Genomic DNA, 70057 nt, shown 5'->3' with positions numbered 1-70057 from the left:
TGGGGACTATGCTGGCATGCTAGAAAAACTCCCTGAAAATCTGCAGCATATCCACAAAGGCAGCCCGGATTGCTGATGTCAGCAAGCAGTGGGGAATTTGGGGTCTGATTGGAGTCAGCGAGGGTGCCAGCCCTTGAGAAGCCCATCTGTAGAGAGTCAAAGCCCATTTTGGTGGCGGTGCTGCTTTCTTGGGTCAAAGTTAGGCTCCAGAATTGCATACTTCAGGGCAGCAGCACAAGGAAGGCCCGGGCAGCATCTGCTGTGCCTTTCCCAGCGTATGGGACGATGTGATCCTGGCAAAGGGGCGTCTGGCATGGCTCGCCAGCAGCTTTTCTCCCAGTTTCTCGACCTTCCTGGCACGTCTCCATTTTCTTGCCCCTCACCTGAGCAAGAGTGCTGGCAAGTTTATGCTCCTTTTTCCAGGAGTAGTAGTACTCCACACACTGGGCCACGGTCTTAGTCTGGATCTGTTGTGAAGAGAAAAAGAAGGAATCGAAAATGGTGTCGGGTGCACTGGGGAAAAAGTAGACTATGGAGTCAACTAGGAAGTAAAAGCATGAATGAAATGGAGTAGGGTGTAAAATGAAATCAAGATGGGGAAAGAGAGGCATCATGCAATGTCTTAAAGCGTGTCTTATGCTAGGTGCTAATACACGCAATGCACAGATCAACAACAAATGCATCTAGCACAGTTCTTCTTTCCCCGCTTCACTCCAGTTGTGCCAGCACAGCGTCTTGTGGAAGCAGCAGCAGACCTGTGCCACAAGTCTGACAGAATAAAGCTTCATCTTCCAAAAGAGCTTGGAGCAAAGGGCTGGAGAGGCAGGATCATCCTTTTGACACAGGCTTTTGATGTCCCCTTTTGTTACTACTTGAAGATACTTGGTACTTGAGAAGAGAGAGACTGAAGCCCGGTGCTTGTTCCCAGAAATAACCCAGCTTTCCTGCTGCTGATCTGCTCGGGTAAAGAATGTCCCGTGGCTTTACCTGCTTCTGGATGAGATGAAAATCCTTGCCGTAGGTGTGGAAAGCCTTTTGGAAGGACTCCTTCTCCTCAGGTGTCCATCTATCAGAGCCTGGCAATAAAAAGCAGCGGGTAGTAAAGGGATCCCTTGATCCACACCAAGTAGATCCCACTGGCTGCCGAAAGAAAACGGTCGCAGGCCGTCATTCACGTGGGTGTACGTGTCTGCTCCCTCAGAAGGTCGTGAAGACAAGAGCAGGCCTTGCCCGGGGAGAAGGATTGGAAAACAAGTAAAGCTGAAGGACTAGATGCTGGTGCTTTCCCCAGCTGCAGAGGAGACAAGACCTTGTGCTGGTGTTAAGCACAATTTCTTGAAGCAGAAACCCTTGCCACAAGAATGAAGGGGACGGCAGCATCTGTCAGGGACGCAAGAAGCTCTGCTTTGCTTACCTGCGTAATGATAATCAGCCATGGGATGGCCTTGAGCTGTTGCAGGCCCCTCTGAGAGCAGCATCTCCAGAGCCTCCTGCAAGATCAAGAGGGAAAAGGCTTTAGCCGCCCCAGCACATTAAAAATGAGCCAAAAAATCACAGGTGCTGCCTTGCAGCTCCTTTGCCTCTCCAGACATTCAAGCAACTGTATCCCATGTGGGTGAAGTTTTTGCTGCCCAACCCTTTGATCCTGGTCCCCAAGAGAGGCCTTTTGCTCACCAAGCTGAGGATTTTGCTGCTCCTGCAGCCAGAATGGCCTCAGCTGACTGAGGCTTCTGGGAATTTCCCCTCCAAATGTCTTAGAGAACTCAGATCTCCAGGCCATTTACAAGGCAGCAGGACCTTCCGCCGCCGCCGCCTCCAGGAGGGAGATTCTCCCTGCTGGAGCCCTTTGGGCTCAGCCCTGACGCAGCTGGAGGAGACCCAGCAGGCAGCAAGTGCTCTGCTCCCTGTTAAGACCCTTCTTCCAAGAGCAGCCAGGAAAGGCTGTCCCAGTGCCCGGGCCTTCTGCATTCCCTGTGCCCTCTCCTCTGCGCCCAAACAGCCGCTTCTTACCGGAACGCTGCCGCGTGCCTGGTGCAGGCAGTGCAGGGCGCGCTCCAGGTTAGCTGCTGCCCCGGGAATGCCACGGGAGCTGGCCATGTCCAACAGTTCTCTTACTGCAAGCACAAGAAAAAACCCACCGAAAGTCAGCCTGGAGGCCAGCAAGGGCAAAGCTTGCCATGCAAGGCAGAAGGAAAGGCCGGCAGCTAAAGACAGCAGCTTGGAGAGAGAGCATGAAAAGGAGAGCAAAGACAGGGCCAGCTGAAGCAAGGGCCCACGCAGTGCTGGCTCTCCCTCCAAAGCAGCTTCTGTAAGAAGAAGTGGGGGCCAATCTCCGCTCTTCCAGTGGCAAACGGCCCTGACCAATTTGGAGAGCAAGGTGCTTGCTCTTTCTCCTGTCTCTAACACTTCTACATGGGAAGATGGGCAAGACAAGGAGAGAAGCAGAGCCTTCAAAAGGCTGCCTTTTTAGGCAAAAGGAGCCTTTTCAAGACCCAAGTAGCTCAGGGCTGGAAGAAAAGCTTGAAGCAAAGCTACCTCTGTCAGGTTTTTCCATGTCAGAGTCATCCTCCCCCCAGGGCTTCCAGACCAGGCTTGCAGGCTCTTCATCCTCACTTGCTGCTCTGCTCTGCAGCTCTGGGAGCTCAGCCTGAAAGTCGCTGCCAACATTGATGCGTCTAAAGGAAGAAGGAGGTGGAGGTGAGAAAGGCAAGTGGTCAAGAGAGCCTTGCTGTGCACCCACAGGCTTGAACCAATCCCAGCCTGACTGTGAAAGAGCAGTTCTCCTCCTCGCCATTCCTCCAGTTTGCTGTGCTTTAACCCTAGGCCAAAACTCACGGCTGAATCTGGGTTCTTGCTTTCCTTTTCATTGTGCCTCTCCTTTCCACCTGAAAGAGATCAAAACAATGCTCCAGTTCAAAATCCTTCTGCCAAGGATGTGTCGGTAGCCTTCCTTCTCATCCTCATCATTGCAAAGCCCGAGCTCCTGTGTCCCAGCTCCTTTCTCTTTGCTGTCATTGCCGCCTTTTTGACATGGAATGTCCTAGGCAGGACCCTCTAGCAGTCAGCAGCTTCCTCAGGAGGGCAAGCAGAAGGCCATGCACTACTCTCTTCACTCCCGGGGCCACGGAGAAGAGCCAAGAGAATGGCAGGGGAGATGTGCCAGTGCAGGCTTAGGTTGGATAGAAGGAAAAGCTTCTTCAGCCAGAGGCTGCTTGGGCACTGCAACAGCCTCCCCAGGGAAGGGGGCACAGCACCAAGGCTGACTGAGCTCCAAAAGTGTTTGGACACTGCTCTTGGGCACTGGCTGTGATTGTTGAGGCTGCCCCGGGCAGGCCCTGCAGTTGGGCTCAGTGATCTTTCAGAATCCCTTCCAAGCCAAAAAATTCTGTGCTACTGTGATTGTGCTCTTGAGGAGATGGCATTTGACGGCCGCCCCTGAGCATGAGGTAGAACCAGCCCTACATGCACTGAAAAAAGAATCTCTAAAGATCTTAAAATAGAATGGATCTAGAAGCGATGAAACTAGGTAAGTAAATAAGAATTGCTGATACCAGATGGTTTTTAAAGTTGAAAGCCTGTGTTTGAGGAGAAGCCCAGTCAAATGCTTCCATGCCCTGAACGACAGGGATGCCAGAGGAGAAGTGCCATCATTGTGCTGTTTGAAGCTTTGGAGCGGGTGTGAGCAGAGTCAGGGCATAAGGGGATTTGTTGACACTGAAGGCCTGACCTGCTCAGCCAGGAACAATTTGTTTTGGGGTCAGCACAAGATAGTTTGAGGACTGAAATGGGTGCTAAGAACGTTTAATCAGGTGATGCGTGGACGAGGATCTGCAACTGCACTGGGACACCTCTCTAGGTCCTCTGTGGAAAGGTCTGTGTTTCCCCTGGAGGCAAGACGATTCCTTCAGAAGCTGCACCCTGCTTTCACGTGGAAGCTCGTCTGGGGAAAGTGAGCACGCAGCCTGTGTGTCGTGCTTGGTGGGAGAGGCAGCTGGAGCCTCCTGCCCTTGTGCTAGTGCTTTGAGGGCAAACGGGGATTTTCTTACCTTGGAGGGTTCCCAAGTGCTCTGGGGATGCCCGGAGGCAGACGAGGAGACCGGGATGTCGGTGCAGAGGCCGGGTCTGGCGCTGAGTGCAGAAGGCGGCTGGTCAGGGACAGCCCAGGAGCTGATCCTGCAGCTGCTGCTCCAGCGCTGCTCCAGCAGTGTTCCAGCAAGGGCTGCAGGAGCAGGAGACAACGACAGTTGCTATGGGCACAGCCCAACATTCCATCTAGAACCCCCGGGGGAGCCATGGGACAGAAAGGGGCATGGGCCGCCTCTGCCCCTTCTACTTCTTCTGCTGCAAGTTTGCTCTGAGAAGCTTCCCATTGGGCCTTTTCTCCTCAGTCGTCTGATGAGACGGGCAAAAGCAGTGCAGGGACAGCCCTGGCTCTTCCCGGTTCTTCTTTGCAAGGTGCCTCCAGCTGCAAGTGCACAGGAGCCTGCCTCTGTGCAAGGGCCCAGACCTCATCTCCTGCCCTGGAGAGCCGGAAGGGCTCCTCCCACTGGCTCTCCTCCAGCTCTGAGAGGAGCTGGAATTTGCAAGTTGTCCAGCGCAAAGCCAACTCCAAAGCTTCCTCTCAAAGTGGAGGCATTCATCCTGCCCCCTTTCTCAAGTCTTCTTTTGCTGCCCAATAATGTCACTGCATGGTTTCCCTCCTTTGGGCCTCTGAGCTGGTCTCTCACCTCATCACTCCTCCCTTGAAACTTGGAGAAACAGGATGTTTTTCAGGCCAACTGATGGGGACACACACACACACACACACACACAGGGACAGCACACGGGCATTTCTCTAGCAAACATTCAGGCAGAATTTCTAGATCCCTCTTCCAGCTCCCTTGGAGAAGCTCGGTGGTTGTCCCAAAAGGCTCTGGCATTCCTCTAAGGAAGCAACACTAACAGAATTACCTTTGCACACTGCTGGCCTTCACATTGCTTTTAACGCCTAGATCCCAGATATGACAAAAGCCAGGCAGCTTTGCTGCTTTCCTGCCTGTCCTTAAAGAAAAGCAAATCTTGCTTCAGTCCCAATCTTGCTTCCTTCCCAGCCTGCATGTTACCCGCTGGCCAGCAAACTGAGGGGGCAGCTGGAACAAGTCCCACTGCAAGGCAGATACTTTGTAACCTCCAAAGCCCACCTGCACCGGCTCCATCAGACAAGGGCAAGCTTGCCTCGGCTTCCCAGAAGCAGCCTGGCAATTGCCCCCTCCCTCGCCCCCTCTCCATCCACCCTCCACAGCCCCTGCCACCAAAGCCTTGCTAGGCAGGGCCATTTGCTGGCCTCAATAAAAGAGTGACTTGGATTCTTCTTTGGCGCAAGTGCCCCAGCTGTGACAAGTCAGAGGATAATGATCACACCCGCTCGGCTTTAGCTAAGGAGATTGCTGGAGGCCCAGAGCGCGACACTGGTCCTTTCAGGAGAAACTGAAACTGAACTAGCCATGCCTTTGTGGTGCATGCCGATAGGAATTGGATAGAATCGGTGGGCTTAGAAACGTCCTCCAAGGTGGTCAGCTCCATCAGTCCCCCAAAATGAAAGAAAGTTTTCTGGCTGGGCTCCAAAAAGGACTCAACCTGCTGCTTTTATGCCAGAAAATATGGGGAGACCAGACCACTCATCTAGATGCAATTCAGTGAACTAAACAAAGCCTCCCTTTCCACTCCCAGCTGAGATGTTGAGGAATCAAAGGCTGAAGCCCCAGCATTACGTCACTGGCAGTAAAGGAGACACACCTCACTTAGTCCTGCCAGCTGAGCAAGGGGCTGGGCCTGGGGGAGGTGGCGCCTGCCCAGCTTCTTCTCTCAGGGCAAGTGCCGTCTTTGCAACACCAGGCAAATGGAACAAACATTGCCGGAGTGTTTTTATACAGACAAAAAGACAAAATGGAACAAACTTTGGTTTAATGATAAAGACCCATTGGCTCTCCACAAAGGCAAAATGACAAAAGGCAGAGCACAGACAACACCCAACCTTTGAAATTTATTGAGAAATCTAATGAAACGAATGAATCTTGAACAATACTAATGGATCTTAACTACTAAATTGAGGAGATTCCTATCATGTCCTATCACTAACTATGTAGAAGATTCAACTACCCTAAAAGCTTAAAAAACAGTCCTATTCCTATCTAGTCCTATTGACACCTAACTCTTGCTAGCCCTGGACAAGCTGCAGGCTTGTCTAACTTCAGAGTCTTTTCTTCTTGGGGAGAGGCTCTGCTTCCTTCCGAGGCCGATGTCTTCTGCTGTGTTTGTTCCTTTCCTTCATGCTTTCAAACACCCTGCAAGATAGGAAACAAACCATCCATTGCTGACGCTAGTACACACCATGAAAGCAAGTGCCGAGATCTCCGTTTGAGTATGAATTTCTGTCTTTTCGGGCAGTGGCACATTTGTCAATGGATCAGCACCATGAGTCTGATGGTTCTACTTTCAATGCCTTGAAATGTCTTCCTCCTTTTGCTGCATCCTCTTTTGAATTTGATCAGCAGCATCAAACCAAGCTTTGATGGATCTATTCCTACTTGTATCAACTGGGTCTTGTTGGGGCACGGCAAGGTTTCATTGTGAAGGCTGGGTTTTACCTAAGCTCTTTGGGTTTGAGATGGGTGTTAAGCTTGAGCACGGCTGCCGGGGGCGATGCTGCAAGTGCCCCCAGCTTCCCCTGCGGTGCCTTTGAAAAGGGTCAGCCCCTTTTAGTCCAAAGGCGCAGCTTTGAGCAGAAAGAGGAGGAACTTGTGCACCGTTTGCACTGCCCGCAGGGAAAGGGGCCTCCCGCCGAAGGGGGCGGCTGGCGCGGTTGGCAGCAGGGACACTCGGCGCTGCGAGCCCTCTTGCGGCTTCTCTTCCCTGGCTCCCCGTTCTCCTTTCTGGGAGGGCTTTTGCTCCTCTTTGCTTTGCCCACACTCTGGAAATCAAAGAGTCCTTATCAATGCTTCCTTCCTCTCACAAAGCTGGACATCAGAGCATCCAGCAGAAAAATCTATCGGCCTAAGCAAATCCTTCCAAAGCCTCAAGAGCTGAGAAACCGGCTGTCTTTGCCAATGGGCTGCGGTGGGCTGCCAAGCCAGAGCTTGGAGGAAAATACTCCTCTTTTCTACAGGCCAAAGGGGCGGGATAAATACCTGGCTATTTAGAGCTCTACATTTCTTATTTCTACCTTTCTGCCTAACATCTATTTCTCTCTGCTTTTCCTCCACAAATGTCTAGGCAATGGCATTTCAATTCAGTCCAATTAGGGTAGACACGTGGTTAGCCATTTTCTAGTCCCCAAAATAATCCTCCTCCCTGTCTCTCTCTCTCTCTCTCTCACATGATGGGAAGCAAATTGCTCTTTGCCAGTAAGGAAAGTTTTAGGGGAGCCACAGCACCAGCAGCTCCTTCTTGGGGACTATGCTGGCATGCTAGAAAAACTCCCTGAAAATCTGCAGCATATCCACAAAGGCAGCCCGGATTGCTGATGTCAGCAAGCAGTGGGGAATTTGGGGTCTGATTGGAGTCAGCGAGGGTGCCAGCCCTTGAGAAGCCCATCTGTAGAGAGTCAAAGCCCATTTTGGTGGCGGTGCTGCTTTCTTGGGTCAAAGTTAGGCTCCAGAATTGCATACTTCAGGGCAGCAGCACAAGGAAGGCCTGGGCAGCATCTGCTGTGCCTTTCCCAGCGTATGGGACGATGTGATCCTGGCAAAGGGGCGTCTGGCATGGCTCGCCAGCAGCTTTTCTCCCAGTTTCTCGACCTTCCTGGCACGTCTCCATTTTCTTGCCCCTCACCTGAGCAAGAGTGCTGGCAAGTTTATGCTCCTTTTTCCAGGAGTAGTAGTACTCCACACACTGGGCCACGGTCTTAGTCTGGATCTGTTGTGAAGAGAAAAAGAAGGAATCGAAAATGGTGTCGGGTGCACTGGGGAAAAAGTAGACTATGGAGTCAACTAGGAAGTAAAAGCATGAAGTAAATGGAGTAGGGTGTAAAATGAAATCAAGATGGGGAAAGAGAGGCATCATGCAATGTCTTAAAGCGTGTCTTATGCTAGGTGCTAATACACGCAATGCACAGATCAACAACAAATGCATCTAGCACAGTTCTTCTTTCCCCGCTTCACTCCAGTTGTGCCAGCACAGCGTCTTGTGGAAGCAGCAGCAGACCCGTGCCACAAGTCTGACAGAATAAAGCTTCATCTTCCAAAAGAGCTTGGAGAAAAGGGCTGGAGAGGCAGGATCATCCTTTTGACACAGGCTTTTGATGTCCCCTTTTGTTACTACTTGAAGATACTTGCTCCTTGAGAAGAGAGAGACTGAAGCCCGGTGCTTGTTCCCAGAAATAACCCAGCTTTCCTGCTGCTGATCTGCTCGGGTAAAGAATGTCCCGTGGCTTTACCTGCTTCTGGATGAGATGAAAATCCTTGCCGTAGGTGTGGAAAGCCTTTTGGAAGGACTCCTTCTCCTCAGGTGTCCATCTATCAGAGCCTGGCAATAAAAAGCAGCGGGTAGTAAAGGGATCCCTTGATCCACACCAAGTAGATCCCACTGGCTGCCGAAAGAAAACGGTCGCAGGCCGTCATTCACGTGGGTGTACGTGTCTGCTCCCTCAGAAGGTCGTGAAGACAAGAGCAGGCCTTGCCCGGGGAGAAGGATTGGAAAACAAGTAAAGCTGAAGGACTAGATGCTGGTGCTTTCCCCAGCTGCAGAGGAGACAAGACCTTGTGCTGGTGTTAAGCACAATTTCTTGAAGCAGAAACCCTTGCCACAAGAATGAAGGGGACGGCAGCATCTGTCAGGGACGCAAGAAGCTCTGCTTTGCTTACCTGCGTAATGATAATCAGCCATGGGATGGCCTTGAGCTGTTGCAGGCCCCTCTGAGAGCAGCATCTCCAGAGCCTCCTGCAAGATCAAGAGGGAAAAGGCTTTAGCCGCCCCAGCACATTAAAAATGAGCCAAAAAATCACAGGTGCTGCCTTGCAGCTCCTTTGCCTCTCCAGACATTCAAGCCACTCTATCCCATGTGGGTGAAGTTTTTGCTGCCCAACCCTTTGATCCTGGTCCCCAAGAGAGGCCTTTTGCTCACCAAGCTGAGGATTTTGCTGCTCCTGCAGCCAGAATGGCCTCAGCTGACTGAGGCTTCTGGGAATTTCCCCTCCAAATGTCTTAGAGAACTCAGATCTCCAGGCCATTTACAAGGCAGCAGGACCTTCCGCCGCCGCCGCCTCCAGGAGGGAGATTCTCCCTGCTGGAGCCCTTTGGGCTCAGCCCTGACGCAGCTGGAGGAGACCCAGCAGGCAGCAAGTGCTCTGCTCCCTGTTAAGACCCTTCTTCCAAGAGCAGCCAGGAAAGGCTGTCCCAGTGCCCGGGCCTTCTGCATTCCCTGTGCCCTCTCCTCTGCGCCCAAACAGCCGCTTCTTACCGGAACGCTGCCGCGTGCCTGGTGCAGGCAGTGCAGGGCGCGCTCCAGGTTAGCTGCTGCCCCGGGAATGCCACGGGAGCTGGCCATGTCCAACAGTTCTCTTACTGCAAGCACAAGAAAAAACCCACCGAAAGTCAGCCTGGAGGCCAGCAAGGGCAAAGCTTGCCATGCAAGGCAGAAGGAAAGGCCGGCAGCTAAAGACAGCAGCTTGGAGAGAGAGCATGAAAAGGAGAGCAAAGACAGGGCCAGCTGAAGCAAGGGCCCACGCAGTGCTGGCTCTCCCTCCAAAGCAGCTTCTGTAAGAAGAAGTGGGGGCCAATCTCCGCTCTTCCAGTGGCAAACGGCCCTGACCAATTTGGAGAGCAAGGTGCTTGCTCTTTCTCCTGTCTCTAACACTTCTACATGGGAAGATGGGCAAGACAAGGAGAGAAGCAGAGCCTTCAAAAGGCTGCCTTTTTAGGCAAAAGGAGCCTTTTCAAGACCCAAGTAGCTCAGGGCTGGAAGAAAAGCTTGAAGCAAAGCTACCTCTGTCAGGTTTTTCCATGTCAGAGTCATCCTCCCCCCAGGGCTTCCAGACCAGGCTTGCAGGCTCTTCATCCTCACTTGCTGCTCTGCTCTGCAGCTCTGGGAGCTCAGCCTGAAAGTCGCTGCCAACATTGATGCGTCTAAAGGAAGAAGGAGGTGGAGGTGAGAAAGGCAAGTGGTCAAGAGAGCCTTGCTGTGCACCCACAGGCTTGAACCAATCCCAGCCTGACTGTGAAAGAGCAGTTCTCCTCCTCGCCATTCCTCCAGTTTGCTGTGCTTTAACCCTAGGCCAAAACTCACGGCTGAATCTGGGTTCTTGCTTTCCTTTTCATTGTGCCTCTCCTTTCCACCTGAAAGAGATCAAAACAATGCTCCAGTTCAAAATCCTTCTGCCAAGGATGTGTCGGTAGCCTTCCTTCTCATCCTCATCATTGCAAAGCCCGAGCTCCTGTGTCCCAGCTCCTTTCTCTTTGCTGTCATTGCCGCCTTTTTGACATGGAATGTCCTAGGCAGGACCCTCTAGCAGTCAGCAGCTTCCTCAGGAGGGCAAGCAGAAGGCCATGCACTACTCTCTTCACTCCCGGGGCCACGGAGAAGAGCCAAGAGAATGGCAGGGGAGATGTGCCAGTGCAGGCTTAGGTTGGATAGAAGGAAAAGCTTCTTCAGCCAGAGGCTGCTTGGGCACTGCAACAGCCTCCCCAGGGAAGGGGGCACAGCACCAAGGCTGACTGAGCTCCAAAAGTGTTTGGACACTGCTCTTGGGCACTGGCTGTGATTGTTGAGGCTGCCCCGGGCAGGCCCTGCAGTTGGGCTCAGTGATCTTTCAGAATCCCTTCCAAGCCAAAAAATTCTGTGCTACTGTGATTGTGCTCTTGAGGAGATGGCATTTGACGGCCGCCCCTGAGCATGAGGTAGAACCAGCCCTACATGCACTGAAAAAAGAATCTCTAAAGATCTTAAAATAGAATGGATCTAGAAGCGATGAAACTAGGTAAGTAAATAAGAATTGCTGATACCAGATGGTTTTTAAAGTTGAAAGCCTGTGTTTGAGGAGAAGCCCAGTCAAATGCTTCCATGCCCTGAACGACAGGGATGCCAGAGGAGAAGTGCCATCATTGTGCTGTTTGAAGCTTTGGAGCGGGTGTGAGCAGAGTCAGGGCATAAGGGGATTTGTTGACACTGAAGGCCTGACCTGCTCAGCCAGGAACAATTTGTTTTGGGGTCAGCACAAGATAGTTTGAGGACTGAAATGGGTGCTAAGAACGTTTAATCAGGTGATGCGTGGACGAGGATCTGCAACTGCACTGGGACACCTCTCTAGGTCCTCTGTGGAAAGGTCTGTGTTTCCCCTGGAGGCAAGACGATTCCTTCAGAAGCTGCACCCTGCTTTCACGTGGAAGCTCGTCTGGGGAAAGTGAGCACGCAGCCTGTGTGTCGTGCTTGGTGGGAGAGGCAGCTGGAGCCTCCTGCCCTTGTGCTAGTGCTTTGAGGGCAAACGGGGATTTTCTTACCTTGGAGGGTTCCCAAGTGCTCTGGGGATGCCCGGAGGCAGACGAGGAGACCGGGATGTCGGTGCAGAGGCCGGGTCTGGCGCTGAGTGCAGAAGGCGGCTGGTCAGGGACAGCCCAGGAGCTGATCCTGCAGCTGCTGCTCCAGCGCTGCTCCAGCAGTGTTCCAGCAAGGGCTGCAGGAGCAGGAGACAACGACAGTTGCTATGGGCACAGCCCAACATTCCATCTAGAACCCCCGGGGGAGCCATGGGACAGAAAGGGGCATGGGCCGCCTCTGCCCCTTCTACTTCTTCTGCTGCAAGTTTGCTCTGAGAAGCTTCCCATTGGGCCTTTTCTCCTCAGTCGTCTGATGAGACGGGCAAAAGCAGTGCAGGGACAGCCCTGGCTCTTCCCGGTTCTTCTTTGCAAGGTGCCTCCAGCTGCAAGTGCACAGGAGCCTGCCTCTGTGCAAGGGCCCAGACCTCATCTCCTGCCCTGGAGAGCCGGAAGGGCTCCTCCCACTGGCTCTCCTCCAGCTCTGAGAGGAGCTGGAATTTGCAAGTTGTCCAGCGCAAAGCCAACTCCAAAGCTTCCTCTCAAAGTGGAGGCATTCATCCTGCCCCCTTTCTCAAGTCTTCTTTTGCTGCCCAATAATGTCACTGCATGGTTTCCCTCCTTTGGGCCTCTGAGCTGGTCTCTCACCTCATCACTCCTCCCTTGAAACTTGGAGAAACAGGATGTTTTTCAGGCCAACTGATGGGGACACACACACACACACACACACACAGGGACAGCACACGGGCATTTCTCTAGCAAACATTCAGGCAGAATTTCTAGATCCCTCTTCCAGCTCCCTTGGAGAAGCTCGGTGGTTGTCCCAAAAGGCTCTGGCATTCCTCTAAGGAAGCAACACTAACAGAATTACCTTTGCACACTGCTGGCCTTCACATTGCTTTTAACGCCTAGATCCCAGATATGACAAAAGCCAGGCAGCTTTGCTGCTTTCCTGCCTGTCCTTAAAGAAAAGCAAATCTTGCTTCAGTCCCAATCTTGCTTCCTTCCCAGCCTGCATGTTACCCGCTGGCCAGCAAACTGAGGGGGCAGCTGGAACAAGTCCCACTGCAAGGCAGATACTTTGTAACCTCCAAAGCCCACCTGCACCGGCTCCATCAGACAAGGGCAAGCTTGCCTCGGCTTCCCAGAAGCAGCCTGGCAATTGCCCCCTCCCTCGCCCCCTCTCCATCCACCCTCCACAGCCCCTGCCACCAAAGCCTTGCTAGGCAGGGCCATTTGCTGGCCTCAATAAAAGAGTGACTTGGATTCTTCTTTGGCGCAAGTGCCCCAGCTGTGACAAGTCAGAGGATAATGATCACACCCGCTCGGCTTTAGCTAAGGAGATTGCTGGAGGCCCAGAGCGCGACACTGGTCCTTTCAGGAGAAACTGAAACTGAACTAGCCATGCCTTTGTGGTGCATGCCGATAGGAATTGGATAGAATCGGTGGGCTTAGAAACGTCCTCCAAGGTGGTCAGCTCCATCAGTCCCCCAAAATGAAAGAAAGTTTTCTGGCTGGGCTCCAAAAAGGACTCAACCTGCTGCTTTTATGCCAGAAAATATGGGGAGACCAGACCACTCATCTAGATGCAATTCAGTGAACTAAACAAAGCCTCCCTTTCCACTCCCAGCTGAGATGTTGAGGAATCAAAGGCTGAAGCCCCAGCATTACGTCACTGGCAGTAAAGGAGACACACCTCACTTAGTCCTGCCAGCTGAGCAAGGGGCTGGGCCTGGGGGAGGTGGCGCCTGCCCAGCTTCTTCTCTCAGGGCAAGTGCCGTCTTTGCAACACCAGGCAAATGGAACAAACATTGCCGGAGTGTTTTTATACAGACAAAAAGACAAAATGGAACAAACTTTGGTTTAATGATAAAGACCCATTGGCTCTCCACAAAGGCAAAATGACAAAAGGCAGAGCACAGACAACACCCAACCTTTGAAATTTATTGAGAAATCTAATGAAACGAATGAATCTTGAACAATACTAATGGATCTTAACTACTAAATTGAGGAGATTCCTATCATGTCCTATCACTAACTATGTAGAAGATTCAACTACCCTAAAAGCTTAAAAAACAGTCCTATTCCTATCTAGTCCTATTGACACCTAACTCTTGCTAGCCCTGGACAAGCTGCAGGCTTGTCTAACTTCAGAGTCTTTTCTTCTTGGGGAGAGGCTCTGCTTCCTTCCGAGGCCGATGTCTTCTGCTGTGTTTGTTCCTTTCCTTCATGCTTTCAAACACCCTGCAAGATAGGAAACAAACCATCCATTGCTGACGCTAGTACACACCATGAAAGCAAGTGCCGAGATCTCCGTTTGAGTATGAATTTCTGTCTTTTCGGGCAGTGGCACATTTGTCAATGGATCAGCACCATGAGTCTGATGGTTCTACTTTCAATGCCTTGAAATGTCTTCCTCCTTTTGCTGCATCCTCTTTTGAATTTGATCAGCAGCATCAAACCAAGCTTTGATGGATCTATTCCTACTTGTATCAACTGGGTCTTGTTGGGGCACGGCAAGGTTTCATTGTGAAGGCTGGGTTTTACCTAAGCTCTTTGGGTTTGAGATGGGTGTTAAGCTTGAGCACGGCTGCCGGGGGCGATGCTGCAAGTGCCCCCAGCTTCCCCTGCGGTGCCTTTGAAAAGGGTCAGCCCCTTTTAGTCCAAAGGCGCAGCTTTGAGCAGAAAGAGGAGGAACTTGTGCACCGTTTGCACTGCCCGCAGGGAAAGGGGCCTCCCGCCGAAGGGGGCGGCTGGCGCGGTTGGCAGCAGGGACACTCGGCGCTGCGAGCCCTCTTGCGGCTTCTCTTCCCTGGCTCCCCGTTCTCCTTTCTGGGAGGGCTTTTGCTCCTCTTTGCTTTGCCCACACTCTGGAAATCAAAGAGTCCTTATCAATGCTTCCTTCCTCTCACAAAGCTGGACATCAGAGCATCCAGCAGAAAAATCTATCGGCCTAAGCAAATCCTTCCAAAGCCTCAAGAGCTGAGAAACCGGCTGTCTTTGCCAATGGGCTGCGGTGGGCTGCCAAGCCAGAGCTTGGAGGAAAATACTCCTCTTTTCTACAGGCCAAAGGGGCGGGATAAATACCTGGCTATTTAGAGCTCTACATTTCTTATTTCTACCTTTCTGCCTAACATCTATTTCTCTCTGCTTTTCCTCCACAAATGTCTAGGCAATGGCATTTCAATTCAGTCCAATTAGGGTAGACACGTGGTTAGCCATTTTCTAGTCCCCAAAATAATCCTCCTCCCTGTCTCTCTCTCTCTCTCTCTCACATGATGGGAAGCAAATTGCTCTTTGCCAGTAAGGAAAGTTTTAGGGGAGCCACAGCACCAGCAGCTCCTTCTTGGGGACTATGCTGGCATGCTAGAAAAACTCCCTGAAAATCTGCAGCATATCCACAAAGGCAGCCCGGATTGCTGATGTCAGCAAGCAGTGGGGAATTTGGGGTCTGATTGGAGTCAGCGAGGGTGCCAGCCCTTGAGAAGCCCATCTGTAGAGAGTCAAAGCCCATTTTGGTGGCGGTGCTGCTTTCTTGGGTCAAAGTTAGGCTCCAGAATTGCATACTTCAGGGCAGCAGCACAAGGAAGGCCTGGGCAGCATCTGCTGTGCCTTTCCCAGCGTATGGGACGATGTGATCCTGGCAAAGGGGCGTCTGGCATGGCTCGCCAGCAGCTTTTCTCCCAGTTTCTCGACCTTCCTGGCACCTCTCCATTTTCTTGCCCCTCACCTGAGCAAGAGTGCTGGCAAGTTTATGCTCCTTTTTCCAGGAGTAGTAGTACTCCACACACTGGGCCACGGTCTTAGTCTGGATCTGTTGTGAAGAGAAAAAGAAGGAATCGAAAATGGTGTCGGGTGCACTGGGGAAAAAGTAGACTATGGAGTCAACTAGGAAGTAAAAGCATGAATGAAATGGAGTAGGGTGTAAAATGAAATCAACATGGGGAAAGAGAGGCATCATGCAATGTCTTAAAGCGTGTCTTATGCTAGGTGCTAATACACGCAATGCACAGATCAACAACAAATGCATCTAGCACAGTTCTTCTTTCCCCGCTTCACTCCAGTTGTGCCAGCACAGCGTCTTGTGGAAGCAGCAGCAGACCCGTGCCACAAGTCTGACAGAATAAAGCTTCATCTTCCAAAAGAGCTTGGAGAAAAGGGCTGGAGAGGCAGGATCATCCTTTTGACACAGGCTTTTGATGTCCCCTTTTGTTACTACTTGAAGATACTTGCTCCTTGAGAAGAGAGAGACTGAAGCCCGGTGCTTGTTCCCAGAAATAACCCAGCTTTCCTGCTGCTGATCTGCTCGGGTAAAGAATGTCCCGTGGCTTTACCTGCTTCTGGATGAGATGAAAATCCTTGCCGTAGGTGTGGAAAGCCTTTTGGAAGGACTCCTTCTCCTCAGGTGTCCATCTATCAGAGCCTGGCAATAAAAAGCAGCGGGTAGTAAAGGGATCCCTTGATCCACACCAAGTAGATCCCACTGGCTGCCGAAAGAAAACGGTCGCAGGCCGTCATTCACGTGGGTGTACGTGTCTGCTCCCTCAGAAGGTCGTGAAGACAAGAGCAGGCCTTGCCCGGGGAGAAGGATTGGAAAACAAGTAAAGCTGAAGGACTAGATGCTGGTGCTTTCCCCAGCTGCAGAGGAGACAAGACCTTGTGCTGGTGTTAAGCACAATTTCTTGAAGCAGAAACCCTTGCCACAAGAATGAAGGGGACGGCAGCATCTGTCAGGGACGCAAGAAGCTCTGCTTTGCTTACCTGCGTAATGATAATCAGCCATGGGATGGCCTTGAGCTGTTGCAGGCCCCTCTGAGAGCAGCATCTCCAGAGCCTCCTGCAAGATCAAGAGGGAAAAGGCTTTAGCCGCCCCAGCACATTAAAAATGAGCCAAAAAATCACAGGTGCTGCCTTGCAGCTCCTTTGCCTCTCCAGACATTCAAGCCACTCTATCCCATGTGGGTGAAGTTTTTGCTGCCCAACCCTTTGATCCTGGTCCCCAAGAGAGGCCTTTTGCTCACCAAGCTGAGGATTTTGCTGCTCCTGCAGCCAGAATGGCCTCAGCTGACTGAGGCTTCTGGGAATTTCCCCTCCAAATGTCTTAGAGAACTCAGATCTCCAGGCCATTTACAAGGCAGCAGGACCTTCCGCCGCCGCCGCCTCCAGGAGGGAGATTCTCCCTGCTGGAGCCCTTTGGGCTCAGCCCTGACGCAGCTGGAGGAGACCCAGCAGGCAGCAAGTGCTCTGCTCCCTGTTAAGACCCTTCTTCCAAGAGCAGCCAGGAAAGGCTGTCCCAGTGCCCGGGCCTTCTGCATTCCCTGTGCCCTCTCCTCTGCGCCCAAACAGCCGCTTCTTACCGGAACGCTGCCGCGTGCCTGGTGCAGGCAGTGCAGGGCGCGCTCCAGGTTAGCTGCTGCCCCGGGAATGCCACGGGAGCTGGCCATGTCCAACAGTTCTCTTACTGCAAGCACAAGAAAAAACCCACCGAAAGTCAGCCTGGAGGCCAGCAAGGGCAAAGCTTGCCATGCAAGGCAGAAGGAAAGGCCGGCAGCTAAAGACAGCAGCTTGGAGAGAGAGCATGAAAAGGAGAGCAAAGACAGGGCCAGCTGAAGCAAGGGCCCACGCAGTGCTGGCTCTCCCTCCAAAGCAGCTTCTGTAAGAAGAAGTGGGGGCCAATCTCCGCTCTTCCAGTGGCAAACGGCCCTGACCAATTTGGAGAGCAAGGTGCTTGCTCTTTCTCCTGTCTCTAACACTTCTACATGGGAAGATGGGCAAGACAAGGAGAGAAGCAGAGCCTTCAAAAGGCTGCCTTTTTAGGCAAAAGGAGCCTTTTCAAGACCCAAGTAGCTCAGGGCTGGAAGAAAAGCTTGAAGCAAAGCTACCTCTGTCAGGTTTTTCCATGTCAGAGTCATCCTCCCCCCAGGGCTTCCAGACCAGGCTTGCAGGCTCTTCATCCTCACTTGCTGCTCTGCTCTGCAGCTCTGGGAGCTCAGCCTGAAAGTCGCTGCCAACATTGATGCGTCTAAAGGAAGAAGGAGGTGGAGGTGAGAAAGGCAAGTGGTCAAGAGAGCCTTGCTGTGCACCCACAGGCTTGAACCAATCCCAGCCTGACTCTGAAAGAGCAGTTCTCCTCCTCGCCATTCCTCCAGTTTGCTGTGCTTTAACCCTAGGCCAAAACTCACGGCTGAATCTGGGCTCTTGCTTTCCTTTTCATTGTGCCTCTCCTTTCCACCTGAAAGAGATCAAAACAATGCTCCAGTTCAAAATCCTTCTGCCAAGGATGTGTCGGTAGCCTTCCTTCTCATCCTCATCATTGCAAAGCCCGAGCTCCTGTGTCCCAGCTCCTTTCTCTTTGCTGTCATTGCCGCCTTTTTGACATGGAATGTCCTAGGCAGGACCCTCTAGCAGTCAGCAGCTTCCTCAGGAGGGCAAGCAGAAGGCCATGCACTACTCTCTTCACTCCCGGGGCCACGGAGAAGAGCCAAGAGAATGGCAGGGGAGATGTGCCAGTGCAGGCTTAGGTTGGATAGAAGGAAAAGCTTCTTCAGCCAGAGGCTGCTTGGGCACTGCAACAGCCTCCCCAGGGAAGGGGGCACAGCACCAAGGCTGACTGAGCTCCAAAAGTGTTTGGACACTGCTCTTGGGCACTGGCTGTGATTGTTGAGGCTGCCCCGGGCAGGCCCTGCAGTTGGGCTCAGTGATCTTTCAGAATCCCTTCCAAGCCAAAAAATTCTGTGCTACTGTGATTGTGCTCTTGAGGAGATGGCATTTGACGGCCGCCCCTGAGCATGAGGTAGAACCAGCCCTACATGCACTGAAAAAAGAATCTCTAAAGATCTTAAAATAGAATGGATCTAGAAGCGATGAAACTAGGTAAGTAAATAAGAATTGCTGATCCCAGATGGTTTTTAAAGTTGAAAGCCTGTGTTTGAGGAGAAGCCCAGTCAAATGCTTCCATGCCCTGAACGACAGGGATGCCAGAGGAGAAGTGCCATCATTGTGCTGTTTGAAGCTTTGGAGCGGGTGTGAGCAGAGTCAGGGCATAAGGGGATTTGTTGACACTGAAGCCCTGACCTGCTCAGCCAGGAACAATTTGTTTTGGGGTCAGCACAAGATAGTTTGAGGACTGAAATGGGTGCTAAGAACGTTTAATCAGGTGATGCGTGGACGAGGATCTGCAACTGCACTGGGACACCTCTCTAGGTCCTCTGTGGAAAGGTCTGTGTTTCCCCTGGAGGCAAGACGATTCCTTCAGAAGCTGCACCCTGCTTTCACGTGGAAGCTCGTCTGGGGAAAGTGAGCACGCAGCCTGTGTGTCGTGCTTGGTGGGAGAGGCAGCTGGAGCCTCCTGCCCTTGTGCTAGTGCTTTGAGGGCAAACGGGGATTTTCTTACCTTGGAGGGTTCCCAAGTGCTCTGGGGATGCCCGGAGGCAGACGAGGAGACCGGGATGTCGGTGCAGAGGCCGGGTCTGGCGCTGAGTGCAGAAGGCGGCTGGTCAGGGACAGCCCAGGAGCTGATCCTGCAGCTGCTGCTCCAGCGCTGCTCCAGCAGTGTTCCAGCAAGGGCTGCAGGAGCAGGAGACAACGACAGTTGCTATGGGCACAGCCCAACATTCCATCTAGAACCCCCGGGGGAGCCATGGGACAGAAAGGGGCATGGGCCGCCTCTGCCCCTTCTACTTCTTCTGCTGCAAGTTTGCTCTGAGAAGCTTCCCATTGGGCCTTTTCTCCTCAGTCGTCTGATGAGACGGGCAAAAGCAGTGCAGGGACAGCCCTGGCTCTTCCCGGTTCTTCTTTGCAAGGTGCCTCCAGCTGCAAGTGCACAGGAGCCTGCCTCTGTGCAAGGGCCCAGACCTCATCTCCTGCCCTGGAGAGCCGGAAGGGCTCCTCCCACTGGCTCTCCTCCAGCTCTGAGAGGAGCTGGAATTTGCAAGTTGTCCAGCGCAAAGCCAACTCCAAAGCTTCCTCTCAAAGTGGAGGCATTCATCCTGCCCCCTTTCTCAAGTCTTCTTTTGCTGCCCAATAATGTCACTGCATGGTTTCCCTCCTTTGGGCCTCTGAGCTGGTCTCTCACCTCATCACTCCTCCCTTGAAACTTGGAGAAACAGGATGTTTTTCAGGCCAACTGATGGGGACACACACACACACACACACACACAGGGACAGCACACGGGCATTTCTCTAGCAAACATTCAGGCAGAATTTCTAGATCCCTCTTCCAGCTCCCTTGGAGAAGCTCGGTGGTTGTCCCAAAAGGCTCTGGCATTCCTCTAAGGAAGCAACACTAACAGAATTACCTTTGCACACTGCTGGCCTTCACATTGCTTTTAACGCCTAGATCGCCGATATGACAAAAGCCAGGCAGCTTTGCTGCTTTCCTGCCTGTCCTTAAAGAAAAGCAAATCTTGCTTCAGTCCCAATCTTGCTTCCTTCCCAGCCTGCATGTTACCCGCTGGCCAGCAAACTGAGGGGGCAGCTGGAACAAGTCCCACTGCAAGGCAGATACTTTGTAGCCTCCAAAGCCCACCTGCACCGGCTCCATCAGACAAGGGCAAGCTTGCCTCGGCTTCCCAGAAGCAGCCTGGCAATTGCCCCCTCCCTCGCCCCCTCTCCATCCACCCTCCACAGCCCCTGCCACCAAAGCCTTGCTAGGCAGGGCCATTTGCTGGCCTCAATAAAAGAGTGACTTGGATTCTTCTTTGGCGCAAGTGCCCCAGCTGTGACAAGTCAGAGGATAATGATCACACCCGCTCGGCTTTAGCTAAGGAGATTGCTGGAGGCCCAGAGCGGGACACTGGTCCTTTCAGGAGAAACTGAAACTGAACTAGCCATGCCTTTGTGGTGCATGCCGATAGGAATTGGATAGAATCGGAGGGCTTAGAAACATCCTCCAAGGTGGTCAGCTCCATCAGTCCCCCAAAATGAAAGCAAGTTTTCTGGCTGGGCTCCAAAAAGGACTCAACCCACTGCTTTTATGCCAGAAAATATGGGGAGACCAGACCACTCATCTAGATGCAATTCAGTGAACTAAACAAAGCCTCCCTTTCCACTCCCAGCTGAGATGTTGAGGAATCAAAGGCTGAAGCCCCAGCATTACGTCACTGGCAGTAAAGGAGACACACCTCACTTAGTCCTGCCAGCTGAGCAAGGGGCTGGGCCTGGGGGAGGTGGCGCCTGCCCAGCTTCTTCTCTCAGGGCAAGTGCCGTCTTTGCAACACCAGGCAAATGGAACAAACATTGCCGGAGTGTTTTTAGACAGACAAAAAGACAAAATGGAACAAACTTTGGTTTAATGATAAAGACCCATTGGCTCTCCACAAAGGCAAAATGACAAAAGGCAGAGCATAGACAACACCCAACCTTTGAAATTTATTGAGAAATCTAATGAAACGAATGAATCTTGAACAATACTAATGGATCTTAACTACTAAATTGAGGAGATTCCTATCATGTCCTATCACTAACTATGTAGAAGATTCAACTACCCTAAAAGCTTAAAAAACAGTCCTATTCCTATCTAGTCCTATTGACACCTAACTCTTGCTAGCCCTGGACAAGCTGCAGGCTTGTCTAACTTCAGAGTCTTTTCTTCTTGGGGAGAGGCTCTGCTTCCTTCCGAGGCCGATGTCTTCTGCTGTGTTTGTTCCTTTCCTTCATGCTTTCAAACACCCTGCAAGATAGGAAACAAACCATCCATTGCTGACGCTAGTACACACCATGAAAGCAAGTGCCGAGATCTCCGTTTGAGTATGAATTTCTGTCTTTTCGGGCAGTGGCACATTTGTCAATGGATCAGCACCATGAGTCTGATGGTTCTACTTTCAATGCCTTGAAATGTCTTCCTCCTTTTGCTGCATCCTCTTTTGAATTTGATCAGCAGCATCAAACCAAGCTTTGATGGATCTATTCCTACTTGTATCAACTGGGTCTTGTTGGGGCACGGCAAGGTTTCATTGTGAAGGCTGGGTTTTACCTAAGCTCTTTGGGTTTGAGATGGGTGTTAAGCTTGAGCACGGCTGCCGGGGGCGATGCTGCAAGTGCCCCCAGCTTCCCCTGCGGTGCCTTTGAAAAGGGTCAGCCCCTTTTAGTCCAAAGGCGCAGCTTTGAGCAGAAAGAGGAGGAACTTACGCACCGTTTGCACTGCCCGCAGGGAAAGGGGCCTCCCGCCGAAGGGGGCGGCTGGCGCGGTTGGCAGCAGGGACACTCGGCGCTGCGAGCCCTCTTGCGGCTTCTCTTCCCTGGCTCCCCGTTCTCCTTTCTGGGAGGGCTTTTGCTCCTCTTTGCTTTGCCCACACTCTGGAAATCAAAGAGTCCTTATCAATGCTTCCTTCCTCTCACAAAGCTGGACATCAGAGCATCCAGCAGAAAAATCTATCGGCCTAAGCAAATCCTTCCAAAGCCTCAAGAGCTGAGAAACCGGCTGTCTTTGCCAATGGGCTGCGGTGGGCTGCCAAGCCAGAGCTTGGAGGAAAATACTCCTCTTTTCTACAGGCCAAAGGGGCGGGATAAAGACCTGGCTATTTAGAGCTCTACATTTCTTATTTCTACCTTTCTGCCTAACATCTATTTCTCTCTGCTTTTCCTCCACAAATGTCTAGGCAATGGCATTTCAATTCAGTCCAATTAGGGTAGACACGTGGTTAGCCATTTTCTAGTCCCCAAAATAATCCTCCTCCCTGTCTCTCTCTCTCTCTCTCTCACATGATGGGAAGCAAATTGCTCTTTGCCAGTAAGGAAAGTTTTAGGGGAGCCACAGCACCAGCAGCTCCTTCTTGGGGACTATGCTGGCATGCTAGAAAAACTCCCTGAAAATCTGCAGCATATCCACAAAGGCAGCCCGGATTGCTGATGTCAGCAAGCAGTGGGGAATTTGGGGTCTGATTGGAGTCAGCGAGGGTGCCAGCCCTTGAGAAGCCCATCTGTAGAGAGTCAAAGCCCATTTTGGTGGCGGTGCTGCTTTCTTGGGTCAAAGTTAGGCTCCAGAATTGCATACTTCAGGGCAGCAGCACAAGGAAGGCCCGGGCAGCATCTGCTGTGCCTTTCCCAGCGTATGGGACGATGTGATCCTGGCAAAGGGGCGTCTGGCATGGCTCGCCAGCAGCTTTTCTCCCAGTTTCTCGACCTTCCTGGCACGTCTCCATTTTCTTGCCCCTCACCTGAGCAAGAGTGCTGGCAAGTTTATGCTCCTTTTTCCAGGAGTAGTAGTACTCCACACACTGGGCCACGGTCTTAGTCTGGATCTGTTGTGAAGAGAAAAAGAAGGAATCGAAAATGGTGTCGGGTGCACTGGGGAAAAAGTAGACTATGGAGTCAACTAGGAAGTAAAAGCATGAATGAAATGGAGTAGGGTGTAAAATGAAATCAAGATGGGGAAAGAGAGGCATCATGCAATGTCTTAAAGCGTGTCTTATGCTAGGTGCTAATACACGCAATGCACAGATCAACAACAAATGCATCTAGCACAGTTCTTCTTTCCCCGCTTCACTCCAGTTGTGCCAGCACAGCGTCTTGTGGAAGCAGCAGCAGACCTGTGCCACAAGTCTGACAGAATAAAGCTTCATCTTCCAAAAGAGCTTGGAGCAAAGGGCTGGAGAGGCAGGATCATCCTTTTGACACAGGCTTTTGATGTCCCCTTTTGTTACTACTTGAAGATACTTGGTACTTGAGAAGAGAGAGACTGAAGCCCGGTGCTTGTTCCCAGAAATAACCCAGCTTTCCTGCTGCTGATCTGCTCGGGTAAAGAATGTCCCGTGGCTTTACCTGCTTCTGGATGAGATGAAAATCCTTGCCGTAGGTGTGGAAAGCCTTTTGGAAGGACTCCTTCTCCTCAGGTGTCCATCTATCAGAGCCTGGCAATAAAAAGCAGCGGGTAGTAAAGGGATCCCTTGATCCACACCAAGTAGATCCCACTGGCTGCCGAAAGAAAACGGTCGCAGGCCGTCATTCACGTGGGTGTACGTGTCTGCTCCCTCAGAAGGTCGTGAAGACAAGAGCAGGCCTTGCCCGGGGAGAAGGATTGGAAAACAAGTAAAGCTGAAGGACTAGATGCTGGTGCTTTCCCCAGCTGCAGAGGAGACAAGACCTTGTGCTGGTGTTAAGCACAATTTCTTGAAGCAGAAACCCTTGCCACAAGAATGAAGGGGACGGCAGCATCTGTCAGGGACGCAAGAAGCTCTGCTTTGCTTACCTGCGTAATGATAATCAGCCATGGGATGGCCTTGAGCTGTTGCAGGCCCCTCTGAGAGCAGCATCTCCAGAGCCTCCTGCAAGATCAAGAGGGAAAAGGCTTTAGCCGCCCCAGCACATTTAAAATGAGCCAAAAAATCACAGGTGCTGCCTTGCAGCTCCTTTGCCTCTCCAGACATTCAAGCCACTCTATCCCATGTGGGTGAAGTTTTTGCTGCCCAACTCTTTGATCCTGGTCCCCAAGAGAGGCCTTTTGCTCACCAAGCTGAGGATTTTGCTGCTCCTGCAGCCAGAATGGCCTCAGCTGACTGAGGCTTCTGGGAATTTCCCCTCCAAATGTCTTAGAGAACTCAGATCTCCAGGCCATTTACAAGGCAGCAGGACCTTCCGCCGCCGCCGCCTCCAGGAGGGAGATTCTCCCTGCTGGAGCCCTTTGGCCTCAGCCCTGATGCAGCTGGAGGAGACCCAGCAGGCAGCAAGTGCTCTGCTCCCTGTTAAGACCCTTCTTCCAAGAGCAGCCAGGAAAGGCTGTCCCAGTGCCCGGGCCTTCTGCATTCCCTGTGCCCTCTCCTCTGCGCCCAAACAGCCGCTTCTTACCGGAACGCTGCCGCGTGCCTGGTGCAGGCAGTGCAGGGCGCGCTCCAGGTTAGCTGCTGCCCCGGGAATGCCACGGGAGCTGGCCATGTCCAACAGTTCTCTTACTGCAAGCACAAGAAAAAACCCACCGAAAGTCAGCCTGGAGGCCAGCAAGGGCAAAGGTTGCCATGCAAGGCAGAAGGAAAGGCCGGCAGCTAAAGACAGCAGCTTGGAGAGAGAGCATGAAAAGGAGAGCAAAGACAGGGCCAGCTGAAGCAAGGGCCCACGCAGTGCTGGCTCTCCCTCCAAAGCAGCTTCTGTAAGAAGAAGTGGGGGCCAATCTCCGCTCTTCCAGTGGCAAACGGCCCTGACCAATTTGGAGAGCAAGGTGCTTGCTCTTTCTCCTGTCTCTAACACTTCTACATGGGAAGATGGGCAAGACAAGGAGAGAAGCAGAGCCTTCAAAAGGCTGCCTTTTTAGGCAAAAGGAGCCTTTTCAAGACCCAAGTAGCTCAGGGCTGGAAGAAAAGCTTGAAGCAAAGCTACCTCTGTCAGGTTTTTCCATGTCAGAGTCATCCTCCCCCCAGGGCTTCCAGACCAGGCTTGCAGGCTCTTCATCCTCACTTGCTGCTCTGCTCTGCAGCTCTGGGAGCTCAGCCTGAAAGTCGCTGCCAACATTGATGCGTCTAAAGGAAGAAGGAGGTGGAGGTGAGAAAGGCAAGTGGTCAAGAGAGCCTTGCTGTGCACCCACAGGCTTGAACCAATCCCAGCCTGACTCTGAAAGAGCAGTTCTCCTCCTCGCCATTCCTCCAGTTTGCTGTCCTTTAACCCTAGGCCAAAACTCACGGCTGAATCTGGGCTCTTGCTTTCCTTTTCATTGTGCCTCTCCTTTCCACCTGAAAGAGATCAAAACAATGCTCCAGTTCAAAATCCTTCTGCCAAGGATGTGTCGGTAGCCTTCCTTCTCATCCTCATCATTGCAAAGCCCGAGCTCCTGTGTCCCAGCTCCTTTCTCTTTGCTGTCATTGCCGCCTTTTTGACATGGAATGTCCTAGGCAGGACCCTCTAGCAGTCAGCAGCTTCCTCAGGAGGGCAAGCAGAAGGCCATGCACTACTCTCTTCACTCCCGGGGCCACGGAGAAGAGCCAAGAGAATGGCAGGGGAGATGTGCCAGTGCAGGCTTAGGTTGGATAGAAGGAAAAGCTTCTTCAGCCAGAGGCTGCTTGGGCACTGCAACAGCCTCCCCAGGGAAGGGGGCACAGCACCAAGGCTGACTGAGCTCCAAAAGTGTTTGGACACTGCTCTTGGGCACTGGCTGTGATTGTTGAGGCTGCCCCGGGCAGGCCCTGCAGTTGGGCTCAGTGATCTTTCAGAATCCCTTCCAAGCCAAAAAATTCTGTGCTACTGTGATTGTGCTCTTGAGGAGATGGCATTTGACGGCCGCCCCTGAGCATGAGGTAGAACCAGCCCTACATGCACTGAAAAAAGAATCTCTAAAGATCTTAAAATAGAATGGATCTAGAAGCGATGAAACTAGGTAAGTAAATAAGAATTGCTGATACCAGATGGTTTTTAAAGTTGAAAGCCTGTGTTTGAGGAGAAGCCCAGTCAAATGCTTCCATGCCCTGAACGACAGGGATGCCAGAGGAGAAGTGCCATCATTGTGCTGTTTGAAGCTTTGGAGCGGGTGTGAGCAGAGTCAGGGCATAAGGGGATTTGTTGACACTGAAGCCCTGACCTGCTCAGCCAGGAACAATTTGTTTTGGGGTCAGCACAAGATAGTTTGAGGACTGAAATGGGTGCTAAGAACGTTTAATCAGGTGATGCGTGGACGAGGATCTGCAACTGCACTGGGACACCTCTCTAGGTCCTCTGTGGAAAGGTCTGTGTTTCCCCTGGAGGCAAGACGATTCCTTCAGAAGCTGCACCCTGCTTTCACGTGGAAGCTCGTCTGGGGAAAGTGAGCACGCAGCCTGTGTGTCGTGCTTGGTGGGAGAGGCAGCTGGAGCCTCCTGCCCTTGTGCTAGTGCTTTGAGGGCAAACGGGGATTTTCTTACCTTGGAGGGTTCCCAAGTGCTCTGGGGATGCCCGGAGGCAGACGAGGAGACCGGGATGTCGGTGCAGAGGCCGGGTCTGGTGCTGAGTGCAGAAGGCGGCTGGTCAGGGACAGCCCAGGAGCTGATCCTGCAGCTGCTGCTCCAGCGCTGCTCCAGCAGTGTTCCAGCAAGGGCTGCAGGAGCAGGAGACAACGACAGTTGCTATGGGCACAGCCCAACATTCCATCTAGAACCCCCGGGGGAGCCATGGGACAGAAAGGGGCATGGGCCGCCTCTGCCCCTTCTACTTCTTCTGCTGCAAGTTTGCTCTGAGAAGCTTCCCATTGGGCCTTTTCTCCTCAGTCGTCTGATGAGACGGGCAAAAGCAGTGCAGGGACAGCCCTGGCTCTTCCCGGTTCTTCTTTGCAAGGTGCCTCCAGCTGCAAGTGCACAGGAGCCTGCCTCTGTGCAAGGGCCCAGACCTCATCTCCTGCCCTGGAGAGCCGGAAGGGCTCCTCCCACTGGCTCTCCTCCAGCTCTGAGAGGAGCTGGAATTTGCAAGTTGTCCAGCGCAAAGCCAACTCCAAAGCTTCCTCTCAAAGTGGAGGCATTCATCCTGCCCCCTTTCTCAAGTCTTCTTTTGCTGCCCAATAATGTCACTGCATGGTTTCCCTCCTTTGGGCCTCTGAGCTGGTCTCTCACCTCATCACTCCTCCCTTGAAACTTGGAGAAACAGGATGTTTTTCAGGCCAACTGATGGGGACACACACACACACACACACACACACACACAGGGACAGCACACGGGCATTTCTCTAGCAAACATTCAGGCAGAATTTCTAGATCCCTCTTCCAGCTCCCTTGGAGAAGCTCGGTGGTTGTCCCAAAAGGCTCTGGCATTCCTCTAAGGAAGCAACACTAACAGAATTACCTTTGCACACTGCTGGCCTTCACATTGCTTTTAACGCCTAGATCCCAGATATGACAAAAGCCAGGCAGCTTTGCTGCTTTCCTGCCTGTCCTTAAAGAAAAGCAAATCTTGCTTCAGTCCCAATCTTGCTTCCTTCCCAGCCTGCATGTTACCCGCTGGCCAGCAAACTGAGGGGGCAGCTGGAACAAGTCCCACTGCAAGGCAGATACTTTGTAGCCTCCAAAGCCCACCTGCACCGGCTCCATCAGACAAGGGCAAGCTTGCCTCGGCTTCCCAGAAGCAGCCTGGCAATTGCCCCCTCCCTCGCCCCCTCTCCATCCACCCTCCACAGCCCCTGCCACCAAAGCCTTGCTAGGCAGGGCCATTTGCTGGCCTCAATAAAAGAGTGACTTGGATTCTTCTTTGGCGCAAGTGCCCCAGCTGTGACAAGTCAGAGGATAATGATCACACCCGCTCGGCTTTAGCTAAGGAGATTGCTGGAGGCCCAGAGCGGGACACTGGTCCTTTCAGGAGAAACTGAAACTGAACTAGCCATGCCTTTGTGGTGCATGCCGATAGGAATTGGATAGAATCGGAGGGCTTAGAAACATCCTCCAAGGTGGTCAGCTCCATCAGTCCCCCAAAATGAAAGCAAGTTTTCTGGCTGGGCTCCAAAAAGGACTCAACCCACTGCTTTTATGCCAGAAAATATGGGGAGACCAGACCACTCATCTAGATGCAATTCAGTGAACTAAACAAAGCCTCCCTTTCCACTCCCAGCTGAGATGTTGAGGAATCAAAGGCTGAAGCCCCAGCATTACGTCACTGGCAGTAAAGGAGACACACCTCACTTAGTCCTGCCAGCTGAGCAAGGGGCTGGGCCTGGGGGAGGTGGCGCCTGCCCAGCTTCTTCTCTCAGGGCAAGTGCCGTCTTTGCAACACCAGGCAAATGGAACAAACATTGCCGGAGTGTTTTTAGACAGACAAAAAGACAAAATGGAACAAACTTTGGTTTAATGATAAAGACCCATTGGCTCTCCACAAAGGCAAAATGACAAAAGGCAGAGCATAGACAACACCCAACCTTTGAAATTTATTGAGAAATCTAATGAAACGAATGAATCTTGAACAATACTAATGGATCTTAACTACTAAATTGAGGAGATTCCTATCATGTCCTATCACTAACTATGTAGAAGATTCAACTACCCTAAAAGCTTAAAAAACAGTCCTATTCCTATCTAGTCCTATTGACACCTAACTCTTGCTAGCCCTGGACAAGCTGCAGGCTTGTCTAACTTCAGAGTCTTTTCTTCTTGGGGAGAGGCTCTGCTTCCTTCCGAGGCCGATGTCTTCTGCTGTGTTTGTTCCTTTCCTTCATGCTTTCAAACACCCTGCAAGATAGGAAACAAACCATCCATTGCTGACGCTAGTACACACCATGAAAGCAAGTGCCGAGATCTCCGTTTGAGTATGAATTTCTGTCTTTTCGGGCAGTGGCACATTTGTCAATGGATCAGCACCATGAGTCTGATGGTTCTACTTTCAATGCCTTGAAATGTCTTCCTCCTTTTGCTGCATCCTCTTTTGAATTTGATCAGCAGCATCAAACCAAGCTTTGATGGATCTATTCCTACTTGTATCAACTGGGTCTTGTTGGGGCACGGCAAGGTTTCATTGTGAAGGCTGGGTTTTACCTAAGCTCTTTGGGTTTGAGATGGGTGTTAAGCTTGAGCACGGCTGCCGGGGGCGATGCTGCAAGTGCCCCCAGCTTCCCCTGCGGTGCCTTTGAAAAGGGTCAGCCCCTTTTAGTCCAAAGGCGCAGCTTTGAGCAGAAAGAGGAGGAACTTACGCACCGTTTGCACTGCCCGCAGGGAAAGGGGCCTCCCGCCGAAGGGGGCGGCTGGCGCGGTTGGCAGCAGGGACACTCGGCGCTGCGAGCCCTCTTGCGGCTTCTCTTCCCTGGCTCCCCGTTCTCCTTTCTGGGAGGGCTTTTGCTCCTCTTTGCTTTGCCCACACTCTGGAAATCAAAGAGTCCTTATCAATGCTTCCTTCCTCTCACAAAGCTGGACATCAGAGCATCCAGCAGAAAAATCTATCGGCCTAAGCAAATCCTTCCAAAGCCTCAAGAGCTGAGAAACCGGCTGTCTTTGCCAATGGGCTGCGGTGGGCTGCCAAGCCAGAGCTTGGAGGAAAATACTCCTCTTTTCTACAGGCCAAAGGGGCGGGATAAAGACCTGGCTATTTAGAGCTCTACATTTCTTATTTCTACCTTTCTGCCTAACATCTATTTCTCTCTGCTTTTCCTCCACAAATGTCTAGGCAATGGCATTTCAATTCAGTCCAATTAGGGTAGACACGTGGTTAGCCATTTTCTAGTCCCCAAAATAATCCTCCTCCCTGTCTCTCTCTCTCTCTCTCTCACATGATGGGAAGCAAATTGCTCTTTGCCAGTAAGGAAAGTTTTAGGGGAGCCACAGCACCAGCAGCTCCTTCTTGGGGACTATGCTGGCATGCTAGAAAAACTCCCTGAAAATCTGCAGCATATCCACAAAGGCAGCCCGGATTGCTGATGTCAGCAAGCAGTGGGGAATTTGGGGTCTGATTGGAGTCAGCGAGGGTGCCAGCCCTTGAGAAGCCCATCTGTAGAGAGTCAAAGCCCATTTTGGTGGCGGTGCTGCTTTCTTGGGTCAAAGTTAGGCTCCAGAATTGCATACTTCAGGGCAGCAGCACAAGGAAGGCCCGGGCAGCATCTGCTGTGCCTTTCCCAGCGTATGGGACGATGTGATCCTGGCAAAGGGGCGTCTGGCATGGCTCGCCAGCAGCTTTTCTCCCAGTTTCTCGACCTTCCTGGCACGTCTCCATTTTCTTGCCCCTCACCTGAGCAAGAGTGCTGGCAAGTTTATGCTCCTTTTTCCAGGAGTAGTAGTACTCCACACACTGGGCCACGGTCTTAGTCTGGATCTGTTGTGAAGAGAAAAAGAAGGAATCGAAAATGGTGTCGGGTGCACTGGGGAAAAAGTAGACTATGGAGTCAACTAGGAAGTAAAAGCATGAATGAAATGGAGTAGGGTGTAAAATGAAATCAAGATGGGGAAAGAGAGGCATCATGCAATGTCTTAAAGCGTGTCTTATGCTAGGTGCTAATACACGCAATGCACAGATCAACAACAAATGCATCTAGCACAGTTCTTCTTTCCCCGCTTCACTCCAGTTGTGCCAGCACAGCGTCTTGTGGAAGCAGCAGCAGACCTGTGCCACAAGTCTGACAGAATAAAGCTTCATCTTCCAAAAGAGCTTGGAGCAAAGGGCTGGAGAGGCAGGATCATCCTTTTGACACAGGCTTTTGATGTCCCCTTTTGTTACTACTTGAAGATACTTGGTACTTGAGAAGAGAGAGACTGAAGCCCGGTGCTTGTTCCCAGAAATAACCCAGCTTTCCTGCTGCTGATCTGCTCGGGTAAAGAATGTCCCGTGGCTTTACCTGCTTCTGGATGAGATGAAAATCCTTGCCGTAGGTGTGGAAAGCCTTTTGGAAGGACTCCTTCTCCTCAGGTGTCCATCTATCAGAGCCTGGCAATAAAAAGCAGCGGGTAGTAAAGGGATCCCTTGATCCACACCAAGTAGATCCCACTGGCTGCCGAAAGAAAACGGTCGCAGGCCGTCATTCACGTGGGTGTACGTGTCTGCTCCCTCAGAAGGTCGTGAAGACAAGAGCAGGCCTTGCCCGGGGAGAAGGATTGGAAAACAAGTAAAGCTGAAGGACTAGATGCTGGTGCTTTCCCCAGCTGCAGAGGAGACAAGACCTTGTGCTGGTGTTAAGCACAATTTCTTGAAGCAGAAACCCTTGCCACAAGAATGAAGGGGACGGCAGCATCTGTCAGGGACGCAAGAAGCTCTGCTTTGCTTACCTGCGTAATGATAATCAGCCATGGGATGGCCTTGAGCTGTTGCAGGCCCCTCTGAGAGCAGCATCTCCAGAGCCTCCTGCAAGATCAAGAGGGAAAAGGCTTTAGCCGCCCCAGCACATTTAAAATGAGCCAAAAAATCACAGGTGCTGCCTTGCAGCTCCTTTGCCTCTCCAGACATTCAAGCCACTCTATCCCATGTGGGTGAAGTTTTTGCTGCCCAACTCTTTGATCCTGGTCCCCAAGAGAGGCCTTTTGCTCACCAAGCTGAGGATTTTGCTGCTCCTGCAGCCAGAATGGCCTCAGCTGACTGAGGCTTCTGGGAATTTCCCCTCCAAATGTCTTAGAGAACTCAGATCTCCAGGCCATTTACAAGGCAGCAGGACCTTCCGCCGCCGCCGCCTCCAGGAGGGAGATTCTCCCTGCTGGAGCCCTTTGGCCTCAGCCCTGATGCAGCTGGAGGAGACCCAGCAGGCAGCAAGTGCTCTGCTCCCTGTTAAGACCCTTCTTCCAAGAGCAGCCAGGAAAGGCTGTCCCAGTGCCCGGGCCTTCTGCATTCCCTGTGCCCTCTCCTCTGCGCCCAAACAGCCGCTTCTTACCGGAACGCTGCCGCGTGCCTGGTGCAGGCAGTGCAGGGCGCGCTCCAGGTTAGCTGCTGCCCCGGGAATGCCACGGGAGCTGGCCATGTCCAACAGTTCTCTTACTGCAAGCACAAGAAAAAACCCACCGAAAGTCAGCCTGGAGGCCAGCAAGGGCAAAGGTTGCCATGCAAGGCAGAAGGAAAGGCCGGCAGCTAAAGACAGCAGCTTGGAGAGAGAGCATGAAAAGGAGAGCAAAGACAGGGCCAGCTGAAGCAAGGGCCCACGCAGTGCTGGCTCTCCCTCCAAAGCAGCTTCTGTAAGAAGAAGTGGGGGCCAATCTCCGCTCTTCCAGTGGCAAACGGCCCTGACCAATTTGGAGAGCAAGGTGCTTGCTCTTTCTCCTGTCTCTAACACTTCTACATGGGAAGATGGGCAAGACAAGGAGAGAAGCAGAGCCTTCAAAAGGCTGCCTTTTTAGGCAAAAGGAGCCTTTTCAAGACCCAAGTAGCTCAGGGCTGGAAGAAAAGCTTGAAGCAAAGCTACCTCTGTCAGGTTTTTCCATGTCAGAGTCATCCTCCCCCCAGGGCTTCCAGACCAGGCTTGCAGGCTCTTCATCCTCACTTGCTGCTCTGCTCTGCAGCTCTGGGAGCTCAGCCTGAAAGTCGCTGCCAACATTGATGCGTCTAAAGGAAGAAGGAGGTGGAGGTGAGAAAGGCAAGTGGTCAAGAGAGCCTTGCTGTGCACCCACAGGCTTGAACCAATCCCAGCCTGACTCTGAAAGAGCAGTTCTCCTCCTCGCCATTCCTCCAGTTTGCTGTCCTTTAACCCTAGGCCAAAACTCACGGCTGAATCTGGGCTCTTGCTTTCCTTTTCATTGTGCCTCTCCTTTCCACCTGAAAGAGATCAAAACAATGCTCCAGTTCAAAATCCTTCTGCCAAGGATGTGTCGGTAGCCTTCCTTCTCATCCTCATCATTGCAAAGCCCGAGCTCCTGTGTCCCAGCTCCTTTCTCTTTGCTGTCATTGCCGCCTTTTTGACATGGAATGTCCTAGGCAGGACCCTCTAGCAGTCAGCAGCTTCCTCAGGAGGGCAAGCAGAAGGCCATGCACTACTCTCTTCACTCCCGGGGCCACGGAGAAGAGCCAAGAGAATGGCAGGGGAGATGTGCCAGTGCAGGCTTAGGTTGGATAGAAGGAAAAGCTTCTTCAGCCAGAGGCTGCTTGGGCACTGCAACAGCCTCCCCAGGGAAGGGGGCACAGCACCAAGGCTGACTGAGCTCCAAAAGTGTTTGGACACTGCTCTTGGGCACTGGCTGTGATTGTTGAGGCTGCCCCGGGCAGGCCCTGCAGTTGGGCTCAGTGATCTTTCAGAATCCCTTCCAAGCCAAAAAATTCTGTGCTACTGTGATTGTGCTCTTGAGGAGATGGCATTTGACGGCCGCCCCTGAGCATGAGGTAGAACCAGCCCTACATGCACTGAAAAAAGAATCTCTAAAGATCTTAAAATAGAATGGATCTAGAAGCGATGAAACTAGGTAAGTAAATAAGAATTGCTGATACCAGATGGTTTTTAAAGTTGAAAGCCTGTGTTTGAGGAGAAGCCCAGTCAAATGCTTCCATGCCCTGAACGACAGGGATGCCAGAGGAGAAGTGCCATCATTGTGCTGTTTGAAGCTTTGGAGCAGGTGTGAGCAGAGTCAGGGCATAAGGGGATTTGTTGACACTGAAGCCCTGACCTGCTCAGCCAGGAACAATTTGTTTTGGGGTCAGCACAAGATAGTTTGAGGACTGAAATGGGTGCTAAGAACGTTTAATCAGGTGATGCGTGGACGAGGATCTGCAACTGCACTGGGACACCTCTCTAGGTCCTCTGTGGAAAGGTCTGTGTTTCCCCTGGAGGCAAGACGATTCCTTCAGAAGCTGCACCCTGCTTTCACGTGGAAGCTCGTCTGGGGAAAGTGAGCACGCAGCCTGTGTGTCGTGCTTGGTGGGAGAGGCAGCTGGAGCCTCCTGCCCTTGTGCTAGTGCTTTGAGGGCAAACGGGGATTTTCTTACCTTGGAGGGTTCCCAAGTGCTCTGGGGATGCCCGGAGGCAGACGAGGAGACCGGGATGTCGGTGCAGAGGCCGGGTCTGGTGCTGAGTGCAGAAGGCGGCTGGTCAGGGACAGCCCAGGAGCTGATCCTGCAGCTGCTGCTCCAGCGCTGCTCCAGCAGTGTTCCAGCAAGGGCTGCAGGAGCAGGAGACAACGACAGTTGCTATGGGCACAGCCCAACATTCCATCTAGAACCCCCGGGGGAGCCATGGGACAGAAAGGGGCATGGGCCGCCTCTGCCCCTTCTACTTCTTCTGCTGCAAGTTTGCTCTGAGAAGCTTCCCATTGGGCCTTTTCTCCTCAGTCGTCTGATGAGACGGGCAAAAGCAGTGCAGGGACAGCCCTGGCTCTTCCCGGTTCTTCTTTGCAAGGTGCCTCCAGCTGCAAGTGCACAGGAGCCTGCCTCTGTGCAAGGGCCCAGACCTCATCTCCTGCCCTGGAGAGCCGGAAGGGCTCCTCCCACTGGCTCTCCTCCAGCTCTGAGAGGAGCTGGAATTTGCAAGTTGTCCAGCGCAAAGCCAACTCCAAAGCTTCCTCTCAAAGTGGAGGCATTCATCCTGCCCCCTTTCTCAAGTCTTCTTTTGCTGCCCAATAATGTCACTGCATGGTTTCCCTCCTTTGGGCCTCTGAGCTGGTCTCTCACCTCATCACTCCTCCCTTGAAACTTGGAGAAACAGGATGTTTTTCAGGCCAACTGATGGGGACACACACACACACACACACACACACACACAGGGACAGCACACGGGCATTTCTCTAGCAAACATTCAGGCAGAATTTCTAGATCCCTCTTCCAGCTCCCTTGGAGAAGCTCGGTGGTTGTCCCAAAAGGCTCTGGCATTCCTCTAAGGAAGCAACACTAACAGAATTACCTTTGCACACTGCTGGCCTTCACATTGCTTTTAACGCCTAGATCCCAGATATGACAAAAGCCAGGCAGCTTTGCTGCTTTCCTGCCTGTCCTTAAAGAAAAGCAAATCTTGCTTCAGTCCCAATCTTGCTTCCTTCCCAGCCTGCATGTTACCCGCTGGCCAGCAAACTGAGGGGGCAGCTGGAACAAGTCCCACTGCAAGGCAGATACTTTGTAGCCTCCAAAGCCCACCTGCACCGGCTCCATCAGACAAGGGCAAGCTTGCCTCGGCTTCCCAGAAGCAGCCTGGCAATTGCCCCCTCCCTCGCCCCCTCTCCATCCACCCTCCACAGCCCCTGCCACCAAAGCCTTGCTAGGCAGGGCCATTTGCTGGCCTCAATAAAAGAGTGACTTGGATTCTTCTTTGGCGCAAGTGCCCCAGCTGTGACAAGTCAGAGGATAATGATCACACCCGCTCGGCTTTAGCTAAGGAGATTGCTGGAGGCCCAGAGCGGGACACTGGTCCTTTCAGGAGAAACTGAAACTGAACTAGCCATGCCTTTGTGGTGCATGCCGATAGGAATTGGATAGAATCGGAGGGCTTAGAAACATCCTCCAAGGTGGTCAGCTCCATCAGTCCCCCAAAATGAAAGCAAGTTTTCTGGCTGGGCTCCAAAAAGGACTCAACCCACTGCTTTTATGCCAGAAAATATGGGGAGACCAGACCACTCATCTAGATGCAATTCAGTGAACTAAACAAAGCCTCCCTTTCCACTCCCAGCTGAGATGTTGAGGAATCAAAGGCTGAAGCCCCAGCATTACGTCACTGGCAGTAAAGGAGACACACCTCACTTAGTCCTGCCAGCTGAGCAAGGGGCTGGGCCTGGGGGAGGTGGCGCCTGCCCAGCTTCTTCTCTCAGGGCAAGTGCCGTCTTTGCAACACCAGGCAAATGGAACAAACATTGCCGGAGTGTTTTTAGACAGACAAAAAGACAAAATGGAACAAACTTTGGTTTAATGATAAAGACCCATTGGCTCTCCACAAAGGCAAAATGACAAAAGGCAGAGCATAGACAACACCCAACCTTTGAAATTTATTGAGAAATCTAATGAAACGAATGAATCTTGAACAATACTAATGGATCTTAACTACTAAATTGAGGAGATTCCTATCATGTCCTATCACTAACTATGTAGAAGATTCAACTACCCTAAAAGCTTAAAAAACAGTCCTATTCCTATCTAGTCCTATTGACACCTAACTCTTGCTAGCCCTGGACAAGCTGCAGGCTTGTCTAACTTCAGAGTCTTTTCTTCTTGGGGAGAGGCTCTGCTTCCTTCCGAGGCCGATGTCTTCTGCTGTGTTTGTTCCTTTCCTTCATGCTTTCAAACACCCTGCAAGATAGGAAACAAACCATCCATTGCTGACGCTAGTACACACCATGAAAGCAAGTGCCGAGATCTCCGTTTGAGTATGAATTTCTGTCTTTTCGGGCAGTGGCACATTTGTCAATGGATCAGCACCATGAGTCTGATGGTTCTACTTTCAATGCCTTGAAATGTCTTCCTCCTTTTGCTGCATCCTCTTTTGAATTTGATCAGCAGCATCAAACCAAGCTTTGATGGATCTATTCCTACTTGTATCAACTGGGTCTTGTTGGGGCACGGCAAGGTTTCATTGTGAAGGCTGGGTTTTACCTAAGCTCTTTGGGTTTGAGATGGGTGTTAAGCTTGAGCACGGCTGCCGGGGGCGATGCTGCAAGTGCCCCCAGCTTCCCCTGCGGTGCCTTTGAAAAGGGTCAGCCCCTTTTAGTCCAAAGGCGCAGCTTTGAGCAGAAAGAGGAGGAACTTACGCACCGTTTGCACTGCCCGCAGGGAAAGGGGCCTCCCGCCGAAGGGGGCGGCTGGCGCGGTTGGCAGCAGGGACACTCGGCGCTGTGAGCCCTCTTGCGGCTTCTCTTCCCTGGCTCCCCGTTCTCCTTTCTGGGAGGGCTTTTGCTCCTCTTTGCTTTGCCCACACTCTGGAAATCAAAGAGTCCTTATCAATGCTTCCTTCCTCTCACAAAGCTGGACATCAGAGCATCCAGCAGAAAAATCTATCGGCCTAAGCAAATCCTTCCAAAGCCTCAAGAGCTGAGAAACCGGCTGTCTTTGCCAATGGGCTGCGGTGGGCTGCCAAGCCAGAGCTTGGAGGAAAATACTCCTCTTTTCTACAGGCCAAAGGGACGGGATAAAGACCTGGCTATTTAGAGCTCTACATTTCTTATTTCTACCTTTCTGCCTAACATCTATTTCTCTCTGCTTTTCCTCCACAAATGTCTAGGCAATGGCATTTCAATTACGTCCAATTAGGGTAGACACGTGGTTAGCCATTTTCTAGTCCCCAAAATAATCCTCCTCCCTGTCTCTCTCTCTCTCTCTCTCACATGATGGGAAGCAAATTGCTCTTTGCCAGTAAGGAAAGTTTTAGGGGAGCCACAGCACCAGCAGCTCCTTCTTGGGGACTATGCTGGCATGCTAGAAAAACTCCCTGAAAATCTGCAGCATATCCACAAAGGCAGCCCGGATTGCTGATGTCAGCAAGCAGTGGGGAATTTGGGGTCTGATTGGAGTCAGCGAGGGTGCCAGCCCTTGAGAAGCCCATCTGTAGAGAGTCAAAGCCCATTTTGGTGGCGGTGCTGCTTTCTTGGGTCAAAGTTAGGCTCCAGAATTGCATACTTCAGGGCAGCAGCACAAGGAAGGCCCGGGCAGCATCTGCTGTGCCTTTCCCAGCGTATGGGACGATGTGATCCTGGCAAAGGGGCGTCTGGCATGGCTCGCCAGCAGCTTTTCTCCCAGTTTCTCGACCTTCCTGGCACGTCTCCATTTTCTTGCCCCTCACCTGAGCAAGAGTGCTGGCAAGTTTATGCTCCTTTTTCCAGGAGTAGTAGTACTCCACACACTGGGCCACGGTCTTAGTCTGGATCTGTTGTGAAGAGAAAAAGAAGGAATCGAAAATGGTGTCGGGTGCACTGGGGAAAAAGTAGACTATGGAGTCAACTAGGAAGTAAAAGCATGAATGAAATGGAGTAGGGTGTAAAATGAAATCAACATGGGGAAAGAGAGGCATCATGCAATGTCTTAAAGCGTGTCTTATGCTAGGTGCTAATACACGCAATGCACAGATCAACAACAAATGCATCTAGCACAGTTCTTCTTTCCCCGCTTCACTCCAGTTGTGCCAGCACAGCGTCTTGTGGAAGCAGCAGCAGACCCGTGCCACAAGTCTGACAGAATAAAGCTTCATCTTCCAAAAGAGCTTGGAGAAAAGGGCTGGAGAGGCAGGATCATCCTTTTGACACAGGCTTTTGATGTCCCCTTTTGTTACTACTTGAAGATACTTGCTCCTTGAGAAGAGAGAGACTGAAGCCCGGTGCTTGTTCCCAGAAATAACCCAGCTTTCCTGCTGCTGATCTGCTCGGGTAAAGAATGTCCCGTGGCTTTACCTGCTTCTGGATGAGATGAAAATCCTTGCCGTAGGTGTGGAAAGCCTTTTGGAAGGACTCCTTCTCCTCAGGTGTCCATCTATCAGAGCCTGGCAATAAAAAGCAGCGGGTAGTAAAGGGATCCCTTGATCCACACCAAGTAGATCCCACTGGCTGCCGAAAGAAAACGGTCGCAGGCCGTCATTCACGTGGATGTACGTGTCTGCTCCCTCAGAAGGTCGTGAAGACAAGAGCAGGCCTTGCCCGGGGAGAAGGATTGGAAAACAAGTAAAGCTGAAGGACTAGATGCTGGTGCTTTCCCCAGCTGCAGAGGAGACAAGACCTTGTGCTGGTGTTAAGCACAATTTCTTGAAGCAGAAACCCTTGCCACAACAATGAAGGGGACGGCAGCATCTGTCAGGGACGCAAGAAGCTCTGCTTTGCTTACCTGCGTAACGATAATCAGCCATGGGATGGCCTTGAGCTGTTGCAGGCCCCTCTGAGAGCAGCATCTCCAGAGCCTCCTGCAAGATCAAGAGGGAAAAGGCTTTAGCCGCCCCAGCACATTAAAAATGAGCCAAAAAATCACAGGTGCTGCCTTGCAGCTCCTTTGCCTCTCCAGACATTCAAGCCACTCTATCCCATGTGGGTGAAGTTTTTGCTGCCCAACCCTTTGATCCTGGTCCCCAAGAGAGGCCTTTTGCTCACCAAGCTGAGGATTTTGCTGCTCCTGCAGCCAGAATGGCCTCAGCTGACTGAGGCTTCTGGGAATTTCCCCTCCAAATGTCTTAGAGAACTCAGATCTCCAGGCCATTTACAAGGCAGCAGGACCTTCCACCGCCGCCGCCTCCAGGAGGGAGATTCTCCCTGCTGGAGCCCTTTGGGCTCAGCCCTGACGCAGCTGGAGGAGACCCAGCAGGCAGCAAGTGCTCTGCTCCCTGTTAAGACCCTTCTTCCAAGAGCAGCCAGGAAAGGCTGTCCCAGTGCCCGGGCCTTCTGCATTCCCTGTGCCCTCTCCTCTGCGCCCAAACAGCCGCTTCTTACCGGAACGCTGCCGCGTGCCTGGTGCAGGCAGTGCAGGGCGCGCTCCAGGTTAGCTGCTGCCCCGGGAATGCCACGGGAGCTGGCCATGTCCAACAGTTCTCTTACTGCAAGCACAAGAAAAAACCCACCGAAAGTCAGCCTGGAGGCCAGCAAGGGCAAAGCTTGCCATGCAAGGCAGAAGGAAAGGCCGGCAGCTAAAGACAGCAGCTTGGAGAGAGAGCATGAAAAGGAGAGCAAAGACAGGGCCAGCTGAAGCAAGGGCCCACGCAGTGCTGGCTCTCCCTCCAAAGCAGCTTCTGTAAGAAGAAGTGGGGGCCAATCTCCGCTCTTCCAGTGGCAAACGGCCCTGACCAATTTGGAGAGCAAGGTGCTTGCTCTTTCTCCTGTCTCTAACACTTCTACATGGGAAGATGGGCAAGACAAGGAGAGAAGCAGAGCCTTCAAAAGGCTGCCTTTTTAGGCAAAAGGAGCCTTTTCAAGACCCAAGTAGCTCAGGGCTGGAAGAAAAGCTTGAAGCAAAGCTACCTCTGTCAGGTTTTTCCATGTCAGAGTCATCCTCCCCCCAGGGCTTCCAGACCAGGCTTGCAGGCTCTTCATCCTCACTTGCTGCTCTGCTCTGCAGCTCTGGGAGCTCAGCCTGAAAGTCGCTGCCAACATTGATGCGTCTAAAGGAAGAAGGAGGTGGAGGTGAGAAAGGCAAGTGGTCAAGAGAGCCTTGCTGTGCACCCACAGGCTTGAACCAATCCCAGCCTGACTCTGAAAGAGCAGTTCTCCTCCTCGCCATTCCTCCAGTTTGCTGTCCTTTAACCCTAGGCCAAAACTCACGGCTGAATCTGGGCTCTTGCTTTCCTTTTCATTGTGCCTCTCCTTTCCACCTGAAAGAGATCAAAACAATGCTCCAGTTCAAAATCCTTCTGCCAAGGATGTGTCGGTAGCCTTCCTTCTCATCCTCATCATTGCAAAGCCCGAGCTCCTGTGTCCCAGCTCCTTTCTCTTTGCTGTCATTGCCGCCTTTTTGACATGGAATGTCCTAGGCAGGACCCTCTAGCAGTCAGCAGCTTCCTCAGGAGGGCAAGCAGAAGGCCATGCACTACTCTCTTCACTCCCGGGGCCACGGAGAAGAGCCAAGAGAATGGCAGGGGAGATGTGCCAGTGCAGGCTTAGGTTGGATAGAAGGAAAAGCTTCTTCAGCCAGAGGCTGCTTGGGCACTGCAACAGCCTCCCCAGGGAAGGGGGCACAGCACCAAGGCTGACTGAGCTCCAAAAGTGTTTGGACACTGCTCTTGGGCACTGGCTGTGATTGTTGAGGCTGCCCCGGGCAGGCCCTGCAGTTGGGCTCAGTGATCTTTCAGAATCCCTTCCAAGCCAAAAAATTCTGTGCTACTGTGATTGTGCTCTTGAGGAGATGGCATTTGACGGCCGCCCCTGAGCATGTGGTAGAACCAGCCCTACATGCACTGAAAAAAGAATCTCTAAAGATCTTAAAATAGAATGGATCTAGAAGCGATGAAACTAGGTAAGTAAATAAGAATTGCTGATACCAGATGGTTTTTAAAGTTGAAAGCCTGTGTTTGAGGAGAAGCCCAGTCAAATGCTTCCATGCCCTGAACGACAGGGATGCCAGAGGAGAAGTGCCATCATTGTGCTGTTTGAAGCTTTGGAGCAGGTGTGAGCAGAGTCAGGGCATAAGGGGATTTGTTGACACTGAAGCCCTGACCTGCTCAGCCAGGAACAATTTGTTTTGGGGTCAGCACAAGATAGTTTGAGGACTGAAATGGGTGCTAAGAACGTTTAATCAGGTGATGCGTGGACGAGGATCTGCAACTGCACTGGGACACCTCTCTAGGTCCTCTGTGGAAAGGTCTGTGTTTCCCCTGGAGGCAAGACGATTCCTTCAGAAGCTGCACCCTGCTTTCACGTGGAAGCTCGTCTGGGGAAAGTGAGCACGCAGCCTGTGTGTCGTGCTTGGTGGGAGAGCCAGCTGGAGCCTCCTGCCCTTGTGCTAGTGCTTTGAGGGCAAACGGGGATTTTCTTACCTTGGAGGGTTCCCAAGTGCTCTGGGGATGCCCGGAGGCAGACGAGGAGACCGGGATGTCGGTGCAGAGGCCGGGTCTGGTGCTGAGTGCAGAAGGCGGCTGGTCAGGGACAGCCCAGGAGCTGATCCTGCAGCTGCTGCTCCAGCGCTGCTCCAGCAGTGTTCCAGCAAGGGCTGCAGGAGCAGGAGACAACGACAGTTGCTATGGGCACAGCCCAACATTCCATCTAGAACCCCCGGGGGAGCCATGGGACAGAAAGGGGCATGGGCCGCCTCTGCCCCTTCTACTTCTTCTGCTGCAAGTTTGCTCTGAGAAGCTTCCCATTGGGCCTTTTCTCCTCAGTCGTCTGATGAGACGGGCAAAAGCAGTGCAGGGACAGCCCTGGCTCTTCCCGGTTCTTCTTTGCAAGGTGCCTCCAGCTGCAAGTGCACAGGAGCCTGCCTCTGTGCAAGGGCCCAGACCTCATCTCCTGCCCTGGAGAGCCGGAAGGGCTCCTCCCACTGGCTCTCCTCCAGCTCTGAGAGGAGCTGGAATTTGCAAGTTGTCCAGCGCAAAGCCAACTCCAAAGCTTCCTCTCAAAGTGGAGGCATTCATCCTGCCCCCTTTCTCAAGTCTTCTTTTGCTGCCCAATAATGTCACTGCATGGTTTCCCTCCTTTGGGCCTCTGAGCTGGTCTCTCACCTCATCACTCCTCCCTTGAAACTTGGAGAAACAGGATGTTTTTCAGGCCAACTGATGGGGACACACACACACACACACACACACACACACAGGGACAGCACACGGGCATTTCTCTAGCAAACATTCAGGCAGAATTTCTAGATCCCTCTTCCAGCTCCCTTGGAGAAGCTCGGTGGTTGTCCCAAAAGGCTCTGGCATTCCTCTAAGGAAGCAACACTAACAGAATTACCTTTGCACACTGCTGGCCTTCACATTGCTTTTAACGCCTAGATCCCAGATATGACAAAAGCCAGGCAGCTTTGCTGCTTTCCTGCCTGTCCTTAAAGAAAAGCAAATCTTGCTTCAGTCCCAATCTTGCTTCCTTCCCAGCCTGCATGTTACCCGCTGGCCAGCAAACTGAGGGGGCAGCTGGAACAAGTCCCACTGCAAGGCAGATACTTTGTAGCCTCCAAAGCCCACCTGCACCGGCTCCATCAGACAAGGGCAAGCTTGCCTCGGCTTCCCAGAAGCAGCCTGGCAATTGCCCCCTCCCTCGCCCCCTCTCCATCCACCCTCCACAGCCCCTGCCACCAAAGCCTTGCTAGGCAGGGCCATTTGCTGGCCTCAATAAAAGAGTGACTTGGATTCTTCTTTGGCGCAAGTGCCCCAGCTGTGACAAGTCAGAGGATAATGATCACACCCGCTCGGCTTTAGCTAAGGAGATTGCTGGAGGCCCAGAGCGGGACACTGGTCCTTTCAGGAGAAACTGAAACTGAACTAGCCATGCCTTTGTGGTGCATGCCGATAGGAATTGGATAGAATCGGAGGGCTTAGAAACATCCTCCAAGGTGGTCAGCTCCATCAGTCCCCCAAAATGAAAGCAAGTTTTCTGGCTGGGCTCCAAAAAGGACTCAACCCACTGCTTTTATGCCAGAAAATATGGGGAGACCAGACCACTCATCTAGATGCAATTCAGTGAACTAAACAAAGCCTCCCTTTCCACTCCCAGCTGAGATGTTGAGGAATCAAAGGCTGAAGCCCCAGCATTACGTCACTGGCAGTAAAGGAGACACACCTCACTTAGTCCTGCCAGCTGAGCAAGGGGCTGGGCCTGGGGGAGGTGGCGCCTGCCCAGCTTCTTCTCTCAGGGCAAGTGCCGTCTTTGCAACACCAGGCAAATGGAACAAACATTGCCGGAGTGTTTTTAGACAGACAAAAAGACAAAATGGAACAAACTTTGGTTTAATGATAAAGACCCATTGGCTCTCCACAAAGGCAAAATGACAAAAGGCAGAGCATAGACAACACCCAACCTTTGAAATTTATTGAGAAATCTAATGAAACGAATGAATCTTGAACAATACTAATGGATCTTAACTACTAAATTGAGGAGATTCCTATCATGTCCTATCACTAACTATGTAGAAGATTCAACTACCCTAAAAGCTTAAAAAACAGTCCTATTCCTATCTAGTCCTATTGACACCTAACTCTTGCTAGCCCTGGACAAGCTGCAGGCTTGTCTAACTTCAGAGTCTTTTCTTCTTGGGGAGAGGCTCTGCTTCCTTCCGAGGCCGATGTCTTCTGCTGTGTTTGTTCCTTTCCTTCATGCTTTCAAACACCCTGCAAGATAGGAAACAAACCATCCATTGCTGACGCTAGTACACACCATGAAAGCAAGTGCCGAGATCTCCGTTTGAGTATGAATTTCTGTCTTTTCGGGCAGTGGCACATTTGTCAATGGATCAGCACCATGAGTCTGATGGTTCTACTTTCAATGCCTTGAAATGTCTTCCTCCTTTTGCTGCATCCTCTTTTGAATTTGATCAGCAGCATCAAACCAAGCTTTGATGGATCTATTCCTACTTGTATCAACTGGGTCTTGTTGGGGCACGGCAAGGTTTCATTGTGAAGGCTGGGTTTTACCTAAGCTCTTTGGGTTTGAGGTGGGTGTTAAGCTTGAGCACGGCTGCCGGGGGCGATGCTGCAAGTGCCCCCAGCTTCCCCTGCGGTGCCTTTGAAAAGGGTCAGCCCCTTTTAGTCCAAAGGCGCAGCTTTGAGCAGAAAGAGGAGGAACTTACGCACCGTTTGCACTGCCCGCAGGGAAAGGGGCCTCCCGCCGAAGGGGGCGGCTGGCGCGGTTGGCAGCAGGGACACTCGGCGCTGCGAGCCCTCTTGCGGCTTCTCTTCCCTGGCTCCCCGTTCTCCTTTCTGGGAGGGCTTTTGCTCCTCTTTGCTTTGCCCACACTCTGGAAATCAAAGAGTCCTTATCAATGCTTCCTTCCTCTCACAAAGCTGGACATCAGAGCATCCAGCAGAAAAATCTATCGGCCTAAGCAAATCCTTCCAAAGCCTCAAGAGCTGAGAAACCAGCTGTCTTTGCCAATGGGCTGCGGTGGGCTGCCAAGCCAGAGCTTGGAGGAAAATACTCCTCTTTTCTACAGGCCAAAGGGGTGGGATAAATACCTGGCTATTTAGAGCTCTACATTTCTTATTTCTACCTTTCTGCCTAACATCTATTTCTCTCTGCTTTTCCTCCACAAATGTCTAGGCAATGGCATTTCAATTCAGTCCAATTAGGGTAGACACGTGGTTAGCCATTTTCTAGTCCCCAAAATAATCCTCCTCCCTGTCTCTCTCTCTCTCTCTCTCACATGATGGGAAGCAAATTGCTCTTTGCCAGTAAGGAAAGTTTTAGGGGAGCCACAGCACCAGCAGCTCCTTCTTGGGGACTATGCTGGCATGCTAGAAAAACTCCCTGAAAATCTGCAGCATATCCACAAAGGCAGCCCGGATTGCTGATGTCAGCAAGCAGTGGGGAATTTGGGGTCTGATTGGAGTCAGCGAGGGTGCCAGCCCTTGAGAAGCCCATCTGTAGAGAGTCAAAGCCCATTTTGGTGGCGGTGCTGCTTTCTTGGGTCAAAGTTAGGCTCCAGAATTGCATACTTCAGGGCAGCAGCACAAGGAAGGCCCGGGCAGCATCTGCTGTGCCTTTCCCAGCGTATGGGACGATGTGATCCTGGCAAAGGGGCGTCTGGCATGGCTCGCCAGCAGCTTTTCTCCCAGTTTCTCGACCTTCCTGGCACGTCTCCATTTTCTTGCCCCTCACCTGAGCAAGAGTGCTGGCAAGTTTATGCTCCTTTTTCCAGGAGTAGTAGTACTCCACACACTGGGCCACGGTCTTAGTCTGGATCTGTTGTGAAGAGAAAAAGAAGGAATCGAAAATGGTGTCGGGTGCACTGGGGAAAAAGTAGACTATGGAGTCAACTAGGAAGTAAAAGCATGAATGAAATGGAGTAGGGTGTAAAATGAAATCAACATGGGGAAAGAGAGGCATCATGCAATGTCTTAAAGCGTGTCTTATGCTAGGTGCTAATACACGCAATGCACAGATCAACAACAAATGCATCTAGCACAGTTCTTCTTTCCCCGCTTCACTCCAGTTGTGCCAGCACAGCGTCTTGTGGAAGCAGCAGCAGACCCGTGCCACAAGTCTGACAGAATAAAGCTTCATCTTCCAAAAGAGCTTGGAGAAAAGGGCTGGAGAGGCAGGATCATCCTTTTGACACAGGCTTTTGATGTCCCCTTTTGTTACTACTTGAAGATACTTGCTCCTTGAGAAGAGAGAGACTGAAGCCCGGTGCTTGTTCCCAGAAATAACCCAGCTTTCCTGCTGCTGATCTGCTCGGGTAAAGAATGTCCCGTGGCTTTACCTGCTTCTGGATGAGATGAAAATCCTTGCCGTAGGTGTGGAAAGCCTTTTGGAAGGACTCCTTCTCCTCAGGTGTCCATCTATCAGAGCCTGGCAATAAAAAGCAGCGGGTAGTAAAGGGATCCCTTGATCCACACCAAGTAGATCCCACTGGCTGCCGAAAGAAAACGGTCGCAGGCCGTCATTCACGTGGATGTACGTGTCTGCTCCCTCAGAAGGTCGTGAAGACAAGAGCAGGCCTTGCCCGGGGAGAAGGATTGGAAAACAAGTAAAGCTGAAGGACTAGATGCTGGTGCTTTCCCCAGCTGCAGAGGAGACAAGACCTTGTGCTGGTGTTAAGCACAATTTCTTGAAGCAGAAACCCTTGCCACAACAATGAAGGGGACGGCAGCATCTGTCAGGGACGCAAGAAGCTCTGCTTTGCTTACCTGCGTAACGATAATCAGCCATGGGATGGCCTTGAGCTGTTGCAGGCCCCTCTGAGAGCAGCATCTCCAGAGCCTCCTGCAAGATCAAGAGGGAAAAGGCTTTAGCCGCCCCAGCACATTAAAAATGAGCCAAAAAATCACAGGTGCTGCCTTGCAGCTCCTTTGCCTCTCCAGACATTCAAGCCACTCTATCCCATGTGGGTGAAGTTTTTGCTGCCCAACCCTTTGATCCTGGTCCCCAAGAGAGGCCTTTTGCTCACCAAGCTGAGGATTTTGCTGCTCCTGCAGCCAGAATGGCCTCAGCTGACTGAGGCTTCTGGGAATTTCCCCTCCAAATGTCTTAGAGAACTCAGATCTCCAGGCCATTTACAAGGCAGCAGGACCTTCCGCCGCCGCCGCCTCCAGGAGGGAGATTCTCCCTGCTGGAGCCCTTTGGCCTCAGCCCTGACGCAGCTGGAGGAGACCCAGCAGGCAGCAAGTGCTCTGCTCCCTGTTAAGACCCTTCTTCCAAGAGCAGCCAGGAAAGGCTGTCCCAGTGCCCGGGCCTTCTGCATTCCCTGTGCCCTCTCCTCTGCGCCCAAACAGCCGCTTCTTACCGGAACGCTGCCGCGTGCCTGGTGCAGGCAGTGCAGGGCGCGCTCCAGGTTAGCTGCTGCCCCGGGAATGCCACGGGAGCTGGCCATGTCCAACAGTTCTCTTACTGCAAGCACAAGAAAAAACCCACCGAAAGTCAGCCTGGAGGCCAGCAAGGGCAAAGCTTGCCATGCAAGGCAGAAGGAAAGGCCGGCAGCTAAAGACAGCAGCTTGGAGAGAGAGCATGAAAAGGAGAGCAAAGACAGGGCCAGCTGAAGCAAGGGCCCACGCAGTGCTGGCTCTCCCTCCAAAGCAGCTTCTGTAAGAAGAAGTGGGGGCCAATCTCCGCTCTTCCAGTGGCAAACGGCCCTGACCAATTTGGAGAGCAAGGTGCTTGCTCTTTCTCCTGTCTCTAACACTTCTACATGGGAAGATGGGCAAGACAAGGAGAGAAGCAGAGCCTTCAAAAGGCTGCCTTTTTAGGCAAAAGGAGCCTTTTCAAGACCCAAGTAGCTCAGGGCTGGAAGAAAAGCTTGAAGCAAAGCTACCTCTGTCAGGTTTTTCCATGTCAGAGTCATCCTCCCCCCAGGGCTTCCAGACCAGGCTTGCAGGCTCTTCATCCTCACTTGCTGCTCTGCTCTGCAGCTCTGGGAGCTCAGCCTGAAAGTCGCTGCCAACATTGATGCGTCTAAAGGAAGAAGGAGGTGGAGGTGAGAAAGGCAAGTGGTCAAGAGAGCCTTGCTGTGCACCCACAGGCTTGAACCAATCCCAGCCTGACTCTGAAAGAGCAGTTCTCCTCCTCGCCATTCCTCCAGTTTGCTGTCCTTTAACCCTAGGCCAAAACTCACGGCTGAATCTGGGCTCTTGCTTTCCTTTTCATTGTGCCTCTCCTTTCCACCTGAAAGAGATCAAAACAATGCTCCAGTTCAAAATCCTTCTGCCAAGGATGTGTCGGTAGCCTTCCTTCTCATCCTCATCATTGCAAAGCCCGAGCTCCTGTGTCCCAGCTCCTTTCTCTTTGCTGTCATTGCCGCCTTTTTGACATGGAATGTCCTAGGCAGGACCCTCTAGCAGTCAGCAGCTTCCTCAGGAGGGCAAGCAGAAGGCCATGCACTACTCTCTTCACTCCCGGGGCCACGGAGAAGAGCCAAGAGAATGGCAGGGGAGATGTGCCAGTGCAGGCTTAGGTTGGATAGAAGGAAAAGCTTCTTCAGCCAGAGGCTGCTTGGGCACTGCAACAGCCTCCCCAGGGAAGGGGGCACAGCACCAAGGCTGACTGAGCTCCAAAAGTGTTTGGACACTGCTCTTGGGCACTGGCTGTGATTGTTGAGGCTGCCCCGGGCAGGCCCTGCAGTTGGGCTCAGTGATCTTTCAGAATCCCTTCCAAGCCAAAAAATTCTGTGCTACTGTGATTGTGCTCTTGAGGAGATGGCATTTGACGGCCGCCCCTGAGCATGAGGTAGAACCAGCCCTACATGCACTGAAAAAAGAATCTCTAAAGATCTTAAAATAGAATGGATCTAGAAGCGATGAAACTAGGTAAGTAAATAAGAATTGCTGATACCAGATGGTTTTTAAAGTTGAAAGCCTGTGTTTGAGGAGAAGCCCAGTCAAATGCTTCCATGCCCTGAACGACAGGGATGCCAGAGGAGAAGTGCCATCATTGTGCTGTTTGAAGCTTTGGAGCAGGTGTGAGCAGAGTCAGGGCATAAGGGGATTTGTTGACACTGAAGGCCTGACCTGCTCAGCCAGGAACAATTTGTTTTGGGGTCAGCACAAGATAGTTTGAGGACTGAAATGGGTGCTAAGAACGTTTAATCAGGTGATGCGTGGACGAGGATCTGCAACTGCACTGGGACACCTCTCTAGGTCCTCTGTGGAAAGGTCTGTGTTTCCCCTGGAGGCAAGACGATTCCTTCAGAAGCTGCACCCTGCTTTCACGTGGAAGCTCGTCTGGGGAAAGTGAGCACGCAGCCTGTGTGTCGTGCTTGGTGGGAGAGGCAGCTGGAGCCTCCTGCCCTTGTGCTAGTGCTTTGAGGGCAAACGGGGATTTTCTTACCTTGGAGGGTTCCCAAGTGCTCTGGGGATGCCCGGAGGCAGACGAGGAGACCGGGATGTCGGTGCAGAGGCCGGGTCTGGTGCTGAGTGCAGAAGGCGGCTGGTCAGGGACAGCCCAGGAGCTGATCCTGCAGCTGCTGCTCCAGCGCTGCTCCAGCAGTGTTCCAGCAAGGGCTGCAGGAGCAGGAGACAACGACAGTTGCTATGGGCACAGCCCAACATTCCATCTAGAACCCCCGGGGGAGCCATGGGACAGAAAGGGGCATGGGCCGCCTCTGCCCCTTCTACTTCTTCTGCTGCAAGTTTGCTCTGAGAAGCTTCCCATTGGGCCTTTTCTCCTCAGTCGTCTGATGAGACGGGCAAAAGCAGTGCAGGGACAGCCCTGGCTCTTCCCGGTTCTTCTTTGCAAGGTGCCTCCAGCTGCAAGTGCACAGGAGCCTGCCTCTGTGCAAGGGCCCAGACCTCATCTCCTGCCCTGGAGAGCCGGAAGGGCTCCTCCCACTGGCTCTCCTCCAGCTCTGAGAGGAGCTGGAATTTGCAAGTTGTCCAGCGCAAAGCCAACTCCAAAGCTTCCTCTCAAAGTGGAGGCATTCATCCTGCCCCCTTTCTCAAGTCTTCTTTTGCTGCCCAATAATGTCACTGCATGGTTTCCCTCCTTTGGGCCTCTGAGCTGGTCTCTCACCTCATCACTCCTCCCTTGAAACTTGGAGAAACAGGATGTTTTTCAGGCCAACTGATGGGGACACACACACACACACACACACACACACACAGGGACAGCACACGGGCATTTCTCTAGCAAACATTCAGGCAGAATTTCTAGATCCCTCTTCCAGCTCCCTTGGAGAAGCTCGGTGGTTGTCCCAAAAGGCTCTGGCATTCCTCTAAGGAAGCAACACTAACAGAATTACCTTTGCACACTGCTGGCCTTCACATTGCTTTTAACGCCTAGATCCCAGATATGACAAAAGCCAGGCAGCTTTGCTGCTTTCCTGCCTGTCCTTAAAGAAAAGCAAATCTTGCTTCAGTCCCAATCTTGCTTCCTTCCCAGCCTGCATGTTACCCGCTGGCCAGCAAACTGAGGGGGCAGCTGGAACAAGTCCCACTGCAAGGCAGATACTTTGTAGCCTCCAAAGCCCACCTGCACCGGCTCCATCAGACAAGGGCAAGCTTGCCTCGGCTTCCCAGAAGCAGCCTGGCAATTGCCCCCTCCCTCGCCCCCTCTCCATCCACCCTCCACAGCCCCTGCCACCAAAGCCTTGCTAGGCAGGGCCATTTGCTGGCCTCAATAAAAGAGTGACTTGGATTCTTCTTTGGCGCAAGTGCCCCAGCTGTGACAAGTCAGAGGATAATGATCACACCCGCTCGGCTTTAGCTAAGGAGATTGCTGGAGGCCCAGAGCGGGACACTGGTCCTTTCAGGAGAAACTGAAACTGAACTAGCCATGCCTTTGTGGTGCATGCCGATAGGAATTGGATAGAATCGGAGGGCTTAGAAACATCCTCCAAGGTGGTCAGCTCCATCAGTCCCCCAAAATGAAAGCAAGTTTTCTGGCTGGGCTCCAAAAAGGACTCAACCCACTGCTTTTATGCCAGAAAATATGGGGAGACCAGACCACTCATCTAGATGCAATTCAGTGAACTAAACAAAGCCTCCCTTTCCACTCCCAGCTGAGATGTTGAGGAATCAAAGGCTGAAGCCCCAGCATTACGTCACTGGCAGTAAAGGAGACACACCTCACTTAGTCCTGCCAGCTGAGCAAGGGGCTGGGCCTGGGGGAGGTGGCGCCTGCCCAGCTTCTTCTCTCAGGGCAAGTGCCGTCTTTGCAACACCAGGCAAATGGAACAAACATTGCCGGAGTGTTTTTAGACAGACAAAAAGACAAAATGGAACAAACTTTGGTTTAATGATAAAGACCCATTGGCTCTCCACAAAGGCAAAATGACAAAAGGCAGAGCATAGACAACACCCAACCTTTGAAATTTATTGAGAAATCTAATGAAACGAATGAATCTTGAACAATACTAATGGATCTTAACTACTAAATTGAGGAGATTCCTATCATGTCCTATCACTAACTATGTAGAAGATTCAACTACCCTAAAAGCTTAAAAAACAGTCCTATTCCTATCTAGTCCTATTGACACCTAACTCTTGCTAGCCCTGGACAAGCTGCAGGCTTGTCTAACTTCAGAGTCTTTTCTTCTTGGGGAGAGGCTCTGCTTCCTTCCGAGGCCGATGTCTTCTGCTGTGTTTGTTCCTTTCCTTCATGCTTTCAAACACCCTGCAAGATAGGAAACAAACCATCCATTGCTGACGCTAGTACACACCATGAAAGCAAGTGCCGAGATCTCCGTTTGAGTATGAATTTCTGTCTTTTCGGGCAGTGGCACATTTGTCAATGGATCAGCACCATGAGTCTGATGGTTCTACTTTCAATGCCTTGAAATGTCTTCCTCCTTTTGCTGCATCCTCTTTTGAATTTGATCAGCAGCATCAAACCAAGCTTTGATGGATCTATTCCTACTTGTATCAACTGGGTCTTGTTGGGGCACGGCAAGGTTTCATTGTGAAGGCTGGGTTTTACCTAAGCTCTTTGGGTTTGAGGTGGGTGTTAAGCTTGAGCACGGCTGCCGGGGGCGATGCTGCAAGTGCCCCCAGCTTCCCCTGCGGTGCCTTTGAAAAGGGTCAGCCCCTTTTAGTCCAAAGGCGCAGCTTTGAGCAGAAAGAGGAGGAACTTACGCACCGTTTGCACTGCCCGCAGGGAAAGGGGCCTCCCGCCGAAGGGGGCGGCTGGCGCGGTTGGCAGCAGGGACACTCGGCGCTGCGAGCCCTCTTGCGGCTTCTCTTCCCTGGCTCCCCGTTCTCCTTTCTGGGAGGGCTTTTGCTCCTCTTTGCTTTGCCCACACTCTGGAAATCAAAGAGTCCTTATCAATGCTTCCTTCCTCTCACAAAGCTGGACATCAGAGCATCCAGCAGAAAAATCTATCGGCCTAAGCAAATCCTTCCAAAGCCTCAAGAGCTGAGAAACCAGCTGTCTTTGCCAATGGGCTGCGGTGGGCTGCCAAGCCAGAGCTTGGAGGAAAATACTCCTCTTTTCTACAGGCCAAAGGGGTGGGATAAATACCTGGCTATTTAGAGCTCTACATTTCTTATTTCTACCTTTCTGCCTAACATCTATTTCTCTCTGCTTTTCCTCCACAAATGTCTAGGCAATGGCATTTCAATTCAGTCCAATTAGGGTAGACACGTGGTTAGCCATTTTCTAGTCCCCAAAATAATCCTCCTCCCTGTCTCTCTCTCTCTCTCTCTCACATGATGGGAAGCAAATTGCTCTTTGCCAGTAAGGAAAGTTTTAGGGGAGCCACAGCACCAGCAGCTCCTTCTTGGGGACTATGCTGGCATGCTAGAAAAACTCCCTGAAAATCTGCAGCATATCCACAAAGGCAGCCCGGATTGCTGATGTCAGCAAGCAGTGGGGAATTTGGGGTCTGATTGGAGTCAGCGAGGGTGCCAGCCCTTGAGAAGCCCATCTGTAGAGAGTCAAAGCCCATTTTGGTGGCGGTGCTGCTTTCTTGGGTCAAAGTTAGGCTCCAGAATTGCATACTTCAGGGCAGCAGCACAAGGAAGGCCCGGGCAGCATCTGCTGTGCCTTTCCCAGCGTATGGGACGATGTGATCCTGGCAAAGGGGCGTCTGGCATGGCTCGCCAGCAGCTTTTCTCCCAGTTTCTCGACCTTCCTGGCACGTCTCCATTTTCTTGCCCCTCACCTGAGCAAGAGTGCTGGCAAGTTTATGCTCCTTTTTCCAGGAGTAGTAGTACTCCACACACTGGGCCACGGTCTTAGTCTGGATCTGTTGTGAAGAGAAAAAGAAGGAATCGAAAATGGTGTCGGGTGCACTGGGGAAAAAGTAGACTATGGAGTCAACTAGGAAGTAAAAGCATGAATGAAATGGAGTAGGGTGTAAAATGAAATCAACATGGGGAAAGAGAGGCATCATGCAATGTCTTAAAGCGTGTCTTATGCTAGGTGCTAATACACGCAATGCACAGATCAACAACAAATGCATCTAGCACAGTTCTTCTTTCCCCGCTTCACTCCAGTTGTGCCAGCACAGCGTCTTGTGGAAGCAGCAGCAGACCCGTGCCACAAGTCTGACAGAATAAAGCTTCATCTTCCAAAAGAGCTTGGAGAAAAGGGCTGGAGAGGCAGGATCATCCTTTTGACACAGGCTTTTGATGTCCCCTTTTGTTACTACTTGAAGATACTTGCTCCTTGAGAAGAGAGAGACTGAAGCCCGGTGCTTGTTCCCAGAAATAACCCAGCTTTCCTGCTGCTGATCTGCTCGGGTAAAGAATGTCCCGTGGCTTTACCTGCTTCTGGATGAGATGAAAATCCTTGCCGTAGGTGTGGAAAGCCTTTTGGAAGGACTCCTTCTCCTCAGGTGTCCATCTATCAGAGCCTGGCAATAAAAAGCAGCGGGTAGTAAAGGGATCCCTTGATCCACACCAAGTAGATCCCACTGGCTGCCGAAAGAAAACGGTCGCAGGCCGTCATTCACGTGGATGTACGTGTCTGCTCCCTCAGAAGGTCGTGAAGACAAGAGCAGGCCTTGCCCGGGGAGAAGGATTGGAAAACAAGTAAAGCTGAAGGACTAGATGCTGGTGCTTTCCCCAGCTGCAGAGGAGACAAGACCTTGTGCTGGTGTTAAGCACAATTTCTTGAAGCAGAAACCCTTGCCACAACAATGAAGGGGACGGCAGCATCTGTCAGGGACGCAAGAAGCTCTGCTTTGCTTACCTGCGTAACGATAATCAGCCATGGGATGGCCTTGAGCTGTTGCAGGCCCCTCTGAGAGCAGCATCTCCAGAGCCTCCTGCAAGATCAAGAGGGAAAAGGCTTTAGCCGCCCCAGCACATTAAAAATGAGCCAAAAAATCACAGGTGCTGCCTTGCAGCTCCTTTGCCTCTCCAGACATTCAAGCCACTCTATCCCATGTGGGTGAAGTTTTTGCTGCCCAACCCTTTGATCCTGGTCCCCAAGAGAGGCCTTTTGCTCACCAAGCTGAGGATTTTGCTGCTCCTGCAGCCAGAATGGCCTCAGCTGACTGAGGCTTCTGGGAATTTCCCCTCCAAATGTCTTAGAGAACTCAGATCTCCAGGCCATTTACAAGGCAGCAGGACCTTCCACCGCCGCCGCCTCCAGGAGGGAGATTCTCCCTGCTGGAGCCCTTTGGCCTCAGCCCTGACGCAGCTGGAGGAGACCCAGCAGGCAGCAAGTGCTCTGCTCCCTGTTAAGACCCTTCTTCCAAGAGCAGCCAGGAAAGGCTGTCCCAGTGCCCGGGCCTTCTGCATTCCCTGTGCCCTCTCCTCTGCGCCCAAACAGCCGCTTCTTACCGGAACGCTGCCGCGTGCCTGGTGCAGGCAGTGCAGGGCGCGCTCCAGGTTAGCTGCTGCCCCGGGAATGCCACGGGAGCTGGCCATGTCCAACAGTTCTCTTACTGCAAGCACAAGAAAAAACCCACCGAAAGTCAGCCTGGAGGCCAGCAAGGGCAAAGCTTGCCATGCAAGGCAGAAGGAAAGGCCGGCAGCTAAAGACAGCAGCTTGGAGAGAGAGCATGAAAAGGAGAGCAAAGACAGGGCCAGCTGAAGCAAGGGCCCACGCAGTGCTGGCTCTCCCTCCAAAGCAGCTTCTGTAAGAAGAAGTGGGGGCCAATCTCCGCTCTTCCAGTGGCAAACGGCCCTGACCAATTTGGAGAGCAAGGTGCTTGCTCTTTCTCCTGTCTCTAACACTTCTACATGGGAAGATGGGCAAGACAAGGAGAGAAGCAGAGCCTTCAAAAGGCTGCCTTTTTAGGCAAAAGGAGCCTTTTCAAGACCCAAGTAGCTCAGGGCTGGAAGAAAAGCTTGAAGCAAAGCTACCTCTGTCAGGTTTTTCCATGTCAGAGTCATCCTCCCCCCAGGGCTTCCAGACCAGGCTTGCAGGCTCTTCATCCTCACTTGCTGCTCTGCTCTGCAGCTCTGGGAGCTCAGCCTGAAAGTCGCTGCCAACATTGATGCGTCTAAAGGAAGAAGGAGGTGGAGGTGAGAAAGGCAAGTGGTCAAGAGAGCCTTGCTGTGCACCCACAGGCTTGAACCAATCCCAGCCTGACTCTGAAAGAGCAGTTCTCCTCCTCGCCATTCCTCCAGTTTGCTGTCCTTTAACCCTAGGCCAAAACTCACGGCTGAATCTGGGCTCTTGCTTTCCTTTTCATTGTGCCTCTCCTTTCCACCTGAAAGAGATCAAAACAATGCTCCAGTTCAAAATCCTTCTGCCAAGGATGTGTCGGTAGCCTTCCTTCTCATCCTCATCATTGCAAAGCCCGAGCTCCTGTGTCCCAGCTCCTTTCTCTTTGCTGTCATTGCCGCCTTTTTGACATGGAATGTCCTAGGCAGGACCCTCTAGCAGTCAGCAGCTTCCTCAGGAGGGCAAGCAGAAGGCCATGCACTACTCTCTTCACTCCCGGGGCCACGGAGAAGAGCCAAGAGAATGGCAGGGGAGATGTGCCAGTGCAGGCTTAGGTTGGATAGAAGGAAAAGCTTCTTCAGCCAGAGGCTGCTTGGGCACTGCAACAGCCTCCCCAGGGAAGGGGGCACAGCACCAAGGCTGACTGAGCTCCAAAAGTGTTTGGACACTGCTCTTGGGCACTGGCTGTGATTGTTGAGGCTGCCCCGGGCAGGCCCTGCAGTTGGGCTCAGTGATCTTTCAGAATCCCTTCCAAGCCAAAAAATTCTGTGCTACTGTGATTGTGCTCTTGAGGAGATGGCATTTGACGGCCGCCCCTGAGCATGAGGTAGAACCAGCCCTACATGCACTGAAAAAAGAATCTCTAAAGATCTTAAAATAGAATGGATCTAGAAGCGATGAAACTAGGTAAGTAAATAAGAATTGCTGATACCAGATGGTTTTTAAAGTTGAAAGCCTGTGTTTGAGGAGAAGCCCAGTCAAATGCTTCCATGCCCTGAACGACAGGGATGCCAGAGGAGAAGTGCCATCATTGTGCTGTTTGAAGCTTTGGAGCAGGTGTGAGCAGAGTCAGGGCATAAGGGGATTTGTTGACACTGAAGCCCTGACCTGCTCAGCCAGGAACAATTTGTTTTGGGGTCAGCACAAGATAGTTTGAGGACTGAAATGGGTGCTAAGAACGTTTAATCAGGTGATGCGTGGACGAGGATCTGCAACTGCACTGGGACACCTCTCTAGGTCCTCTGTGGAAAGGTCTGTGTTTCCCCTGGAGGCAAGACGATTCCTTCAGAAGCTGCACCCTGCTTTCACGTGGAAGCTCGTCTGGGGAAAGTGAGCACGCAGCCTGTGTGTCGTGCTTGGTGGGAGAGCCAGCTGGAGCCTCCTGCCCTTGTGCTAGTGCTTTGAGGGCAAACGGGGATTTTCTTACCTTGGAGGGTTCCCAAGTGCTCTGGGGATGCCCGGAGGCAGACGAGGAGACCGGGATGTCGGTGCAGAGGCCGGGTCTGGTGCTGAGTGCAGAAGGCGGCTGGTCAGGGACAGCCCAGGAGCTGATCCTGCAGCTGCTGCTCCAGCGCTGCTCCAGCAGTGTTCCAGCAAGGGCTGCAGGAGCAGGAGACAACGACAGTTGCTATGGGCACAGCCCAACATTCCATCTAGAACCCCCGGGGGAGCCATGGGACAGAAAGGGGCATGGGCCGCCTCTGCCCCTTCTACTTCTTCTGCTGCAAGTTTGCTCTGAGAAGCTTCCCATTGGGCCTTTTCTCCTCAGTCGTCTGATGAGACGGGCAAAAGCAGTGCAGGGACAGCCCTGGCTCTTCCCGGTTCTTCTTTGCAAGGTGCCTCCAGCTGCAAGTGCACAGGAGCCTGCCTCTGTGCAAGGGCCCAGACCTCATCTCCTGCCCTGGAGAGCCGGAAGGGCTCCTCCCACTGGCTCTCCTCCAGCTCTGAGAGGAGCTGGAATTTGCAAGTTGTCCAGCGCAAAGCCAACTCCAAAGCTTCCTCTCAAAGTGGAGGCATTCATCCTGCCCCCTTTCTCAAGTCTTCTTTTGCTGCCCAATAATGTCACTGCATGGTTTCCCTCCTTTGGGCCTCTGAGCTGGTCTCTCACCTCATCACTCCTCCCTTGAAACTTGGAGAAACAGGATGTTTTTCAGGCCAACTGATGGGGACACACACACACACACACACACACACCCACAGGGACAGCACACGGGCATTTCTCTAGCAAACATTCAGGCAGAATTTCTAGATCCCTCTTCCAGCTCCCTTGGAGAAGCTCGGTGGTTGTCCCAAAAGGCTCTGGCATTCCTCTAAGGAAGCAACACTAACAGAATTACCTTTGCACACTGCTGGCCTTCACATTGCTTTTAACGCCTAGATCCCAGATATGACAAAAGCCAGGCAGCTTTGCTGCTTTCCTGCCTGTCCTTAAAGAAAAGCAAATCTTGCTTCAGTCCCAATCTTGCTTCCTTCCCAGCCTGCATGTTACCCGCTGGCCAGCAAACTGAGGGGGCAGCTGGAACAAGTCCCACTGCAAGGCAGATACTTTGTAGCCTCCAAAGCCCACCTGCACCGGCTCCATCAGACAAGGGCAAGCTTGCCTCGGCTTCCCAGAAGCAGCCTGGCAATTGCCCCCTCCCTCGCCCCCTCTCCATCCACCCTCCACAGCCCCTGCCACCAAAGCCTTGCTAGGCAGGGCCATTTGCTGGCCTCAATAAAAGAGTGACTTGGATTCTTCTTTGGCGCAAGTGCCCCAGCTGTGACAAGTCAGAGGATAATGATCACACCCGCTCGGCTTTAGCTAAGGAGATTGCTGGAGGCCCAGAGCGGGACACTGGTCCTTTCAGGAGAAACTGAAACTGAACTAGCCATGCCTTTGTGGTGCATGCCGATAGGAATTGGATAGAATCGGAGGGCTTAGAAACATCCTCCAAGGTGGTCAGCTCCATCAGTCCCCCAAAATGAAAGCAAGTTTTCTGGCTGGGCTCCAAAAAGGACTCAACCCACTGCTTTTATGCCAGAAAATATGGGGAGACCAGACCACTCATCTAGATGCAATTCAGTGAACTAAACAAAGCCTCCCTTTCCACTCCCAGCTGAGATGTTGAGGAATCAAAGGCTGAAGCCCCAGCATTACGTCACTGGCAGTAAAGGAGACACACCTCACTTAGTCCTGCCAGCTGAGCAAGGGGCTGGGCCTGGGGGAGGTGGCGCCTGCCCAGCTTCTTCTCTCAGGGCAAGTGCCGTCTTTGCAACACCAGGCAAATGGAACAAACATTGCCGGAGTGTTTTTAGACAGACAAAAAGACAAAATGGAACAAACTTTGGTTTAATGATAAAGACCCATTGGCTCTCCACAAAGGCAAAATGACAAAAGGCAGAGCATAGACAACACCCAACCTTTGAAATTTATTGAGAAATCTAATGAAACGAATGAATCTTGAACAATACTAATGGATCTTAACTACTAAATTGAGGAGATTCCTATCATGTCCTATCACTAACTATGTAGAAGATTCAACTACCCTAAAAGCTTAAAAAACAGTCCTATTCCTATCTAGTCCTATTGACACCTAACTCTTGCTAGCCCTGGACAAGCTGCAGGCTTGTCTAACTTCAGAGTCTTTTCTTCTTGGGGAGAGGCTCTGCTTCCTTCCGAGGCCGATGTCTTCTGCTGTGTTTGTTCCTTTCCTTCATGCTTTCAAACACCCTGCAAGATAGGAAACAAACCATCCATTGCTGACGCTAGTACACACCATGAAAGCAAGTGCCGAGATCTCCGTTTGAGTATGAATTTCTGTCTTTTCGGGCAGTGGCACATTTGTCAATGGATCAGCACCATGAGTCTGATGGTTCTACTTTCAATGCCTTGAAATGTCTTCCTCCTTTTGCTGCATCCTCTTTTGAATTTGATCAGCAGCATCAAACCAAGCTTTGATGGATCTATTCCTACTTGTATCAACTGGGTCTTGTTGGGGCACGGCAAGGTTTCATTGTGAAGGCTGGGTTTTACCTAAGCTCTTTGGGTTTGAGGTGGGTGTTAAGCTTGAGCACGGCTGCCGGGGGCGATGCTGCAAGTGCCCCCAGCTTCCCCTGCGGTGCCTTTGAAAAGGGTCAGCCCCTTTTAGTCCAAAGGCGCAGCTTTGAGCAGAAAGAGGAGGAACTTACGCACCGTTTGCACTGCCCGCAGGGAAAGGGGCCTCCCGCCGAAGGGGGCGGCTGGCGCGGTTGGCAGCAGGGACACTCGGCGCTGCGAGCCCTCTTGCGGCTTCTCTTCCCTGGCTCCCCGTTCTCCTTTCTGGGAGGGCTTTTGCTCCTCTTTGCTTTGCCCACACTCTGGAAATCAAAGAGTCCTTATCAATGCTTCCTTCCTCTCACAAAGCTGGACATCAGAGCATCCAGCAGAAAAATCTATCGGCCTAAGCAAATCCTTCCAAAGCCTCAAGAGCTGAGAAACCAGCTGTCTTTGCCAATGGGCTGCGGTGGGCTGCCAAGCCAGAGCTTGGAGGAAAATACTCCTCTTTTCTACAGGCCAAAGGGGTGGGATAAATACCTGGCTATTTAGAGCTCTACATTTCTTATTTCTACCTTTCTGCCTAACATCTATTTCTCTCTGCTTTTCCTCCACAAATGTCTAGGCAATGGCATTTCAATTCAGTCCAATTAGGGTAGACACGTGGTTAGCCATTTTCTAGTCCCCAAAATAATCCTCCTCCCTGTCTCTCTCTCTCTCTCTCTCACATGATGGGAAGCAAATTGCTCTTTGCCAGTAAGGAAAGTTTTAGGGGAGCCACAGCACCAGCAGCTCCTTCTTGGGGACTATGCTGGCATGCTAGAAAAACTCCCTGAAAATCTGCAGCATATCCACAAAGGCAGCCCGGATTGCTGATGTCAGCAAGCAGTGGGGAATTTGGGGTCTGATTGGAGTCAGCGAGGGTGCCAGCCCTTGAGAAGCCCATCTGTAGAGAGTCAAAGCCCATTTTGGTGGCGGTGCTGCTTTCTTGGGTCAAAGTTAGGCTCCAGAATTGCATACTTCAGGGCAGCAGCACAAGGAAGGCCCGGGCAGCATCTGCTGTGCCTTTCCCAGCGTATGGGACGATGTGATCCTGGCAAAGGGGCGTCTGGCATGGCTCGCCAGCAGCTTTTCTCCCAGTTTCTCGACCTTCCTGGCACGTCTCCATTTTCTTGCCCCTCACCTGAGCAAGAGTGCTGGCAAGTTTATGCTCCTTTTTCCAGGAGTAGTAGTACTCCACACACTGGGCCACGGTCTTAGTCTGGATCTGTTGTGAAGAGAAAAAGAAGGAATCGAAAATGGTGTCGGGTGCACTGGGGAAAAAGTAGACTATGGAGTCAACTAGGAAGTAAAAGCATGAATGAAATGGAGTAGGGTGTAAAATGAAATCAACATGGGGAAAGAGAGGCATCATGCAATGTCTTAAAGCGTGTCTTATGCTAGGTGCTAATACACGCAATGCACAGATCAACAACAAATGCATCTAGCACAGTTCTTCTTTCCCCGCTTCACTCCAGTTGTGCCAGCACAGCGTCTTGTGGAAGCAGCAGCAGACCCGTGCCACAAGTCTGACAGAATAAAGCTTCATCTTCCAAAAGAGCTTGGAGAAAAGGGCTGGAGAGGCAGGATCATCCTTTTGACACAGGCTTTTGATGTCCCCTTTTGTTACTACTTGAAGATACTTGCTCCTTGAGAAGAGAGAGACTGAAGCCCGGTGCTTGTTCCCAGAAATAACCCAGCTTTCCTGCTGCTGATCTGCTCGGGTAAAGAATGTCCCGTGGCTTTACCTGCTTCTGGATGAGATGAAAATCCTTGCCGTAGGTGTGGAAAGCCTTTTGGAAGGACTCCTTCTCCTCAGGTGTCCATCTATCAGAGCCTGGCAATAAAAAGCAGCGGGTAGTAAAGGGATCCCTTGATCCACACCAAGTAGATCCCACTGGCTGCCGAAAGAAAACGGTCGCAGGCCGTCATTCACGTGGATGTACGTGTCTGCTCCCTCAGAAGGTCGTGAAGACAAGAGCAGGCCTTGCCCGGGGAGAAGGATTGGAAAACAAGTAAAGCTGAAGGACTAGATGCTGGTGCTTTCCCCAGCTGCAGAGGAGACAAGACCTTGTGCTGGTGTTAAGCACAATTTCTTGAAGCAGAAACCCTTGCCACAACAATGAAGGGGACGGCAGCATCTGTCAGGGACGCAAGAAGCTCTGCTTTGCTTACCTGCGTAACGATAATCAGCCATGGGATGGCCTTGAGCTGTTGCAGGCCCCTCTGAGAGCAGCATCTCCAGAGCCTCCTGCAAGATCAAGAGGGAAAAGGCTTTAGCCGCCCCAGCACATTAAAAATGAGCCAAAAAATCACAGGTGCTGCCTTGCAGCTCCTTTGCCTCTCCAGACATTCAAGCGACTCTATCCCATGTGGGTGAAGTTTTTGCTGCCCAACCCTTTGATCCTGGTCCCCAAGAGAGGCCTTTTGCTCACCAAGCTGAGGATTTTGCTGCTCCTGCAGCCAGAATGGCCTCAGCTGACTGAGGCTTCTGGGAATTTCCCCTCCAAATGTCTTAGAGAACTCAGATCTCCAGGCCATTTACAAGGCAGCAGGACCTTCCACCGCCGCCGCCTCCAGGAGGGAGATTCTCCCTGCTGGAGCCCTTTGGCCTCAGCCCTGACGCAGCTGGAGGAGACCCAGCAGGCAGCAAGTGCTCTGCTCCCTGTTAAGACCCTTCTTCCAAGAGCAGCCAGGAAAGGCTGTCCCAGTGCCCGGGCCTTCTGCATTCCCTGTGCCCTCTCCTCTGCGCCCAAACAGCCGCTTCTTACCGGAACGCTGCCGCGTGCCTGGTGCAGGCAGTGCAGGGCGCGCTCCAGGTTAGCTGCTGCCCCGGGAATGCCACGGGAGCTGGCCATGTCCAACAGTTCTCTTACTGCAAGCACAAGAAAAAACCCACCGAAAGTCAGCCTGGAGGCCAGCAAGGGCAAAGCTTGCCATGCAAGGCAGAAGGAAAGGCCGGCAGCTAAAGACAGCAGCTTGGAGAGAGAGCATGAAAAGGAGAGCAAAGACAGGGCCAGCTGAAGCAAGGGCCCACGCAGTGCTGGCTCTCCCTCCAAAGCAGCTTCTGTAAGAAGAAGTGGGGGCCAATCTCCGCTCTTCCAGTGGCAAACGGCCCTGACCAATTTGGAGAGCAAGGTGCTTGCTCTTTCTCCTGTCTCTAACACTTCTACATGGGAAGATGGGCAAGACAAGGAGAGAAGCAGAGCCTTCAAAAGGCTGCCTTTTTAGGCAAAAGGAGCCTTTTCAAGACCCAAGTAGCTCAGGGCTGGAAGAAAAGCTTGAAGCAAAGCTACCTCTGTCAGGTTTTTCCATGTCAGAGTCATCCTCCCCCCAGGGCTTCCAGACCAGGCTTGCAGGCTCTTCATCCTCACTTGCTGCTCTGCTCTGCAGCTCTGGGAGCTCAGCCTGAAAGTCGCTGCCAACATTGATGCGTCTAAAGGAAGAAGGAGGTGGAGGTGAGAAAGGCAAGTGGTCAAGAGAGCCTTGCTGTGCACCCACAGGCTTGAACCAATCCCAGCCTGACTCTGAAAGAGCAGTTCTCCTCCTTGCCATTCCTCCAGTTTGCTGTCCTTTAACCCTAGGCCAAAACTCACGGCTGAATCTGGGCTCTTGCTTTCCTTTTCATTGTGCCTCTCCTTTCCACCTGAAAGAGATCAAAACAATGCTCCAGTTCAAAATCCTTCTGCCAAGGATGTGTCGGTAGCCTTCCTTCTCATCCTCATCATTGCAAAGCCCGAGCTCCTGTGTCCCAGCTCCTTTCTCTTTGCTGTCATTGCCGCCTTTTTGACATGGAATGTCCTAGGCAGGACCCTCTAGCAGTCAGCAGCTTCCTCAGGAGGGCAAGCAGAAGGCCATGCACTACTCTCTTCACTCCCGGGGCCACGGAGAAGAGCCAAGAGAATGGCAGGGGAGATGTGCCAGTGCAGGCTTAGGTTGGATAGAAGGAAAAGCTTCTTCAGCCAGAGGCTGCTTGGGCACTGCAACAGCCTCCCCAGGGAAGGGGGCACAGCACCAAGGCTGACTGAGCTCCAAAAGTGTTTGGACACTGCTCTTGGGCACTGGCTGTGATTGTTGAGGCTGCCCCGGGCAGGCCCTGCAGTTGGGCTCAGTGATCTTTCAGAATCCCTTCCAAGCCAAAAAATTCTGTGCTACTGTGATTGTGCTCTTGAGGAGATGGCATTTGACGGCCGCCCCTGAGCATGAGGTAGAACCAGCCCTACATGCACTGAAAAAAGAATCTCTAAAGATCTTAAAATAGAATGGATCTAGAAGCGATGAAACTAGGTAAGTAAATAAGAATTGCTGATACCAGATGGTTTTTAAAGTTGAAAGCCTGTGTTTGAGGAGAAGCCCAGTCAAATGCTTCCATGCCCTGAACGACAGGGATGCCAGAGGAGAAGTGCCATCATTGTGCTGTTTGAAGCTTTGGAGCAGGTGTGAGCAGAGTCAGGGCATAAGGGGATTTGTTGACACTGAAGCCCTGACCTGCTCAGCCAGGAACAATTTGTTTTGGGGTCAGCACAAGATAGTTTGAGGACTGAAATGGGTGCTAAGAACGTTTAATCAGGTGATGCGTGGACGAGGATCTGCAACTGCACTGGGACACCTCTCTAGGTCCTCTGTGGAAAGGTCTGTGTTTCCCCTGGAGGCAAGACGATTCCTTCAGAAGCTGCACCCTGCTTTCACGTGGAAGCTCGTCTGGGGAAAGTGAGCACGCAGCCTGTGTGTCGTGCTTGGTGGGAGAGCCAGCTGGAGCCTCCTGCCCTTGTGCTAGTGCTTTGAGGGCAAACGGGGATTTTCTTACCTTGGAGGGTTCCCAAGTGCTCTGGGGATGCCCGGAGGCAGACGAGGAGACCGGGATGTCGGTGCAGAGGCCGGGTCTGGTGCTGAGTGCAGAAGGCGGCTGGTCAGGGACAGCCCAGGAGCTGATCCTGCAGCTGCTGCTCCAGCGCTGCTCCAGCAGTGTTCCAGCAAGGGCTGCAGGAGCAGGAGACAACGACAGTTGCTATGGGCACAGCCCAACATTCCATCTAGAACCCCCGGGGGAGCCATGGGACAGAAAGGGGCATGGGCCGCCTCTGCCCCTTCTACTTCTTCTGCTGCAAGTTTGCTCTGAGAAGCTTCCCATTGGGCCTTTTCTCCTCAGTCGTCTGATGAGACGGGCAAAAGCAGTGCAGGGACAGCCCTGGCTCTTCCCGGTTCTTCTTTGCAAGGTGCCTCCAGCTGCAAGTGCACAGGAGCCTGCCTCTGTGCAAGGGCCCAGACCTCATCTCCTGCCCTGGAGAGCCGGAAGGGCTCCTCCCACTGGCTCTCCTCCAGCTCTGAGAGGAGCTGGAATTTGCAAGTTGTCCAGCGCAAAGCCAACTCCAAAGCTTCCTCTCAAAGTGGAGGCATTCATCCTGCCCCCTTTCTCAAGTCTTCTTTTGCTGCCCAATAATGTCACTGCATGGTTTCCCTCCTTTGGGCCTCTGAGCTGGTCTCTCACCTCATCACTCCTCCCTTGAAACTTGGAGAAACAGGATGTTTTTCAGGCCAACTGATGGGGACACACACACACACACACACACACACACACAGGGACAGCACACGGGCATTTCTCTAGCAAACATTCAGGCAGAATTTCTAGATCCCTCTTCCAGCTCCCTTGGAGAAGCTCGGTGGTTGTCCCAAAAGGCTCTGGCATTCCTCTAAGGAAGCAACACTAACAGAATTACCTTTGCACACTGCTGGCCTTCACATTGCTTTTAACGCCTAGATCCCAGATATGACAAAAGCCAGGCAGCTTTGCTGCTTTCCTGCCTGTCCTTAAAGAAAAGCAAATCTTGCTTCAGTCCCAATCTTGCTTCCTTCCCAGCCTGCATGTTACCCGCTGGCCAGCAAACTGAGGGGGCAGCTGGAACAAGTCCCACTGCAAGGCAGATACTTTGTAGCCTCCAAAGCCCACCTGCACCGGCTCCATCAGACAAGGGCAAGCTTGCCTCGGCTTCCCAGAAGCAGCCTGGCAATTGCCCCCTCCCTCGCCCCCTCTCCATCCACCCTCCACAGCCCCTGCCACCAAAGCCTTGCTAGGCAGGGCCATTTGCTGGCCTCAATAAAAGAGTGACTTGGATTCTTCTTTGGCGCAAGTGCCCCAGCTGTGACAAGTCAGAGGATAATGATCACACCCGCTCGGCTTTAGCTAAGGAGATTGCTGGAGGCCCAGAGCGGGACACTGGTCCTTTCAGGAGAAACTGAAACTGAACTAGCCATGCCTTTGTGGTGCATGCCGATAGGAATTGGATAGAATCGGAGGGCTTAGAAACATCCTCCAAGGTGGTCAGCTCCATCAGTCCCCCAAAATGAAAGCAAGTTTTCTGGCTGGGCTCCAAAAAGGACTCAACCCACTGCTTTTATGCCAGAAAATATGGGGAGACCAGACCACTCATCTAGATGCAATTCAGTGAACTAAACAAAGCCTCCCTTTCCACTCCCAGCTGAGATGTTGAGGAATCAAAGGCTGAAGCCCCAGCATTACGTCACTGGCAGTAAAGGAGACACACCTCACTTAGTCCTGCCAGCTGAGCAAGGGGCTGGGCCTGGGGGAGGTGGCGCCTGCCCAGCTTCTTCTCTCAGGGCAAGTGCCGTCTTTGCAACACCAGGCAAATGGAACAAACATTGCCGGAGTGTTTTTATACAGACAAAAAGACAAAATGGAACAAACTTTGGTTTAATGATAAAGACCCATTGGCTCTCCACAAAGGCAAAATGACAAAAGGCAGAGCATAGACAACACCCAACCTTTGAAATTTATTGAGAAATCTAATGAAACGAATGAATCTTGAACAATACTAATGGATCTTAACTACTAAATTGAGGAGATTCCTATCATGTCCTATCACTAACTATGTAGAAGATTCAACTACCCTAAAAGCTTAAAAAACAGTCCTATTCCTATCTAGTCCTATTGACACCTAACTCTTGCTAGCCCTGGACAAGCTGCAGGCTTGTCTAACTTCAGAGTCTTTTCTTCTTGGGGAGAGGCTCTGCTTCCTTCCGAGGCCGATGTCTTCTGCTGTGTTTGTTCCTTTCCTTCATGCTTTCAAACACCCTGCAAGATAGGAAACAAACCATCCATTGCTGACGCTAGTACACACCATGAAAGCAAGTGCCGAGATCTCCGTTTGAGTATGAATTTCTGTCTTTTCGGGCAGTGGCACATTTGTCAATGGATCAGCACCATGAGTCTGATGGTTCTACTTTCAATGCCTTGAAATGTCTTCCTCCTTTTGCTGCATCCTCTTTTGAATTTGATCAGCAGCATCAAACCAAGCTTTGATGGATCTATTCCTACTTGTATCAACTGGGTCTTGTTGGGGCACGGCAAGGTTTCATTGTGAAGGCTGGGTTTTACCTAAGCTCTTTGGGTTTGAGGTGGGTGTTAAGCTTGAGCACGGCTGCCGGGGGCGATGCTGCAAGTGCCCCCAGCTTCCCCTGCGGTGCCTTTGAAAAGGGTCAGCCCCTTTTAGTCCAAAGGCGCAGCTTTGAGCAGAAAGAGGAGGAACTTACGCACCGTTTGCACTGCCCGCAGGGAAAGGGGCCTCCCGCCGAAGGGGGCGGCTGGCGCGGTTGGCAGCAGGGACACTCGGCGCTGCGAGCCCTCTTGCGGCTTCTCTTCCCTGGCTCCCCGTTCTCCTTTCTGGGAGGGCTTTTGCTCCTCTTTGCTTTGCCCACACTCTGGAAATCAAAGAGTCCTTATCAATGCTTCCTTCCTCTCACAAAGCTGGACATCAGAGCATCCAGCAGAAAAATCTATCGGCCTAAGCAAATCCTTCCAAAGCCTCAAGAGCTGAGAAACCGGCTGTCTTTGCCAATGGGCTGCGGTGGGCTGCCAAGCCAGAGCTTGGAGGAAAATACTCCTCTTTTCTACAGGCCAAAGGGGTGGGATAAATACCTGGCTATTTAGAGCTCTACATTTCTTATTTCTACCTTTCTGCCTAACATCTATTTCTCTCTGCTTTTCCTCCACAAATGTCTAGGCAATGGCATTTCAATTCAGTCCAATTAGGGTAGACACGTGGTTAGCCATTTTCTAGTCCCCAAAATAATCCTCCTCCCTGTCTCTCTCTCTCTCTCTCTCACATGATGGGAAGCAAATTGCTCTTTGCCAGTAAGGAAAGTTTTAGGGGAGCCACAGCACCAGCAGCTCCTTCTTGGGGACTATGCTGGCATGCTAGAAAAACTCCCTGAAAATCTGCAGCATATCCACAAAGGCAGCCCGGATTGCTGATGTCAGCAAGCAGTGGGGAATTTGGGGTCTGATTGGAGTCAGCGAGGGTGCCAGCCCTTGAGAAGCCCATCTGTAGAGAGTCAAAGCCCATTTTGGTGGCGGTGCTGCTTTCTTGGGTCAAAGTTAGGCTCCAGAATTGCATACTTCAGGGCAGCAGCACAAGGAAGGCCCGGGCAGCATCTGCTGTGCCTTTCCCAGCGTATGGGACGATGTGATCCTGGCAAAGGGGCGTCTGGCATGGCTCGCCAGCAGCTTTTCTCCCAGTTTCTCGACCTTCCTGGCACGTCTCCATTTTCTTGCCCCTCACCTGAGCAAGAGTGCTGGCAAGTTTATGCTCCTTTTTCCAGGAGTAGTAGTACTCCACACACTGGGCCACGGTCTTAGTCTGGATCTGTTGTGAAGAGAAAAAGAAGGAATCGAAAATGGTGTCGGGTGCACTGGGGAAAAAGTAGACTATGGAGTCAACTAGGAAGTAAAAGCATGAATGAAATGGAGTAGGGTGTAAAATGAAATCAAGATGGGGAAAGAGAGGCATCATGCAATGTCTTAAAGCGTGTCTTATGCTAGGTGCTAATACACGCAATGCACAGATCAACAACAAATCCATCTAGCACAGTTCTTCTTTCCCCGCTTCACTCCAGTTGTGCCAGCACAGCGTCTTGTGGAAGCAGCAGCAGACCTGTGCCACAAGTCTGACAGAATAAAGCTTCATCTTCCAAAAGAGCTTGGAGAAAAGGGCTGGAGAGGCAGGATCATCCTTTTGACACAGGCTTTTGATGTCCCCTTTTGTTACTACTTGAAGATACTTGCTCCTTGAGAAGAGAGAGACTGAAGCCCGGTGCTTGTTCCCAGAAATAACCCAGCTTTCCTGCTGCTGATCTGCTCGGGTAAAGAATGTCCCGTGGCTTTACCTGCTTCTGGATGAGATGAAAATCCTTGCCGTAGGTGTGGAAAGCCTTTTGGAAGGACTCCTTCTCCTCAGGTGTCCATCTATCAGAGCCTGGCAATAAAAAGCAGCGGGTAGTAAAGGGATCCCTTGATCCACACCAAGTAGATCCCACTGGCTGCCGAAAGAAAACGGTCGCAGGCCGTCATTCACGTGGGTGTACGTGTCTGCTCCCTCAGAAGGTCGTGAAGACAAGAGCAGGCCTTGCCCGGGGAGAAGGATTGGAAAACAAGTAAAGCTGAAGGACTAGATGCTGGTGCTTTCCCCAGCTGCAGAGGAGACAAGACCTTGTGCTGGTGTTAAGCACAATTTCTTGAAGCAGAAACCCTTGCCACAACAATGAAGGGGACGGCAGCATCTGTCAGGGACGCAAGAAGCTCTGCTTTGCTTACCTGCGTAACGATAATCAGCCATGGGATGGCCTTGAGCTGTTGCAGGCCCCTCTGAGAGCAGCATCTCCAGAGCCTCCTGCAAGATCAAGAGGGAAAAGGCTTTAGCCGCCCCAGCACATTTAAAATGAGCCAAAAAATCACAGGTGCTGCCTTGCAGCTCCTTTGCCTCTCCAGACATTCAAGCGACTCTATCCCATGTGGGTGAAGTTTTTGCTGCCCAACCCTTTGATCCTGGTCCCCAAGAGAGGCCTTTTGCTCACCAAGCTGAGGATTTTGCTGCTCCTGCAGCCAGAATGGCCTCAGCTGACTGAGGCTTCTGGGAATTTCCCCTCCAAATGTCTTAGAGAACTCAGATCTCCAGGCCATTTACAAGGCAGCAGGACCTTCCACCGCCGCCGCCTCCAGGAGGGAGATTCTCCCTGCTGGAGCCCTTTGGGCTCAGCCCTGACGCAGCTGGAGGAGACCCAGCAGGCAGCAAGTGCTCTGCTCCCTGTTAAGACCCTTCTTCCAAGAGCAGCCAGGAAAGGCTGTCCCAGTGCCCGGGCCTTCTGCATTCCCTGTGCCCTCTCCTCTGCGCCCAAACAGCCGCTTCTTACCGGAACGCTGCCGCGTGCCTGGTGCAGGCAGTGCAGGGCGCGCTCCAGGTTAGCTGCTGCCCCGGGAATGCCACGGGAGCTGGCCATGTCCAACAGTTCTCTTACTGCAAGCACAAGAAAAAACCCACCGAAAGTCAGCCTGGAGGCCAGCAAGGGCAAAGCTTGCCATGCAAGGCAGAAGGAAAGGCCGGCAGCTAAAGACAGCAGCTTGGAGAGAGAGCATGAAAAGGAGAGCAAAGACAGGGCCAGCTGAAGCAAGGGCCCACGCAGTGCTGGCTCTCCCTCCAAAGCAGCTTCTGTAAGAAGAAGTGGGGGCCAATCTCCGCTCTTCCAGTGGCAAACGGCCCTGACCAATTTGGAGAGCAAGGTGCTTGCTCTTTCTCCTGTCTCTAACACTTCTACATGGGAAGATGGGCAAGACAAGGAGAGAAGCAGAGCCTTCAAAAGGCTGCCTTTTTAGGCAAAAGGAGCCTTTTCAAGACCCAAGTAGCTCAGGGCTGGAAGAAAAGCTTGAAGCAAAGCTACCTCTGTCAGGTTTTTCCATGTCAGAGTCATCCTCCCCCCAGGGCTTCCAGACCAGGCTTGCAGGCTCTTCATCCTCACTTGCTGCTCTGCTCTGCAGCTCTGGGAGCTCAGCCTGAAAGTCGCTGCCAACATTGATGCGTCTAAAGGAAGAAGGAGGTGGAGGTGAGAAAGGCAAGTGGTCAAGAGAGCCTTGCTGTGCACCCACAGGCTTGAACCAATCCCAGCCTGACTGTGAAAGAGCAGTTCTCCTCCTCGCCATTCCTCCAGTTTGCTGTGCTTTAACCCTAGGCCAAAACTCACGGCTGAATCTGGGCTCTTGCTTTCCTTTTCATTGTGCCTCTCCTTTCCACCTGAAAGAGATCAAAACAATGCTCCAGTTCAAAATCCTTCTGCCAAGGATGTGTCGGTAGCCTTCCTTCTCATCCTCATCATTGCAAAGCCCGAGCTCCTGTGTCCCAGCTCCTTTCTCTTTGCTGTCATTGCCGCCTTTTTGACATGGAATGTCCTAGGCAGGACCCTCTAGCAGTCAGCAGCTTCCTCAGGAGGGCAAGCAGAAGGCCATGCACTACTCTCTTCACTCCCGGGGCCACGGAGAAGAGCCAAGAGAATGGCAGGGGAGATGTGCCAGTGCAGGCTTAGGTTGGATAGAAGG

This window comes from Agelaius phoeniceus, chromosome Z, assembly GCF_051311805.1.
Source record: "Agelaius phoeniceus isolate bAgePho1 chromosome Z, bAgePho1.hap1, whole genome shotgun sequence".
Classification (NCBI taxonomy): Eukaryota; Metazoa; Chordata; class Aves; order Passeriformes; family Icteridae; genus Agelaius; species Agelaius phoeniceus.
The sequence above is the reverse complement of the archived record's forward strand: the minus strand, read 5'-3'. Positions refer to the sequence as shown.